The sequence below is a fragment of the Nicotiana tomentosiformis genome, chromosome 3 (genome assembly GCF_000390325.3).
Source record: "Nicotiana tomentosiformis chromosome 3, ASM39032v3, whole genome shotgun sequence".
Lineage (NCBI taxonomy): Eukaryota > Viridiplantae > Streptophyta > Magnoliopsida > Solanales > Solanaceae > Nicotiana > Nicotiana tomentosiformis.
Genome location: NC_090814.1, coordinates 70326337 through 70398425, shown reverse-complemented (window position 1 = coordinate 70398425; position 72089 = coordinate 70326337). Strand labels below are relative to the sequence as shown.

The following is a 72089-nucleotide window of genomic DNA, read 5'->3' as shown; positions in this document are numbered from 1 at the left end:
CTGGCTGCACCGCGTGGTCATCCTCGGCCTCTACCCTGGCCCCGGCATCTCGCGGCTCAAGCAGGGGGCATGGGTGCCTGGTCATCAGATCCTCCGGTACGGGTCCTCACTATCTATGAGAAAGAATAAAATACATAAGTTTAGAATTTTTTATGTCAACAAATTTCGCACGACAAGGAATCAAAGAAGTATAATTTTTCCTAACAGTTCTATAGCCTCCCGAAGATAAGTACAGACGTCTTTGTACCGATCCGCGAGACTCTAATAAATCGGCTTGTGACTCACGACACCTATGAACCTAGAGCTCTGATACCAACTTGTCACGACCCAAACTCCCTCTGTATAATGTCGTGATGGCACCTAGTCTTTAAGACTATATAAGCCTAACAAATTGAGGAAATAACAATACGAAAATAAAATTTGGCAACTAACAGCAGCGGATAACTAAATAACTAGTAATAATGCCGATCAGCATGAACAATAACCAATACACTAAAATACACAGTTTTCCCAAAACCCGGAATATCATGAATCACAAGCTACTAAAAGGAAATAGTATCTCTATACACCAGAGTCTAATAAAAAGAAATACAGGAAGTGTTTGACACGGGGGAGAATAGAGGGGGACTCTGAGGTCTGCGGGCGCGGCAGATATACCTTGAAGTCTCCAAAGCTGTCTCGACTCACTGGTAATGCGGCTGATAACGAGCACCTGAATCTGCACACAAAACATATGCAGAAGAGTTACATGAGTACATCACAATTGGTACCCAGTAAGTGCCAAGTCTAACCTCGGTCGAGTAGTGACGAGGTCAGGTCAAGCCCACTAGTATATAATAAATAAAGCAGGAAAATAAAACAGTATAATAAGAGACTAAGTTTGACTAAGGAGAAACACAATGAAATAACAGTACAACACGTGGAAATAAACAACAGGGGATCTCCCGAGATACCGTCTCGTAGTCCCAAAAGTAAATATGTAGGGAGAACTCCCGAGGTACCGCCTCGTAGTCTAAAAAGTAAATGTGCAGGGAGAACTCCCGAGGTACCGCCTCGTAGTCTCAAAAGTAAATGTGCAGGGAGAACTCCCGAGGTACCACCTCGTAGTCTCAAAAGTAAATGTGTAGGGAGAACTCCCGAGGTACCGCCTCGTAGTCTCAAAAGTAAATATGCAGGGACAACTCCCGGGATACCGTCCCGTAGTCCCAAAGTAAATACACAACTCAGGCAATTACAGATGATAGATACATCAAGAGAATGTACAGTTTAGACTAAGTACAAATCAAGAAAAAAACAGGAATTCACTAAGCATGTTGCAAAGAGTTCAGTTAGGAAATTAAGACACGTAGACATGCTATTCTAGGTTAACAAGGTATCTACACGTACAAGTATGATCAATTAAGGTGAAAACATGTAATTACTCAGTAAAAATCAGGTTTTGCAACAAATAGCCCGTGTACGCACTCGTCACCTCGTGTACACGGCACTCACATATCAATATCAGTATCCAATCCTAAGGAAAATTCCCCCACACAAGGTTAGGCAAGCTACTTACCTCAAACCAAGCTCAATCAATCGGTAACAATGCCCTTTTCCACTAATATCCGGCTTTGAATTGCCCAAATCTAGCCAAAATCAATTACATACCATAAATACAACTATAAGAAATTAATCTAATTAATGAAATCAAAGCTAAAGCAAGAATTTAGAAAAATCACCCGAAAACGTCAACTCGGGCCCACGTCTCGGAATCGGATAAAAGTTATAAAATATGAACACCCATTCACTAACAAGTTCACTCGTAGCAAAATTATTCAAATCCGATATCCAAATCCGAATCGAAACTCAAAAATTTATTTGAAGAACTTCTCCCATTTATCCCAAATTTCTCAACCCAAATACGAAATTAAAGGATAGAATTAATGATAGATTAGTGGGAAATAACCAAAATGGAGTGTAGAATCATTACCCAATCGATGTCTCTGAAAATCCCTCAAAATCTTGTCCAAATCCGAGGTCTCAAACTCATGTTTTGATAAAAATGGCCAAACCCTCGTTTTGAAATGATATAAGTCTGCCCAGTGATTCCTTAATCGCGATCGCGGAGAACAACTTCGTTGCCCCGGGATTTAACCCTACGCGAATGCGTAAAACACCAAGCGAATGCGATGTACTGGCTCTCAGACTTACGCGTTCGAGATGAGCAAAGTGCGTGGCCCAGCTTTAGCCTCCTTAACTCTATGGGAACGCGATCATGGACACGCGTTCGCGAAGCACCACTTTAAACCACTACGCATTCGCATCCTTCTGTCCGCGAACGCGAAGAACAAAATTTCCTCTGCCCAGCTAAGCCTACGCGATCGCGGCCCCTCTCTCGCGTATAAGGAAACCAGATGCACCAGATCACAGAACTTCAGCCATTTCTCTAAATCCAAAACGCATCCGATAGTGATTCGAAACACATTCGAGGCCCCCGGGACCTAAACCAAATATAGCAACAAGTCCTAAAACACCATATGAACTTAGTAGAGCCCTCAAATAATATCAAACAACACTAAAAACACGAATCACCCTCCGATTCAAACTTAATGAATTTGAAACTTTAAATTTCTACAATCGATGCCGAAACCTATCAAACCACGACTGATTGACCCAAAATTTTGCACACAAGTCATATTCAACCCAACGGACCTACTCCAACTTCTGAAATCAGAATCCGAACCCGATATCAAAAAGTCCACTACCTGTCAAAATCTCCAAAAATTCGACTTTCGCCATTTCAAGCCTAAAAGAGGTACAGATCTCCAAAACAAAATCCGGACATGCCCCTAAGTCAAAAATCACCCAACGGAGCTAACGGAACTGACGGAACTCCATTCCAAAGTCGTCTTCACATAGTTCTGACTACGGATAAAAATTCTAAGACTTAAACTTCCGTTTAGGGACTAAGTGCCACAATTCACTCCGACACCATAACAATAACCTTCCGGCAAGTCACAGAAGCAGAAAGAGATACGGGGAAAGCAGTAAACAGGGGATCGAGGCTTTAACTCTCAAAATGACCAGTCGGGTCGTTACATCCTCCCCCTCTTAAAACAAGTGTTCATCCTCAAATGAGTATAAAGACATACCTGAAGTGGTGAAAAGATGAGGATAACGGCTGCACATATCCATCTCGGTCTCCCAAGTCGCCTCCTCGACCGGCTGACTCTTCCACTGAGCCTTCATGGAAGCAATGTTCTTTGACCTCAGCTTTTGAACCTGCCTGTCCAAAATAGCCACTGGCTCCTCAACATAAGATAGATCCTTGTCCAACTGGATTGAGCTGAAATCCAACACATTAGACGGATCACCATGATACTTCCAGAGCATAGAAACATGGAATACCGGATGAACTCCTGCTAGACTGGGAGGTAAGTCAAGCTTATAAGCAACCTCTCCAACTTGCCGCAACACCTCAAATGGACCAATGAACCCTCGGCTCAGCTTGACCTTCTTCCCGAACCTCATAACACGCTTCATAGGTGAAACCCGGAGCAAGACCCGATCTCCAACAATGAATGCAACATCGCGAACCTTCCGATCCGTATAACTCTTCTGTCTGGACTGGGCTGTGAGAAGTCGATCCTGAATCACCTTCACCTTATCCAGGTCATCCTGAACCAAGTCTGTACCCAATAATATAGCCTCGCCCGGCTCGAACCAACCCACCAAAGACCGACACCGCCTACCATACATAGCCTCATACGGTGCCATCTGAATGCTCGACTGATAACTGTTGTTGTAGGCAAACTCTGGAAGTGGCAAGAACTGATCCCAAGCACCCCCAAAATCTATCACATAAGTGCGGAGCATATCCTTCAGTATCTGAATAGTGCGCTCGGACTATCCGTCCATCTAAGGGTGAAATAATGTGCTCAACTCAACCTGAGTAGCCAACTTCTGCTGTACAGCCCTCCAGAACCGTAATGTAAAGTGCATACCCTGATCAGAGATGATAGATACTGGTACGCCATGAAATCTGACAATCTCGCGGATGTAAATTCGAGCCAGCTGCTCGGAAGAATAGGTAGTCATCACAGGAATAAAATGAGCTGACTTGGTCATCCTATCCACAATTACCCAAACTGTATCAAACTTCCGCTGAGTTCGTGGAAGCCGAACAACAAAATCCATAGTGATCCACTCCTATTTCCACTCTGAAATCTCCAACTTCTGAAGCAACCCACCTGGCCGTTGATGCTCATACTTAACCTGCTGGCAATTTTGACACCGAGCTACATGTTTCACTATGTCCTTATTCATTCTTCTCCACCAGTTATGCTACCTCAAGTCCTGGTACATCATCGCGGCACTCGGATGAATGGAGTACCGCGAGCTGTGAGCATCCTAAAGAATCAACTCACGCAAACCATCTACATTGGGCACACATAGCCTGCCTTGCATCCTCGATGCACCATCATCCCCAATAGTGACCTCTTTAGCATTACCGTGTTGGACTGTGTCCTTAAGGACAGGCAGATAGGGGTCATCATACTGACGCTCCCTGATACGATCATAAAGAGAAGACCGAGAGACCATACATGCCAATACTCAACTCGGCTTAGAAATATCCAATCTCACAAACTGGCTGGCTAAGGCCTGAACATCCAACGCCAATGGCCTTTCTGCTGCTGGTAGATATGTTAAACTCCCCAAACTCTCTGCTCGGCGACTCAAGGCATCGGCCACCATATTGGCCTTCCCCGGATAGTACAAAATGGTGATATCATAGTCTTTATGTATCTCCAACCACCTCCGCTGACGCAAGTTAAGATCCTTTTGTTTGAACAGATGCTGCAAACTCCGGTGATTGGTGTAAATCTCACAAGGGACACTGTACAAATAGTGCCTCCAAATCTTCAAGGCATGAACAATAGCTGGTAACTCAAGGTCGTGGACAGGATTGTTCTTTTCGTGCACCTTCAGCTGTCTGGACGCGTAGGCAATCACCCTACCGTCCTGCATCAACACCGCACCGAGCCCGATCCGTGATGCATCACAATATACAGTATAAGACCCCAAACTTGTAGGCAACACCAATACTGGGGCTGTAGTCAAAGGTATCTTGAGCTTCTGAAAGCTCTCCTCACACTCCTCTATCCACCTGAATGGAGCACCCTTCTGGGTCAGCCTGGTCATAGGTGCTGCAATATATGAGAATCCATCTACAAAACGACGGTAATACCCCGCCAAACCAAGAAAACTCCGAATCTCCGTAGCTGATGACGGTCTAGGCCAACTCTGCACTGCTTCAATCTTCTTCAGATCCACCTGGATCCCATCACTCGATACTACATGACCCAAGAATGCCACTGAGTCTAGCCAAAACTCACACTTTGAAAATTTTGCATATAACTTCTTTTCTCTCAAGGTCTGAAGCATAGTCATCACGTGCTACTCATGATCCTCCTGAGTCCAGGAGTACACCAAAATATCGTCAATAAATACAATGATGAATGAGTCAAGATAAGGCCAGAACATGTTGTGCATCAAGTGCATAAAAGTTGTTGGGGCATTGGTCAGCCCAAATGACATCACAAGGAACTCGTAGTGACCATACCGAGTCCTAAAAGCAGACTTCGGGATATTTGGCTCCCGAATCTTCAACTGATAATAGCCGGAACATAAATCAATCTTGGAAAATACTCTAGCACCCTGTAACTAATCAAATAAGTCATCTATACGAGGCAATGGATACCTGTTCTTCACTATAACTTTGTTCAACTAGCGATAATCAATGCACATATGCATAGAACCATCCTTCTTCTTCACAAACAAGACAGGAGCACCCCAAGGTGACATACTGGGCCGAATGAAGCCCTTATCAAGCAACTCTTGTAACTGCTCCTTCAACTCTTTCAACTCAGGAGGAGCCATACGATACGGAGGAATAGAGATGGGTTGAGTGCCCCCAACAAATCAATACCAAAATCAATATCTCTGTCGGACGGCATGCCCGGAAGATCAGTTGGAAACACATCTGGAAAGTCCCTCACTACTGGAACTGACTCAACTGTGGATCTATCAATACTGACACCTCTCACATAAGCTAGATATACGTCACATACCTTCTCAACCATTCGTTGAGCTTTAAGAAATGAAATAACTCTGCTGGGAGTATACTCTAAGGTACCTCTCTACTCAAATTGCGGTAAACTTGGCATATCCAGCGTCACGGTCTTAGCATGACAATCAAGAATAGCATAATGGGGCGACAACCAATCCATGCCCAAGATAACATCAAAGTCTACCATGCTGAGTAATAATAAATCAGCTCTGGTCTCAAAACCACTAAGAGCAATCAAACACGACCGATACACGTGGTCCACAACAAGAGAATCTCCCACAAGAGTAGACACATAAATAGGGGAACTCAAAGAATCCCGAGATATGCCCAAATACGGGGTAAAATAAGAGGACACATAGGAATATGTAGAGCCTGGGTCAAATAATACCGACGCATCTCTATGACAGACCGGAACAATACTTGTAATGACAGAGTCGGAAGAAACTGCCTTTGTACGAGCCAAAAGAGCATAATATATGTCCCGACCTCCCCTTCTAGGGCGACCTCGACCTCCCCGACCTCCACCTCGAGTTGGCTGAGTAAGTGGGGTGGTAGATGGTGCTGGAATCATAGTCTGAGGACCCGGTGGAACACGCAGTGGCTGGGAAGTCTGTGGAGATGTAACCCTCCTAAATCTGGGGCAATCTCTCACCATATGGCGAGTGTCGCCAAACTCAAAACAACCGCTCGGAGGGCGTGGCTACTGTGACTGACTCGGGCCAGGTCTGCTGGACTGGCCACTAAAACCACCTTGAGCAGGAGGCACACTATATACTAGCAGTGTATAATAAGGCTCGTGGGGCCTAGCAGGGGCTGGAACACCACTGGCAGCTGGAAGAGCTGAATGAATGGGGCGACTCACATAACCCCTACCATGTTAAACTACAGGTGGGGTACGAGTACCGTTGTATGTGCCAGACTCTCGAGACCTCTTGGCCTCTCTCTCCTCTCTTTCCCGGGCAAGCATGCCCTCCAATCTCCTGTCAATACTCACAACCTACTAATAAGAAATATCCATCTCCAACTCCCTGGCCATACTAATCCGGATACGGGGGTGGAGTTCCTCAATAAACCGTCGAACCCTCTCTCAAATGGTGGAAACCAAGGCCGGTGCATGTCGGGCCAAATCACTAAAGCGGACTGCATACTCTGACACAGTCATAGCACCCTGGCGCAGCTTCTCAAACTTTGTGCGACATGAGTCCCTGAGGCTTTGAGGGACATACTCTCTTAAAAATATGTCTGAGAACTGAGTCCATGTAAGTGAAGTTGCCTCATCTGGACTACTCAACTCATTAGCATGCCACCTCTGATAGGCTCCTCCTCTAAGCTAGAAGGTGGTAAAAGAAACCCCACTCATCTCCGCTATGCCCATAGTACGGAGAATACGATGACACTCCTCCAGAAAACCATAGGCATCCTCTGATGCCAATCCACTGAAGGTAGGTGGGTGGTACTTCTTGTACCTCTCAAGTCTGATCTGCTCCGACTCAAAAGCGATTATCCTAGTCTCGTGCTGAACCGGAGCTACCAGCTGCATAGGGATGAACTCTGGGGCCTGGTTAATCTGGACCCTCTACTCAGGAGTACGGGCTGCGGGAGTCTGTGCCCCTCCCACGGCCTAAGATGTGGCAGGAGCAAGTGGAATCAATCTAGCCTGAGCTAAGGTGTTGAACATGCTCAAAAACTGGGCTAGAGTCTCCTGAAGAGCTGGTGCAGCAATAGGCACCTCAGGTGCCTGCCCTCCAGCTGGAGATACTGGGGGCTCCTATGTCGCAGCGCGCGTGGGTGCTCTGACTGCACTGCGTGGTCGTCCTCGGCCTCTACCCCGGCCCCGGCCCCGACCTCTCGCGGCTCTAGTAGGGGGCGCGAGTGCCTGGTTATCAGATCCTCCATTAAGAGTCCTCACCATCTATGAGAAAGAATAGAATACAGAAGTTTAGAATTTTTGATGTTAACAAATTTCGCATGACAAGGAATCAAAGAAGTATAATGTTTCCTAACAGTTCCATAGCCTCCCGAAGATAAGTACAGACGTCTCCGTACCAATCCGCAAGACTCTAATAAATCGGCTTATGACTCACGACACCTATGAACCTAGAGCTCTGATACCAACTTGTCACAACCCAAACTCCCTCTGTATAATGTCGTGACGGCACCTAGTCTCTAAGACTAGGTAAGCCTAAGAAATTGCGGAAGTAACAATACAAAAATAAAACTTGGTAACTAATAGCAGTAGATAACCAAATAACTAGTAATAATAATGTTCGGTATGTACAATAACCAATACTCTATAATACACAGTTTTCTCAAAATCCGGAACATCATGATTTACAAGCTACTAAAAGGAAATAGTATCTCTATACACCAGAGTCTAATAAAAAGAAATACAAGAAGTGTTTGACACGGGGGAGAATAGAGGGGGACTCTGAGGTCTGCGGACGCGGTAGAAATACCTTGAAGTCTCCAAAGTTATCTCGACTCACTGGTAATGCGGCTGATAACGAGCACTAGAATCTACACATAAAATATGTGTATAAGATTAATGAGTACACCACAATTGGTACCCAGTAAGTGCCAAGCCTAACCTCGGTCGAGTAGTGACGAGGTCAGGTCAGGCCCACTAGTATATAATAAATAAAGCAGGAAAATAAAACAGTATAATAAGACACTGGAGTTCGACAAAGGAAAAATACAATGAAATAATAGTACAACACGCGGAAATAAACAATAGGGGATCTCCCTAGATACCGTCTCGTAGTCCCAAAAGTAAATATGCAGGAAGAACTCTCGAGGTACCACCTCGTAGTCTCAAAAGTAAATGTGCAGGGAGAACTCCCGAGGTACCGCCTCGTAGTCTCAAAAGTAAATGTGCAGGGAGAACTCCCGAGGTACCACCTCGTAATCTCAAAATAAAATATGTAGGGAGAACTCTCGAGGTACCGCTTCGTAGTCTCAAAAGTAAATATGCAGGGAAAACTCCCGGGATACCGTCCCAAAGTAAATACACAGCACAGGTAATTACAGATGATAGATACAGCAAGAGAATCTACAATTTAGACTAAGTACAAATCAAGAAAAAAATAAAAATTCACTAAGCATGCTGCAAAGAGTTCAGTTAGGCAATTAAGACACGTAGACATGCTATTCTAGGCTAACAAGGTATCTACACGTACTAGTATGCTCAATTAAGGTGAAAATAGTTAATTACTTAGTAAAAATCAGGTTTTGCAACAAATAACCCGTGTAAGCACTCGTCACCTCGCATACATGGCACTCACATATCAATATCAGTATCAAATCCTAAGAGAAATTCCCCCACACAAGGTTAGGCAAGCCACTTACCTCAAACCAAGCTCAATCAATCGGTAACAATACCCTTTCCATATCTGATTCTGAATGGTCCAAATCTAGCCAAAATTAATTACACACCATAAATACAACTATAAGAAATTAATATAATTAATGAAATCAAATCTAAATCAAGAATTTAAAAAAATCGCCCCAAAAAGTTGACTCGGGCCCACGTCTCTGTAACGACCCGACTTATCGTTTTAAGAATTAATGCCTCGTTTAGCGACTTAAGATCCCCGAGCAGCTTAGTAATATGTATTATGACCCGTGGGTGCGATCGAGTTTGATTTTCGAAAGATTCGGAATTTGATTAAAAGAACCATTCTTATTTAGAAGCTTAAATGGAAATAGTTGACCGGGGAGTTAACTTTTGAGCAAATGACCCCGGAATAGAATTTTAATGATGTCAATAGATTCGTATAATAATTTCGAACTTAGTTGTATGTTCGAATTTGGATTTGGAAGTCCGTAGGACAATTCGACGTATTTTGGCGATAATTGGAAAATGGAAGATTTTTGGAAAGTCTGACTGAAGGTTGAATTTTTTATAACGAGGTCAGATTTTGATTCCGAAAACTGGAACAGCTCCATTATATTATTTATGACTTGTGTGCAAAATTTGAAGTCATTCCGGATTGATTTGATACATTTCGGCGCAAAATATAGAAGTTGAAAGATTTAAAAAATTCAAAATTTGATTCGATGCGCGATTCATAATTTCGGCGTTGTTTGACGTGGTTTGAAGCCTCGACTAAGTTTTTATTGTATTTTGGAACATGTTTGTATATTTGGTTAAGGTCTCGAGGGGCTCGGGTAAGTTTCAGATGGTTAACGGATCAAAAATTTGGACTTGAACAGCTGCTGGAATTTTCTGATATCTGATTATGTTTTCCTTCTACGCGATCGCGTGAATATGTCTGAGATCGCGTAGGCTTATTGGGGCAGTATAGTTTTGTTCCATGCGATCGCGTGGGGATATCCGTGATCGTGTAGGGTTAACTGAGGGGCTGCTGAGTTTTGTTCTACGCGATCGCATGAAGAGGGATGCGATCATGTAGCTCTTGGAGTTTGTGACTCGCCATCGCGTGATGAGGGTTGCGATCGTGTAGAGTTGAAATCATGTGCTTTGCGATCACGTGGACTAGTCCGCGATCGCGTAGGTCTGTGAAGCTGTGCATTGTGATCGTGTGAATGTGTCTGCGACCGCGTAGAGTTAATTTGGGCAGTGGAAATATTGTTCTTCGCGACCGCATGTGAAAGTTCGCGATTGCATATAGTTGGAGCTCGGGAAGAGGCGATTTTTGGGAGTTTTTCAATTAAAACAACGGGGTAAGTGTTCTTATCTCAATATTGGTTAAACTACCCGAATCCATGGTTGTTTTTAACATTTAATCGGTGAAATAAGTTGAAACAATTATGAAAACCCTCTTGGTTTAATTTAAGATTTAGAGGCCGAGTTGTTATTGAAATTCGATAAAATTGGTATGGTTGAACTCGTATCGGAATGGGTGCTCGAATTTTGTGAAAATTATGTCGGGTTTCGAGAGGCGAGCCCGACGTTGACTTTTGTTAACTTTTTGGAATAAATTTTTAAGCCGACGTTTTATTATCCGAAATTATTTTTGATGAATTTTAATGAAGTTATACAATTAATTTGGATAGATTTGAGCAGTCCGGAGGTCAATTCAAGCAAGAATGCGATTTTGGAATATCAGCATAACTTCAAAAAGGTAAGTATTTTGCCTAACTTCGAGTGAGGAAATCACCTCTTAGGCATCGAGTCTTATGTGCCGTTTGTGAAATGTGAAAAACCGTGTACGCGAGGTGACGAGTATGTACTCGGGCTTATATGTGCAAAATATATTGGGTTTAAGTCTTAGGCATATTGTGTAGTAAATTGAATAATTATTGGCATTTATTTAATCATCTATTTGCCATGCCTAAATCCTTATTTGTTGAATTTATTTTTATATGATAATATGATGTGATTGTTATCTGAATATTTATGTAATTTCGTGAGTTTGTTGGTTTGATATTTCTTGGAATTTAATCTCATTGTGGATTTTTTCTCTACAAATAATTAATTAAATGAGCTTAAGAAGAGGTGTTTATATAATTATTGAGAATTTGGATTAATGAAGGCGTTGCCCTAAGTTGAGTAATTTCTATCTCTGTTGATTATTTTTGAGGTCTTATACACATTGTGTGGAGCCTTCGGCTATTTGTTGTGAAATTAATTGATTTGTTATATCTTTGGAATTGGTTGTGGTCATTGGGCAAATTGTGATATGAATTGATTTTTGTTATGTTGTCGTGATAATATTCTGTGTAAATTGTTGAGTTATTATTTTGAGGATATAAGGGTGGCATTTTACTGTTGATATTATGTGGGTATAAGGGTGGCATTTCACGGTTGTGATGTGTGTTGGGATATTATCTGGGCGGAGCGATAAGGGTGGTTATAGGAGAGATACGGGTGGCTATAGGACAGATAAGGGTGACTATTGATATTATCAAGGCGGAGGGATAAGGGAAGCTATTATAGGAGTTATAAGGGTGGCTATTGTCAGAGATGATATGTAATGATGTGGAGTGGTTGCATTGGTGATTTTATGTGATGTTGTGATTTTTTTTGTGTTTATTTTTATACCTTGTGCAATTTGTCTTGTTATTGGTAAATTGATAATAGTCTGATTTATGTTAAAATTGGGAGCCTGTGGCTATTGCCAGGCGGATTATTAAAAGAAATGTGGGCATGAGGTGCCGTGAGTAAATAATGATGATATTGGCATGTGAATTATCCGTGCAGTTAAGATATAAAACTTGGGCACAAAGTGCCGGGGAAAATATGATGGTTTTATTAATGGTACGTGAACTGTCCGCGCAGATATGATATGAAAAATGGGCACGAGGTGCCGGAAAAATATGATGATTTAATTATGGGCACGAAGTGCCGTGAAAAATATGAAAAGGGCTGAGACCCGTATTTCTATGATTATGAAATGAGGTGTCACATGGTAACTTTTAATTGAAAGAATTATATTCAAAATAATTATTTGGAAGGATTTTTATTCAAAAAGTAGTATTTGAAAGATATGTATTTGAGGAAATTATATTCGAAAAAGACTTATTGAAAGAATTATATTTGAAAGATATTTATTTGAGAAATTATATTGAAATAGAGTTATTTGGAAGAATTATATATGAAAGATATTTATTTGAAGAACTTGAATTAATTGGGTGTACTTGTATTTATTATTCGTTGAGCAATATTATTTGTTTTCTATTATTTTTGTGTATTATATTGCACAGGTTATTAGACTAATGAGTGTCTTGACTGTACCTCGTCTCTATTCCACTGAGGTTAGTCTTGATACTTACTGGATACCGACTGTGATGTACCGATACTATAATTCTGCACATTTTTATGCAGAGTCAGGTATTGAAGATATCAGACTCGGACAGAATTAGAGTGGGATCGCAAGGATTCAAAGTAGAGTTGTTTGGTCGTCGTAGTTCCTTGGCATCCTTTCATTTTTATTGTACTGTTAATTATTATTTAAATAGTATTGAGTATTCGATCCTTGAGATCATTTCATGTATTTAGTTAGAGTTAATGACTCAGTATTACCAGTCTTGGGTGGTTGTTATATTCATATTTGTATTCACTGTTAGTTTTGATTACTTATAAAACAAATGGCTTGAAATGTAGTTGAAATCCGCTTACCTGGTCTTAGATACTAGGTGCCATCACGACGCCTGAGGTGGGATTTTGGGTCGTAACAGTCTCAGAATCGGAGCTCTAGGTTCATAGGTTCTACGACTCACGAACGAGTCTAGTAGAGTCTTGCAGATCGGTACGGAGACGTCTGTACTTATCTTCGAGAGGCTACAGAACTGTTAGGAAATTTCCCCTTCTTTCATTCATGTCGTGCGGAATTTGTTGAATTTGGAACTTGAGCCTTTGTATCTCTATTCTCTCACAGATGGTGAGGACACGTGCTACCGGGTTAGCTGAGCAGGCATCCGCACATACTGCTAGGGTTGCAAGAGGTCGGGGCTGAGGTAGAGGTCGAGGAAGGGCACGTGCCGCGACTGGAGCACCTGTCAGAGCAGCAGTTGAGGAGCCGCCAGAAGCTCCAATTGGGGGAAAGGTACCAGAAGCACATGTTGTTACCCCCGGACTTCAGGAGACTTTGGCACAGTTCCTGAGTATGTTTGGTACATTAACTCAGGCGGGATTGATCTCTGTTGCCCCAAATATTTTGCGGATTGGGGGAGTAGCTCAGACTACTACCACTACTCCTGAGCAGCAGGTTCACATTGGTCAAGTTCCGGGTGTAGTACCTGTCACGACCCGAAATTTCCCACCGACGGGACCGTGATGGCGCCTAACATTTCACTTGCTAGGCAAGCCAACGTTAGAAAATCGTTAAACCAATTCCTTATTTCCATTCAGTAAATAACAATAATTAACTCAATTGAAATATAATAGGTGCGGAATATCATAAAATGGTATTAGTTACTACCACTCAGATCTGGAGTCACAATTCACGAACATTCTAGAATTTACTACAAGTAATAGTCTGAAAGAAATACAACTGTATGAATGAAAGAAAACATTAGGACATAAAGGATAGACGGAGACTTCAAGGTCTGTGAACGCCGACTGATCTACCTTGAGTCTCCAGACAGCGGACCAATAGCAAATCTCGATCAACCTGAGCCGGTATCAAAATCTGCATAGAAAGTGCAGAGTGCAACATCAGTACAACCTACCCCATGTACTGGTAAGTGTCGAGCCTAACCTCGATGAAGTAGTGACGAGACTAAGGCAAGGCACCTACAATCAACTTGTACAATTTAACAGTGTATACACAAATAACAAGAATGAAGAACTAAACAGGAAATATAGGGAGGGGAGACATACTGGGGGGAATACAAGATAAAGAACTATACAAGAATGATCACCGGAGCAGTCAATATACCATGAATCAACATGAATAGTGAATACAGTAAAGAAAAATGCACGGCATCACCCTTTGTGTTTTTACTCTCAATCTTACCATAAAATTAATATAAATGGCACGGCATCACCCTTCGTGTTTTTACTCTCATATCATGGCACGGCATCACCCTTCGTGCATTAACACTCACAATATGGCACGGCATCACCCTTCGTGCATTAAAACTCACAATATGGCACGGCATCACCCTTCGTGCATTAACACTCTCCCTTACCATAATGCAATGCATAAATAACAACTGGGAGATAGAATAACAAGTACAAACCTTACTTCAACATTTGATTCCATAATATCAATCTCAACTTTGAAATAAATACTCAATTATCACCAGAAAAATTCATAAATATAGTAAGAACGATAATTTGGACAACACTAGTATAACACGTAGCAATTTGGCATAAGAATGAGACAATATCAGCAAAATAGAGAAACATGGAAAAACAGGTAAATTGGCGGCGCATAGGTACTCGTCACCTCACATATACGTCGCTCACATGAATTTCACTTAGCAAATAATCTAAGGTTCCTAATTCCCTCAAGTCAGGGCTAGACACAACACTTACCTCGCTCCGAAGGCCACTTAATTCTCAATCACATCTTTTCCTTTGGAATTTACCTCCAAACAACTCGTATCTATTCAAAAATGACTCAATAATATCAAATATTGCTAAAGGAATCAATTATATTGCATAAATTAAATTTTTCCAATTTTTCCTTCAAAAAGTCAAAAAATCGACCCCGGGCCCGCTTGGTCAAAACCCGAGATTCGGACTAAAATCATTTTACCCATTCACCCTCCGAGCCCGAATATGTAATTAGTTTTGGAATCCAATCTCAAATTGAGATATAGATCCTCAAATTTCCGAAATTCCTATTTTCTACCCTAACCCCTAATTCTACCATGAAAACTCTAGATTTTAGGTTGAAAATTCAAGAAATGTAATGGGTAATTGAAAGAAAATGGTTTAGAATCACTTACCAACAATTTGGGGAAGGAATGACTCTTGAAAATCGCCCCTCACCGTTTGGTTTTTGAGAAAAATGAATTTTTTTGCAAAAATCTCGTTTTGGATTCTGTTAAGTGCTGGGCGACAGTGTTCATCGCGTTCGCGAGAGCACTGTCGCGTTCGCGAAGTGTATGGGATGACAAGCCTTCACGTTCGCGAGGCAGTGCTCGCGTTCACGTAGGCTACCATTCCCTGGTCTTCGCGTTCGCGAGACATTGCTCGCGTTCGCGATGAAGAAAAGGCTAACTCCCCCTCCCCAGTGCCTAACGCTACGCGTTCGCGATGAGCATTGTCGCGTTCGCGAAGGGTAATGCCCCCATTGCTTCGTGTTCATGACCAAGCCTTTGCATTCGTGAAGAAGAAATCCTCAGCTGTCCAGTTTACTCTTCGCGTTCGCGAGAGTACCTTCGCGAACGCGAAGAAGGACATGCCAGAACATAGATTCTGCAGAAAAACCAGATTTTCAAAGTCCAAAACATCCTGTGGCCTATCCGAAACTCATCCGAGCCCTCGGGGCTCCAAACCAAACATGCACACAAGTCTAAAAATATCATACGAACTTGCTCGCACGATCAAATCGCCAAAATAAGACCTAGAACTCTAAATTTAGCACCAATTCAAATGAAATTCTCAAGAACACTTTAAAACTTCTAATTTCTCAACTGGACGTCCGAATCACGTCAAATCAACTCTATTTCTCACCAAATTTCACAGACATGTCTTAAATATCATAATGAACCTGTACCAGGCTCCGGAACCAAAATATGGACCCGATACTAACAATGCCAAATATCAATTAATTCTTAAAAACAAATAATTTCCAAACTTTTAATTTTTATCAAAAATTCATAACTCAAGCTAGGGACCTCCAAATTCGATTTCGGGCATACGACCAGGTCCCATAATTCGATACGGACCTATCGGGATTGTGAAAGTACGGATCCGGGCCCGTTTACCAAAAATGTTAATCGAAGTCAACTAAAATCAACTTTTAAGGCAAAAATTCTTATTTTCATCAGTTTTCAACATAAAAGCTTTTCGGAAACCTTCCTGGGCTGCGCACGCAAATCGAGAAGGGTAAAAATAAAATATTTAAGGCTTAAGAGCGCAGATTCGAGTTCTAAAATATAAGATGACCTTTTGGGTCATCACAGTACCGATATAGCCTGTTATTCCGGTTCAGCCTGAGGTCATGCCAGGGGAATCAAAAGTAGAACAAAAGAGACTTGAGAGGTTTAAGAAGTATAATCCACCTACTTTCAGTGGCACAGCTTCAGAGGATGCGCAAGGATTTCTAGAAAAGTGTCATCGTATTCTCCGCACCATGGGTATTGTGGAAGTGAGCGGAGTTTCCTTTATTGTACTTTTAATTATTATTCAAATAATATTGAGTATTCGATCCTTGAGATCATTTTATGTATTCAGTTAGAGTTCGTGACTCAGTATTACCAGTCTTGGGTGATTGTTGTATTCATATTTATTTCCGCTGTTAGTTTTGATTACTTAAAAAATGGCTTGAAATGTAATTGAAATCGGCTTACCTAGTCTTAGAGACTAGGTGCCATCACGACGCCTGAGGTGGAATTTTGGGTCGTGACAGTCTCGGAATCGGGTAAAAGTCACAAAATATGAATACCCATTCACTCACGAGTTCACTCGTACCAAAATTATCCAAATCCGATATCCAAATCCGAATCGAAACTCGGAAATTTATTTGAAGAACTTATCCCATTTTTCTCAAATTCCTCAAACCAAATCCAAAATTAAAGGATAAAATTAATGATAGATTAGTGGGATATAACCAAAATAGAGTATAGAATCATTATCCAATCGATGTCTCTGAAAATCTCTCAAAATCTCGCCCAAATATGAGCTCTCAAACTCAAGTTTTAATAAAAATGGCCAAACCCTCGTTTTGAAATGATATAAGTCTACCCAGTGATTCCTTAATTGAGATCGCGGGAATAGCCTCGTGATCGCGAAGAACAACTTCGCTGTCCCAGGACTTAACCCTACACGAACACATAAAACACCAAGCGAACGCGATGTACTAGCTCTCAGACTTACGCGATCGCCAACGTCCTCACGCGTTCGCGATGGGCAAAGCGCGTGGCACAGCTTTAGCCTCCTTAACTCTACGCGAACGCGACCTTGGCCACGCGTTCACGAAGTACCACTTCACATCACTACGCGTTCGCATCCTTCTCCGCGAACGCGAAGAACAAAACTTCCTCTGTCCAGCTAAGCCTACGCGATCGCTACCCCTCTCTCGCGATCGCGTATAAGGAAACCAGATGCACCAGATCACAAAACTTCAGTCGTTTCTCTAAGTCCAAAACGCATCCGATAATGATCCGAAATATACCTGAGGCTCCCGGGACCTCAATCAAAGATACCAACAAATCCTAAAATACCATACGAACTTAGTCAAGCCCTCAAATCATATCAAACAACATTAAAAACACGAATCACCCTCCGATTCAAACTTAATGAACTTGAAACTTTCAATTTCTACAACCGATGCTGAAACCTATCAAACCACGTCTAATTGACCCCAAATTTTGTACACAAGTGAAATTCAACCCTACGGACCTACTCCAACTTTCAGAATCGGAATCTGACACCGATATCAAAAATTTCACTACCGGTCAAAATCTCCAAAAATTCGACTTTCGCCATTTCGAGCCTAAATGAGCTACAGACCTCCAAAATACAATCCGGACACACCCCTAAGTTCAAAATCACCCAACGAAACTAACGAAAATCTATTTCGAAGTCGTCTTCACACAGTTCCGACTACGATCAAAAATTCTAAGACTTAAACTTCTGTTTAGAGACTAAGTGACATAATTCACTCCGAAACCACAACAACAACCTCCCGGCAAGTTACATAAGCAGAAAAAGATACGAAAAAAGCAGTAAACAGGGGATCGGGGCTATAACTCTCAAAACGACTGGCCGGATCGTTACATCCAAGAACTTGTTTTATTACCTCTTTTGATCGATTTTATTATAGATATTACATGATCTAAAAATTGTGTTACTTATAAAGAATAAATATTAACAAGTGACGTCCCAAAATTTTGACAATTTTATCAGTTCAATTAAACAATTCTCCTTATCTCATAAAATAGTCATTATAGAACACTATGGTACTGTTTTAGATTTTTCATCATAAAAGTTTAAGGAATATTAATTTTAAAGTGTGGTGTACAAATTTATTACTTTTTGAAAGTTATATGTCTTTGTTGAAGTTCAGCTACGAGTTTTTTTTCCAATCTTTGATCTTCAGAGATTGAAATTTTCTGAAATAGCAATTTACTTCAAATTTACTTTAGGATAATTTAATTGTTTTACCTTTCTTTAATATTTATACTATTCGTGTATTGTTATTAATTGTTTGAAATTCCCATGATGAAGAGGTCATCAAGAATATAACGCCATAGTCGTCACTTTTGTTGTATAACCTAATAGGCATAAAACTTGTGGTTAATGAAAAAGTTGTCAAAGTTAAATCATTTGATAATAAACCTTTATTTTGTACTAATAAGAAAAGTTGAAAAGAAAATATATGGAGATAATGGACTGACTTGCGGTACGATATGGTGTTGTAACCCATGTAAACTATGTATTATATATTGTGGGTCCAATGCATTACGAGATAAATTTAACTACTCTGTTCAATTTTTATTACGCATCCAAGTATTTTTGTTGAATTTTCTTTTGAATAAAATTTTAAATATTTAGATCGACTTTTACGATCGTACTGCCGTGTTGGTACTAAAATACTTGTGTACAGTTGATTTCAGGTATACTCGCAATAACAACTGAAATAGAATTGACAAACAAACGTGTGCCATGTAACGATTTAAGAAAATCTGATTTTCAAATAAGAGCCTTATTTAAAATAGATTAATCAAAGTAGTACATTGATAAATGTTCGAAAATCATGTTGTATCAATGTACTAATCGTATGAAAGCGCAAGATAAAAAAAATGACACTAATTGTATCCAAGGTTCTTTTCGGATATTCTTTTAAATATTCAATAATTTTAGATTTTATTGCGCTAAAATATAATTAAACTTATTTTCATTTAAATACATATTGCATTTATTTGGACGTTTTTCTATTATACATAGTTTATAATTATTGTGTACAATTCTTTTATTAAAAGGCGCACGTATCTTAAAATTAGTTATTATAAAAGCACGAATATTTTATATTAAATGTTGAACGATTAAAATATCTCCAAAATATTGACCGACTTTTTTGCTCTTTCAAAGTTAACTAATTCATTCAAACAACTGACTTGATATTGTGTAAATTTGGTAATATTAGGACTTTTGATATCAGCTAAAATTTGATTTCTATGAATATTCTTCCATTTTTATAGGAATCTAAATTTGAAAAGGATCGGATCTTTGCAAAAAGAATTGCAGGTATGAATTTTAGCCAAGCAATGAATATTTAATGCATAAATTCTTCTAAATTTTCTTTTATTTTCCTTTAGAGTAACTTCTATAGAGATTTATTTAATACTTTGGTTGGCCAATTAATTAATTTCATCTGACAAAGTATTATTTGCTAATATATTTTGTATATATGCATATTTGATGCTATGTGTATATGGTGATAAAACTATGTCGTGCATTCCATAAACTTTTTCTTAAGTGCTCCTTCGCTATGTTGCATCCTCTCCAGATGAAACATGGAATCTTAAGATTTATTTTGACTGAGTTAAATTTTAGTGTCTCATAAATGTCATAAGTTTAGATAAGTTCTAAAAATTATGCCAATTATTCGCACTTTATACATTATTTGTCTGAGATAAAATAAATAGTCTTTTTAGGCTAATCATTCAAATATGATATATAATTGATTATTACGGAAGAGAATTGATTAAGGGAGGATGTGGAGAGAAGAATTTAGTGAGATTTTCATGAGGTATGGAATATTTTGATATTTTTTTGCATACGAAATGATAGATCATACTGTCTCGCTTGAGAACTTGACTTACATAATACAATCACCTCCCTTTTTTGTTGGATCTTAGATCTTGGATTGGCTAAAGGTTTGGAGACCGAGACACCACATGTAATCCTTTTCGCTGATTTTTAGTTTAATGACATTTTATGTACTATTTGTTGTCGTTTTTTAATTATCAAATTATTTTTAGGAGTTTTTATCAAACTTTTTTAGAATTTATAAATATTATTTCTGGTAATGTTATGGCTAGGTGATTCATCTAATTGAGAAGTTCATGGTCGAAGCGAGTGATGCGTAGGTTAAACTTGTCACAATTTAAACTATAGAGTATCATAATTGAATTTGATAACAAGCTACAAGGTAATGAGTTTTATTTGGACAAGATGACATGTTTGCATATAACCTTCTTCTACTTCTCTTCCTCCTTCTTACTCAATATTTTTTTGAATTTTGAAAGTCAACTTTTCAGATATAGGTATGTAGCTCCCATGGTGTGAGTTCCATAAAACTAAAACAAAGAATCATTCAAAATATGCCTTAGATATGCGATTATATTTTCCCACTTTTAATATAGGATCTTCCATATGCCTTCTTCTTTATTTTAGGTTGTGGCTATCTGAATTATTAAAAACTTTTGGATCTTTGGAAGCCAGCAATTCAAGACATAATTTTAATAAGTTTTTATTTTATGCTTTTGCAGCTATATACATTTTTTTTTATTTTGCAAAGTGAAGTTTATCTAAATTAGTCTATCTACTTGAAAATTATATAACGGAACGCCTTGTAGTTCATAAGTTATCGATTTTTATTTAAATTTTATATTTTCTTTATAGTATCATCCTTCAAGTAGAATCGAGACTAATCTTAATCTCAACATTATTTCTACTTATATTTTTGAAATATTCATAAATTTAATAATGTTATAATTTCATCTCATTTTGTAGTACTTATATATCCCTAATATAAACAACGTAACATACTTTATAATGTCTGTCTTCCTCAAGATGAAGAAAGTAAAAACTTTTTTAGAAAGGATTGTATAAAAAAAGCAACAAAAAAATTATTTATTGGAAAACAATTACGTAGGATTTTATTTGCTAGAGGAATTATGTTTGAAAGACAACAAATTTTAATTATTTAGCATAAAAGAACCATAAACGGAAAACGCATTTAATAATATAAATTTTAGTTTGTCTTTTCTTAAATATTTGGAGAACATTTAGTTTCATTAAAAATTAATATATTAATTAAGATCAATCTGCTATGTTGTCGGTGACTAATTAATTAATAATTATATAATTAATATATTAATCAAGATCAATCTGCTATGATTGTCGGTGACTAATTAATTAATTATATGAGAGTCTAAATAGTAGTAAGATGTTTAGATAAATAGCAAGGGTAACATTGTTGACAAATTCAGCGACCAAAAGCTTCTTTTCCTTCATATGACAAAACGACACAACACGAAGCAAGTTTTAGGATATACTATTAGACATAGTATTTTGTTTTATTCTTTATGCAATACTTATTTATTTAACTTATTCAATTCAATAAAGTACTATTTTAAATAGATCATTTGTTATATGTGTATCCTTTTAGTTATGTAGTAGACAATTTAGTGTATAGAGTCTTAACTCATGCACAGAAGATTAAATTGTCGGTTCACATAATTAATAAACTATGTTCACAATCAAAGATATTATTGGACAAAATATCTTGATGATTGTTGCACAAGATTATGGTATAATTTGTCTTGATTATGGGAGTGGTTTTACTCCGACTTCTTGTGCTAGTATACTTAGTGTATATTGAACGAACTAAATAGAGAAAAGATATTTTTGTACTGAATATATATAAAATATTTTCTCTAATTTATTAAATGAGCTTATACTCCTAATCTTGATATAATTATTATAATCAATGTAATTTATTTAGTGTTTTGATTTATCAAAAGGTACGACTCTATTCAGAGTTAGTGTATGTCTGATTGGACAATAACGAATAATATTTGTGACATAATAATTAGTTGATAGAATCCATGACTTGGTTTTGAGTTTGACGATACCCCTTTATGTGAGCTTATAAGTTTTCATGTGAAAGCCCGGCCGGTGAATTTTGTATCCATCACATGAAATGGTTTAAGCGAAATTATAAAGGACTTAATTGGTTGATTAAATTAAATTTTCAGTGATTTAATTTAATTAACTGGTATTTGAGATCTTAACACGGGGAGTTAAAATAAGTGTTACTGAATTTTTAAAATTCATATTGAGGAGTTCAATTGCAGTTTTTTAGTAGAATAAACTGTAATTAATTATAGTAAGAATTAATTCATGCTAATTTCGAATTAATGCTATAATTAGTAGCATCTTATTATTTTTGTGGTCCCTGCTATACCTAATAAAAACCTGAATTTAGCTTGGGTAAAAAGTGACTTGGAAGAAAAGTCATCCGGTAGAGTTAGAGTAGGATTCTACTTGTGCAAGTAGAATCCTACATGTTTTTGGAGTAGATTTTCGGCCAAAAACTAGTCTACTTAAGGAAGACTAATTTCACCCAATAACTCACTTTTTAGAGTTGTATTGTTCTTGCTCACTCAAAGAAAAATCATCCAAAGTTTTACTAGGCATATAGCAGAAGACTGCAGCCCTGGATTCTAGCTGTGTGGAGGATTTTTGCAACGATTTCAAGAGGTTAGTGCTTCTAATCTAGCAATCATAGCATTGTCTAGTTTACATGTATTTGATGCCTGGATTGTATGCTTGCCTCCGATGCGCATGTTCTAGCAACTGGTATCAGACGTCGTCTTACATCTAACTAGATAATGTAATACAGCATGAATAGAGTAATATTAAAACGTGTTGTTTAATGATACATGTTTGGTATGATTATTCTATGTCAAAAATGTGATTGTATTTATTAGTATTTTAATTCTGAAATTATGAATTAATATACATATGCATAAACAGTGGTGTTATATTTAATGACAATCTGTTTAAATACGTTTTTTGATGAATAGCAGTGTTGGTTTTAATAAAAACGTGACTGTTTTTCAGAGTACTATTAAATCTGTAATTATGGATTAATACATATATGCATAAACAGTGGATTAATACTATTAATATGTTTTAGTTGCGTTTTTTGTCCATAATCACAGTGATATATTAATAAAAACGTGTCTGTTTTGAATGCTTTTAGTTCTGAAATTATGGATTAATATACGAATTATGAACAGTAGCGTTTGGAACGGTGAAAGGCATTCCATAATTCTGTTTGAACACGTTTTTATTAAATAATAATAAAAATATTATTTTGAGTTCTGAAATCATATTTTAATATACATCAGTATATTATATTATTTGAACCAGTCAAAATAATTAAAACCCTTAAAAACGCCAAAAACAGAATTCTACGAATAGGTCATGAATTTGGAATTCTGAAATTCTGTCGAACTCCGATTGACCTCAAATTTGGTAGGTTCATCGGAAACGGCCCAGTGAGCAATACACATCAGCTTTGCTCATGATGTACGTCATTTTTTGGGCATTCAGGGTCGTTTAGATGGATTTTTGGCCATTTTTCTATTTTCTGGAAATTGTTTTATAAAAGAATTTTTTTATAAAAGAATTTTTTTTAAAAGAAACAATGATGGTAGGGTTCAATTCTCATGGTTTTCAATCATGTTTTACAGTAATATAATGAATTTATATATTGACATAGGTCTTCTTCCACATCGGATAAGTTCATTATAAATGATTACTGTAGTTTTGCCTCTAGTTATTTGATTACTTGTATTAACTCTCCAACTGAGTTACATGTTGATTCAATAAAACTAGAGTTTATAAAAGTGATATTTACCTATCTTAAATTAACAGTTTACTCTCCATCTGAGTTGGTCCTGTTTTAATTTATGGGGTAAATATCTTACATAACTCATATATTTTGCCTGAATAGTTAAGTTTCCCTAATGAATCTAACTATTCAATGAGCATGGTTATATGTGTAATGTGATGTTTTTGAATTGAATTATTCTAAATACATAACTAATGACCTATTTAATGTGAATATCTCTTAGATTAACCATGTCTTCATTCAACCCACTTACCTCAATTTTGAACCAAAATAAGTTAGAAGGACCGAATTATGTTGACTGGAAAAGAAACCTTGATATTGTCCTAACTGCTGAAGGTTACAAATTTGTAATCACTGATGAGTACCCAGAAAAACCTGAAAATGCTACTGATGATTAGGTTAAGGCCTATGACAAATGGGTCAAGACTGATGAGATGGCGTGATGTTACATTCTTGCCTCTATGGCGAATATTTTGCAACATCATCATCAGTCTATGGGGTCTACTTACGACATGCTCGAAAGTCTCAAAGAGATGTTCGGTGAGCAAAATCGTGCGGCTAAGAAGACTGCCATGAAAGCCCCTTTGAACACCAAGATGGCTGAAGGATCATCGGTCAGGGACCATGTTCTGATGATGATGAGTCTACTGAATGAACTGGAGGTCCTTGGAGCTGTGATTGATAAGGAATCTCAAGTTGAGATGGTCTTACAGACTCTGCCTGACAGTTTTCAACAATTTTGCTTGAACTATAACATGAATAAAATGGATTTGTCACTGCGAAATTATTGAATGAGCTGCAAGCGGCAGAATCTATTATCAAACAGCAAGCTCCAGTTGTGGTACTCAATGTTGAGAAAGCTTCAGTTTCTAAGTCGAAAGGCCATAAGAAAAAAGAAGAAGACTCAAAAGGTCTTGGCACCTGGAGGTGCGTCTGGTGAGAAAAAAAACCCAAAGGAAAGTGCTATCATTGCAAGCAACCTGGGCATCACAAAAAGCAATGCCCTGCCTATCTGGCAAAGTTGAATAAGCAAGGTAATTCAAATTTATATGTCTTTGAAACTTGTTTAGCGGCTGTCTCTACCATATTTTGGTGTGTAGATTCAGGAGCCACTAATCATATATGCATTACTTTGCAGGGGCTTCAGGAAACGCGACGGCTAAGTGAGAATGAAATTTGCGTTTTTCAAGCCAATGGCGAGCCAGCACCAGCTTTAGCATTAGGAGATATTAGAGTTTCGTTTAGTAGTGATAGAGTTTTAGTTTTGAAAGATGTTCTCTATGTACCTTCTATTAGAGGGAATTTGATTTCGGTCTCGAAAATAATGGATGTTGGTTATAATATTTATTTTGCTAATAACTCTGTTGTTATTAAGTTTTATAAACGTTTTATCTACACTGCTGCTAGAGTACATGACATTTTCATTCTTGATATATCTCCTCCTCATGTTCTACAACAACCAAAATAATTAAACAACATTAATCTGCCACATAAAAGAAAATGTATTTCTGAATTGAGCCAAACTTATTTATGGCACTTACGTCTAGGTCATATAAATCTAAATAGAATTTCGAGATTGGTCTCTGATGGACCTTTGAGTTCATTGAAAGTGGAGACACTGCCAACATGCGAATCTTGTTTAGAAGGTAAAATGACCAAGAGACATTTTCCCTCAAAAGGAAATAGAGCCAGCAATAAGTTAGAATTAATTCACTCTGATTTGTGTGGCCCTATAAATATACAAGCAAGAGGTGGTTTTGAGTATTTTGTGACTTTCACAGATGATTACTCAAAATATAGATACATTTATCTGTTGCGCCGTAAGTCTGAATGCTTTGAGAAATTCAAGGAATTTAAGACGGAAATGGGGAAACGACATGATAAATATATCAAAACATTGCGATCTGATCGTGGTGGTGAATACCTTTCTGCGGAATTCATTAAATACTTATCAGATTCTGGAATTACATCTCAATTATCTGCTCTAGGAACACCACAATAAAATGGTGTGGTAGAAAGAAGAAATAGGACCCTTATGGAGATGGTTAGATCAATGTTAAGTTATTTTGATTTGCCTTCTTCCTTTTGGGGATATGCTTTAGAAACAACAAATTACATTCTAAATTTGGTTCCTTCAAAGTCAGTACCTTCAACTCCAGTAGAATTGTGGACTGGGCGCAAGCCAAGTTTACGGCACATTTGGGTTTGGGGTTGTCCAGCACATGTGCTGAAAGGGAAAGCGGATAAATTGGAATCGAGGACAGAAGTATGCATTTTTATTGGATATCCAAAAGGAACTAAAGGCGGTTTATTTTATTGTCCCAAAGAAAAGAAGGTAATTGTTACGACAAATGCTAGATTTTTAGAAGAGGACTATTTAATGAACCATATTCCTAGAAGTAAACTAGTTTTATAAGAATTAAGTAATAGAGTAACTAATGACTCATCTATGGAACGTATCCCGGAAGCCAATATTGACATACCACTGCATTATCTGTAACGACCCGGTCAGTCGTTCCGAGAGTTATAGCCCTGTTTCCCCATTTCTGCTTCTTTATGTGTTGTTCAGTTGTGTTGAGTTGCATCGAGTTGGTAGGTTTGGGTCCGGAGTAGTTTTGGAGTGAAATGAGACACTTAGTCCCTTAGTTAGAAAGCTAAGTTAGAAAAGTCAATCGGAAGTTGACTTATGAATAAACGAACTCATTGGATAATTTTAGACTTAGGAGTGCATCCGGAATGTGATTTAGTGGTCCGTGATAGAATTAGGCTTGAATTGGCGAAAGTTGAAAGTTTAGAAGTTCTTAGGCTTGAATCTGAGGTTGATTTGGTGTTTTGGTGTTGTTTTGGGTGTTCCGAAGGTTCGACTAAGTTCGGGTAGTGATATATGACTTGTTGGAATTATTTGTTGAGGTTCCGAGGGACTCGAGTGAGTTTCGGATAAGTTTGGGTTGTATTGCGCTCGTTTTTCTTATGTTTCGACGTCGTTTCTTCCAGCATAAATGGTACCACATTAAGCAAATGAGCTATGATTTCTGTTTTGATAGAAGCATTAGATCCGTATCGTAATTATGGAGCCATAGCAAAAAAGAATCGTCGAATTTGGACATCGTATGAGGAATTTATGGTCATTTTACTAAATATTGGGTTGCCAGATTTTTCAGATTAATTACGAAATTGCCACTGAGTTCGTATTTTAAAATCTGCACTATTTGCAAATATTAAAACCTACATATCTTCTTCATTATAAGGGCAAATTGAGTGATTCAAAAGCCTAACTTGACTATAATTTCACAAGGAATCTATTGGAGGCATAAAAAGTAAGTTTCTGGATCATTTGATACGAGAAACGAGGCAGAATAACTGGCAGACAAATATATAAAACGAGAGTTTGTTCATTCGGTCATATTTTGAGTTGGGGAGCTCAGATTTGGGCGATTTTGGGAGCGATTTTCACCATAAGGATTGGGTAAGTGTTCTCTACTCAGTTTTGGTTATATTTCATGAATCCATCTTCGTTTTTGGGATTTGATTGATGATTTCAAAGTGAAATTGAGGGAGTTAGGGTTTGAGTTTTGAAGAGTTTATGTGAGGATTTGAGGAACCAAACGGAGTCCGATTTTAATGAATTTTATATGGTTAGACTTGGGAGAGGACGAGATTTATTATTCTGCCATTTTTTTTTACTGGTTTCGAGATATGGGGCCGGGTTTTGGCCGATTTCGGATTTTTGGCCTATTTATGTAGTTTTTATTGTGGAATTCAATTCTTTAGCCTATGTTGATAGTAGTATTCTGATTTTTGGTTAGATTCGGAGCTTTTGGAGACCGAGTCCAGAGGCGAGGGTATCCCGGAGTAGGATTTTACGCTGTTAAGGTAAGTAACAGTTTTAACTCTCGCTTTGAGGGTATAAACCCAGAGAATTTGATATCGTGTGACTGTTTGGAGGTGATACCCACACTAGGTGATGGGCGTGTGGGTGTATACCTCGAGGGATTGAGACTTGGTCCGTCCCGTGAGGCCTCATGGCCACCATCTGTGTTTACGTAGTTAGTTGTTGTTGAACTTGTCTGCCTTCATGTTAGAGATCATGCTTAGGCTTTATTCATGCTCACATTATTTGTACTCAGTCATAGAAATTATTGTACATACTTACCTCAGTCTCTATTATTTCCTAATATGCTATGATACTTGATGTGGGATGTGTTCTCTTATTTGTTGATGATGGTGAGGCTAGTGAGGTACATGATTGAGTGAGGCCGAGGGCCTAGTTGTGAGGATATTAATACCATAGCGTGTGAGTTGTCCGCGTAGCATGTGATTTGACCGTGCCGGTCCAGGTATTGATACCATAGCGCGTGAGTTGCCCGCGTAGCACGTGAGTTGACCGTGCGGATCCAGGTATTGATATGATGGCACGTGAGTTGTCCGTGCTTAGCGCTTGGGCTTTGGGAGCCCCTCCGGAGTCTGTACACACCCCCAGTGAGCACAGAGTGTTGAGTGTTTTGAGTGTTGAGTACTGAGTGCGAGTGATGAGTGATGGAGTGACACTAATGTGAGGTTGTATTTATTTGTGTTGTTGCTGCATTTATCTGTTAAACTTCTTTGTGGCATTTACTGAGTTATGAAATTTACCTGTTTATTTCTGTTTATTTTTAAATTGTGAAAATAAATAATTGGACTATTTTACTTAGCTCGTCACTACTGCTCAGTTCCTTAGTTGTTTCTATTACTACTGAGTCGGTTGTAGTCATACTACACCCTGCACTTTATGTGCAGATCTAGGTGAGTTAGAAGGCGTCGATCGTTGAGTTCAGGTCGTCTATCTTTGGAGACTGCAAGGTAGTTGTTAGCGTCCGCAGGACCTTTTTACTCCTCTTGTCATTTCTTCTTTTGGACAGTTAGACAGCTTATATATCTTAGTTTATAGTTTTAGATGCTCATGACTTAGTGACACCCCGATGTTTGGGGCTCATTTCTGTATTTTTCTATATTATATTTAGAGTTGATTTAGTTTATGAAAAATTTAAATATTGAAATATTTTATTAAATTCTTATAATCAGTTTAGTAGTAATATTTTGGGAAGTAGGCTTGTCTTGTAACACGATAGGCGCCATCACGACCATGGTTAGATTTTGGGTCGTGACATTATCATAGTGAGAGAAATGCCAATAGGCAGCAGAATGCACAAGAGCAATTGCCTGACATCTCACTACCCCAAAGTAGTGGAAGTAATGTTGAGCAACCTCAGATTGTTGAGCAACCTGAAATTGTTCTGCAGCCTGCACTCGAGGAAGAAGTTAATGATATCCCAACACCGCAAGGTATGGAGGATAACATTGACGCTTTAGTTCCGGAAAATGATGTTGTAATTCAACAACAAAATACTGCACCTGTAGTGACTAGTCATAGTGGGAGAATTATAAGAAAACCTCTCCGTTTTGCACTCTTGGGAGAATCTTATGATAGAATCCCTAAAGAGCCCAACACGAAACCTACTAATTACGACGAAGCACTACATGATACAGATGCTGATAAATGGGTTGCTGCTATGAAATCTGAAATAGAGTCCATGTACTCCAATCAAGTCTGGGATCTTGTAGAACCACCTACTGGAGTCAAACCCATTGATTGTAGATAGATCTATAAGAAAAAGAGATGAGTGGATGGAAAAGTGCAAACTTTTAAAGTTAGGCTTGTTGCAAAAGGGTTTATTCAAAAAGAAGGGATCGATTATGAGGAAACCTTTTCGCCAGTAGCCATGCTTAAATCCATTAGGATTCTCTTATCCATTACTGCTCATTACGATTATGAGATTTGGCAAATGTATGTCAAAACGGCTTTTCTAAATTGAAATCTTGATGAGTGCATCTATATGGCACAACCAGTTGGTTTCATAAAAAGTGGCAATGAGCACATGTTGTGTAAATTAAAAAAATCTATTTATGGATTGAAACAAGCTTCTAGAGCATGGAACACTTATGTTGACGCATCGATTAAAACCTTCAGTTTTGATCAATGTGAAAATGAGTCTTGTGTCTATAAGAAGTGTGATGGATATAAAGTTACATTTTTGATTTTGTACGTAGATGATATTTTGCTCATAGGAAATAATGTGAACATGTTGAATTCAGTAAAAGAATGGTTGTCCTCACGTTTCGATATGAAAGACTTGGGGCAGGCGGCACATATACTTGGGATCAAGCTTATGCGAGATTGTAAGGGAAGGATATTAGGCTTATCCCAAACACTTTATATTGATACTATTCTCACCATGTTTAGCATGCAAGATTCCAAAAAAGGCTTTCTCCCTTTTAGACATGGAATCTCTCTATCAAAAGATCAGTCCCCAAAAACGACTGATGAGATAGAAAATATGAAGGTGATCCATTATGCTTCTGCTGTAGGGAGTCTCATGTATGCTATGCTATGTACCAGACCTGATATCTGCTTTGTTGTTGACATGGTTAGTATATTTCAGTCTAACCGTGGACGAGAACACTAGACTATCGTTAAGCATATAATCAAGTACTTGAAAAGAAATAGGGATTATATGTTGGTGTATCACTCAGGTGATCTTGCACCCATTGACTATACTTATTCAGATTTCCAGTCAGATAAAGATTCTAGAAAATCTACCTCAGGATATATTTTTACCTTAGGAGGTGGAGCCATAAGTTGGAGGAGCATCAAGCAATCATGTGTTGCTGATTCCACCATGGAAGCTGAATATGTGGCTACATCTGAGGCAGCTAAAGAGGTTGTTTGGCTCATGAACTTTCTAAAAGAGCTTAATGTAGTTGCAAACTCGAAGGAACCAAGAAGCCATAAAAGGAGTAAGCATATTGAGCGTAAATATCACTTAATTCGGGACATAACTCAAATAGGTGATGCAAGAGTGTTGAAGATTGCGTCAGAGGACAATTTGGAAGACCCGTTTACAAAGAGCTTGACACAGAAGATTTTTGACAAGCATGTCGAAGGAATGGGTATTAGAGTAGTAGACGCATGGTTATGAGTCTAAATGGGAGATTGTTGGGATATACTATTAACCATGCGGTTTAGACATAGTATTTTATTTTATTCTTTATGGAATAATTATTTATTTAATTTATTCAATTCAATAAAGTACTATTTTAAATAGATCATTTGTTACATGTGTGTCCTTTTAGTTATGTAGTAGACAATTTAGTGTATGGAGTCTTAACTCATGCACAGAAGATTAAATTATCGGTTCACATAATTAACAAACTATGTTCACAATCAAAGATATTATTGGACAAAATATCTTGATGATTGTTGCACAAGATTATGGTATAATTTGTCTTGATTATGGGAGTGGTTTTACTCCGACTTCTTGTGCTAGTATACTTGGTGTATATTGAACGAACCAAATAGAGAAAAGATATTTTTGTACTGAATATATATATATAATATTTTCTCTAATTCATTAAATGAGCTTATACTCCTAATCTTGATATAATTATTATGATCAATGTAATTTGTTTAGTGTTTTGATTTATCAAAAGGTACGACTCTATTCAGAGTTAGTGTATGCCTAATAGATTGGACAATAACGAATAACATTTGTGAAATAATAATTAGTTGATAGAATCCATGACTTGGTTTTGAGTTTGACGATACCCCTTTATGTGAGCTTATAAGTTTTCATGTGAAAGCCCGGCCGGTGGATTTTGTATCCGTCACATGAAATGGTTTAAGCGAAATTATAAATGATTTAATTAGTTGATTAAATTAAATTTTCAGTGATTTAATTTAATTAACTGGTATTTGAGATCTTAATACGGGAAGTTAAAATAAGTGTTACTGGATTTTTGAAATTCATATTGAGGAGTTCAATTGCAGTTTTTTAGTGGAATAAACTGCAATTAATTATAGTAAGAATTAATTCATGCTAATTTTGAATTAATGCTATAATTAGTAGCCTCTTATTATTTCTGTGGTCCCTGCTATACCTAGTAAAAACCTTGACTTAACTTAGGTAAAAAGTGACTTGGAAGAAAAGTCATCCGGTAGAGTTAGAGTAGGATTCTACTTGTGCAAGTAAAATTCTATACGTTTTTGGAGTAGATTTTCGGCCAAAAACTAGTCTACTTAAGGAAGACTAATTTCACCCAATAACTCACTTTTTAGAGTTGTATTGTTCTTGCCCACTCAAAGCAAAATCGTCCAAGGTTTTACTAGGCATATAGCAGAAGACTGCAACCCTGGATTCTAGCTGTGTGGAGGATTTGTGCAACGATTTCAAGAGGTTAGTGCTTCTAATCTAGCAATTATAGCATTGTCTAGTTTACATGTATTGGATGCCTGGATTGTATGCTTGCTTTCGCTGCGCGTGTTTTAACACTTACAGCTCAATCTGTCAAGTCTCTTATATACGCACGGAAGTCTTCCTTATCTTTTTGTATAAGCAACTAAAAAAAGTAATTATGATAAAAAAATGAATTAACTAACAAAAAATGGTATCTTTAATATCATAAGTTGGATGAAGTCAACGCTTTACTGTAACAAGTATATTCACATATCTCCCGTTGACTATTAGATATGTTATTGTTATACACTTTTTATATTTACTCTCTTGTGTAATTTTTTTGTTTTCATGTTTTTATATTCTTAGTGCTAGAAAATTACGTGCGAGAAGCACGAAGGACCTTAGCGAAATATCGTTCGTCTTTTTTATTCTTTAAAATGAGAGTTCATACTGAACAAAATTGTCATGTAGGTTGTTCCCCTTTGTATTTGGTCTCTCACCACTTCCAACTCATTCTTCAACGCCAAATTCCTCTCGTTGTTGTCCATTCTTGCTCTCTCTCTCTCTCTCTATATATATATATATATATATATATATATATATATATATATATATATATATATGTCAAACTTGAACCACGTACTGCAATATGTAACATAATTAAATAGATTAATTAGAAACTAAATCAAGACACTAGAAATGGAAAACAAGAGAATTTGTCGCATCTCAAATACGTTAACAATTTCTTTACTTTTCCTTTGTCAAAGCATGTTGATTTTGTGCATGAACTACTATGAAACTCTTTGTATAAACAAAAAAATAAAGAACAAACTAGAGCAATACTAAAGTGAAAGGAAATTAACTTACATTATGTGAAAAGAGAGCACTTAATTCCTTGCATGCATATACTCTATTCTATTGTTTATATAGATGCCAGTGCTTCAATTCTTTCCTTGTTTTTTCTTTTCTGTTTTAATCGTACCAATTGAAAATTACCATATTTTAGACAAGGAAAATATATACGGATAAAAAAGCAGCAAGCTAGAAAGACACTTGGAAATATAATTTAGGAAAAGTTAAGTGTAAGGAATTAGAGCAAAAAAAAAAAAGGAAAGGTTGTCATGAGATAAGGAAATAATGATATATGATAAGAGAGGGAAATAAATTATCATATGACACTTATTTTTTCGTTTCTAGTAATTTTTTTGTAATGACCCGACAAGTTATTTTACTTTCTAGATCTTCGTTCCCCTATTTAAGATTTCATGTATGTGTTTTTACTATTTTATGACTTGCGGGGATTGTTGATTTGGTTTTGGAAGGGTTCGGGTTAAAACCGGAACACTTAGTTTCATAATAGTGGTCTAAGGTGGCCAAATTTGACTCGAGTCAACATTTTGAGTAAATGACCTCGGAACCGAGATTTGATGGTTCCAATAGTTTCGTATGATGATTTTAGACTTGGACGTGTATTCGGATCTAGTTTCAGGTGATCCGGAAGCGTTTTGACGCTTAATGTTGAAAGTTGGCGCCTTGAAGGTTTAGAGTTTCTTAGATTTGGGTTGAAATAGACTTTGATAATATCGATATCCGTTTGAGATTCTGAACCTCGGAATAGATTCGTATGGTGATTTCTGACTACGTAAAATTTGACGTCATTCCGAGTTGTCTAAGTATGATTTGTCGCATTCGTCGCTAGTTAAATAAGTTTAAAGTTCATAAGTTGATTAATTGGGTTTTAGGATGCGATTCTTAGTTTCGATGTTGTTTTATGTGTTTCAAGGTTTTGAGCTGGTCCATATTATGTTTATGAACTTATTAGTGCATATGGATGGGGTCCCGGGTGGCTCGGATGCATTTCGGACCACCTAGAGCTAAGTCCAAATTTTGCAGAAATTGTTGTTCTAGTTTCCTTTTTCGCGAACACGTTAGGCCCCCCTGGGCAATATTGCTCTTCGCGTTCGCAATGACCGTTCCGCGTTTGCAAATAAGGGACTGGGTCTGGGATCAGAAGGCCTTTGCCCTTCGTTTTCCTGAAGTGTCGATCGCGTTCCCATAATTATGGCTAGGCTAGCCTTAGCAATCACAAGGCTCTGATCGCGTTCGCAAAGAAGGCCTTTGGGGCGAGGAGCAGTTTTGACTTCGCAGTCGCAAAAAAGGATCCACTAGGCAGAAACTTTTAAAAATCAAGATTTAGCTTATTTCCTTCATTTCTCTCATATTCTTGGTTGATTCTAGAACTCCTTGGAAAGGAATTTTCACCTAGCAATTGAAGATAAGTAATTTCTACAAGAGTAAATTTCCACATAGAAATTGTGAAAATTATGGATTTTTAGTTGAAATACCTCAACTTTGGTAAAAATGAGATTAGACCACGAAAATGATTATAGATTTGAGTAGAAATTATATAAGTGTTCGTAAGGTTATGAATAACATTTATCTACAAAAAATTTTGAGATCCGGGTAACTTTTAGGAATTTTCCAAATTTGATTAGATAATTACTCTAATAATTAAATTGTGAACTTTTGAGCACACATTGATTAGTTCGTTCGACCTTTGACTAGTTTCGGATTGCTCAGCATCAATTTGAGGTTATCAGTGTGAAACGACGATGCAACAAAAGTACATGTATGTATATATATATATATATATATAGCTAAAATAATGTTATGACGAGGTCAACATAGGACTTTATGATGCAAAACTTGCACTATTTGAACCCAACCTATTAGTTTAATAATTTGTATTAATAAATGAGACTTAATTAGAGATTATGTTAGACCCTTCTTCGTCAGTTTTGGCAGAATATTTTACTATTGATACAATATTTGTGGTAAACGTAAAAGTTCTCGTAGTCCAAAAGGTTTTCTTATTAATTTTGATCAGTCCGAACGCATCACAATTTTTATATATAATGAGATGCATGGACCAGGTCGTACAACCTCAATAATATGTGCACACAATCATTTATGGATCGGGTCATAATAACTCGGCTAACTCATGCCTGATGTAACTAAGAGTCCTGCAAACTCATGCCTAATGTCACTAGGAGTCCGATTGTACTTAATAAGCACTTGATGGCGGCACATTTTTGTTGAAATTGGCATATAATATTTATGAGTTATAATTTATATTTTGTTAAGGAATAACCTTTTGTTAATGTATTGACGTTATAATTCTTATACATTATTCATTTACCTCTAGCACTATTGCAATTAGCAATATAAAGACTACGAAAATGATTATGGATTTTTATTTTTCAACTTAAATTAATGCTAGTATAATCTTAACACTAGTTTGTTTGATGTGAGTTCTCTCTTAATTTTGTTTCTAACAAAAGAAACATTATTCTAGAATTTTCAAGATTAAATCATACACAATGATAAATTACCATACTGGACATAGTAATGTACTCTTATTCTAGAAACCCTAAATTCACCTCTTAAAAGGTATATGACAAAACAATTACTTTAGTCTATAAATTCAAAATCCAGATATCACAATGGATGATAACATATGCTAAAGAGCTAAGGCAAAAGCTTTCCAAGAAAAAAAAATCTAAAAGTGAAGTAATTGAACCTTCAAAACAGCATCATCAGAACAAAAATCAATTTCACCCACAACCATAATTGGTTGTGTCCAAAGGTGTCCTAAGATTGATCTGTGTCATCATTTGATTTTTGATGACTTTACACAATTTAAATCATCGCAAATATACATCTACTTATAAAACAGTTAAAATATGTGCCACATAAAATAAAAACAGTAAAACTACAATTAGTAAGCAGTATGTGATTCAGTTGCAATATGAGTATCATCACTTGAATAAACATCAGTCCAAGTGTTGGAATAAAAATTATTGCTTCATCACCATCATCAACAACAAAAAATAATTTAATAAAAATGTCCCCAAATTTCAAAAATTCAATTGAAAAATAAATTATTTGTAATAAAAAGGCTTGTCGAAAATAAAAATAAAAATAAAAAGATCACTCAGTTCAGCGGGGTATTCGACACGCAAGCTAACTCCAAAATAGAGAAAACCTGCAATCCGGTCTGTTGAGCTTGAATATTATGGAGTCGTCATCGTGACCTTTCTTTCAAACAAATTAGAGGTAAAAAGAGTAAATTTAGAAAAAACAAGGGTACAAATGGAAAAATAAAGAAATCTGAGGGAGAAATTGCTCAGTGGTGGCTAGTTTTTATTGGTTCGATTCTGCCTGCAATTTTCCTCAACTTTAATCAGAAGAGGGAGCTTGGAATCCTCATAGCAAATCTATCCTCCTCAAAAAAAAAATATTTCTTTATAAAAGAAAATCCAATATAGATAATAAAAAAAAAGGATATGAAAATAAAATACTATAAAATACAAAAGATATAAGAAGAGATCGCTCAGGGAAAAAGGAGATCGACATGCAAAGGCATAAGCCCCTGACAATCCGGTCTGTTGAGCTTGATCTTTTACCGAGTCCTCACTGCGACTATTCCTTCTACATCAAAGGGTAAAAAAACAATTAATGCATAAGAATGATAAACAGAAATTAATGGAAATTGCAGAGTTTTATTTCTGCGAGTATAAAGTGAGAGGAGAGGAGTTTGTTGCTGTGGTGTGGTAGGCGGTGAGTGTTAATTTATAGAGGTTCTGCTAGGGTTTTTTGGTTAAGATAGCTGAAGCTCTGCGGCTACCCTGTAATGAAATGACAGATTCATCCCTGGGTAGTATTGAAATATTACGGAAAATTCACTAGAAAATCCTAGTATTTATTATTTTTCTCTGGGCTGAACTTGTGAGTCCAATGACCTTTTATGAGCCATGAATTTGAACTCTTTCCTGGTGAGCCCGCGAGTTATGGGCTACAAATTTGAACTCCTTCCTATTCCACTAAAAGTTTTACGGGGCAAGGGCACATATAGCCATTTTCTGGGATGCTATTTAGAGATTAGCCAATATTTATTTTGTCCTGAAATTTTAAAATAAAAATCTTAACTTCAGGACAATTCATGATATTTTTGTCCTGAAATTCAGGACGCACTGACTAATTCCCAAATAGCAACCCTTTAGACTGGCTACATGGTATCATTTCTACAAGCTTTACGGACCAATCATTTTTAGGGAATCTTACGGGATTGTATCAAAAAAAGTCATTAATTATCAACAACTAGTCATTTTAGTCATACTACCAAAAATAGCCCAAAAATTTACCAATAATATGCTACATTTTAACAAATATAGGCAAAAAAAAATTCAATAGTATTATTGTGATTCGTTGAAAACACATAGATGAAACAATATGCAAAATTTGACAAAGTTTGAAGGTGCGTTCGGCCTCATCTGTTTGCACTTAATGGAGGTATAAATCTTAATCATTCATATTTCAGATATTAAGTGCGTTTGTTTTTTAAATCTGAATCTTAATTATTCAATTCTTAATCACTACGTGTGTTTGCTTTTTTAATTTTTCAGCCACTTAATGGGTATGAATAAGTCTTATTGATTAAAATTTATAACAGATATTTAATTTTATTAAGATGTTATTATCCATATTCACTATTAATCGCCGACACCGCCCACCATTACCAACTACCACCATGCACTACACTCAACCATTATCATCAACTACCACCAAACTCAAACACCACCATCGATCACTGCCATAATCAACCATAACTGCCATTGCATTATCGACTACCATCAGCTCCAACCCCACCATTATGGACTACCACCACCCACCATCCTCCATCATTATCAACTAATGACACCACCGGCATAATCAATCACAACCAACCAACCAACCAAACACCTTGACTACCACCATCACCACCCCACCACTATCATCAACCATAATCGTCATTGTCCACCATTATAAATTACCACCACCACCTTCCTCAACCATAGCTACCACTACTAATCACGGCTAGCTACTACCTAGAACTGCCCCCATCAATCAAAACCGCCACCAACCACCACCTTTAGTCAGTATCCATAAGCGACATTATTAGCCATCACTACCACCAACTACCATAATTATTTATTTTAATATTCATAAAATATTAAATCAATTAGTATTTTATTTAAATTTTCTATTTATTAATTTTTAAATAGAAATAAATTATATACGTTCAGATGTTGAAAAATAAACAATCTTAATCATTTAGTATTTAGATATTAATACACATCTTAATATTTAAGATGTGTATTCAGATTCAGACGTTTTTATCTTAATACTTATCTTAATATCCAGATGTGCATTTAAGATTCAGATATTTTAATCTTTAAAAAACAAATGAGTCGTAGACTAGTTTGGAGTCAAAATTCATTGCCGGTGATAAACAATATTAATAATTATGCAAAAGGAATTTTTTTCAATAAATATTGTTGGAATTCGTTGAAAACTTATATACGAGGCAATATATAAAATTTGAGTAAGATTGGAGGTGATTTTGACTAGTTTGGTATCAAAATTCGTAGTTAAAATCGAGTTTAAAATGTTTCCTGCTACACTTGTATCACGCACGTATCTCACACATAAGAATACATGGATATATATGTGATACACATTTAATACACATATGATACATATGTGATACACAAATGATACATAGTGTGATACACATATGATCTTCTTGAATTTAGCTAAAATTTCAACTAAAACCACCTAAAATCTCCACCAAATCGTCCCAAAATTGAGATTCACACTCTTTGAGCTATACCTAATCTATTCCAACAACACTCCTCGAAACAAATTCTAATTTTGAAAATCTAAATTTTTGAATTCAAGCTTAAGCAAGCTTCAAAAGGTCGTGGGTTCGACTCCCACTGTGGTCGAATCATTAAGTTTTTCCAAACCATGGTGTGTGATAATGTTGGGTATGTTGTTGCTGTAAGCTTAAGCAAGCTTCAATAGTTGTCCATGGCATGTTCAGTTTAATCATTCGACCCAATCCAACAAATTAATATTTAATAGTAATTTTTAAATCGAGTTAAGATACTCGATTCTCTGAATTTCAACTTAAAGGAATTAGAATATTGCAATATTTACCGAAGTCTCAAAAAGTTTGAAATATCTTTGTGCTTAAGCAAAATAGACGTGTTACAAAATGACATTTGAGTTATTTGCGGTAGATATTTTATTTTGGGCTAGTTTTGGTTGAAATTGTTTATGGATTGACAGTTGGACACTATAATTTGACGAGCACAAAACCAATGTATAAAACTTAGGCTCGCTAGTCAAGAAAAGTATAGTAATTTAAGCGTCTCCACATGGATTGGTTTAAATAATGTTCAAATAGATTTTTAGCTTAACACTATTCAGGAAAATAAACCTTTGATTTAGAATTATTAATGAACAAAGAGTAAAACTAAGATTACCAATTAAGAATGATAATTGGAAATTAGGTAGCTAGGTAGCAACCATCGAATATCAATGAGAGAAATAAGGGCTCTGACAAGATATGTGCTAAACTATTATCCGGGGTATAACTCTGTTCTAAGTTCACTCTTAAGTTATTGATTCTTTTGATTTCAATAGATGATTAGATTATCTTTAGGATTCAGATTCTTCTTTCGAATGAATGAGAGTTCTGTTGAACAACCTAATGACAAGTGCTATGAACATATGCAAAAACACGTTGAATGATTGGTCTTATGAAGAACGTCTCTCGACTATTCCTCGATATTGGCTTAATTAATAACTCTATAAGCTCTTTCGATTACCTATGAGAGTCGTGAAATTTCTCCATACAAGATAACACAGTAAAATCACAATGCACTTCTCTTTCGATTAAAGTGAAATCACAAATAACTTTGTAATTCAATTCAAACTCTTTCAATGAATTCAAGCAACTAACAAAAATCAAACCCTCAAATAATAGTCAAGTCACAACATCCGTCAATAACCCTAAGAATGACTATTTCATAGTGGAAAAATTATTCATCACAAGAGTATTAAGAGGACAAGAAAATATTACAACCCATAAATTCAAATAAACTTTTGTATTGAATGATTCAGATGAAGTATTCAAATTTTTTATTGTTTTCATGCCTTCTTCTCACTTTATATAGGTCAAGGGGAATGCCTAAAAATTATAAAAATAAGCCTAACTTGAGTTCTTTTGCAAACGGACGTGCGCTGCCACGCACCTGGAAACTCGGGGGTGCACCCGGACACGCATCTTTGGTAGTGTCCAGTAAAAAGACCATAATTTTGCGTAGGAAAGTTGGAACGATGAGCCGTTTGAACTGCTGGAAATTAGACTTAATGCTCTACATTTTCCACACGAATAATGATAAAACTACTTATAGAGTGAGAGATATCATCTACTAAAATTGGACCCAATCTCTAAACACACTATTTGCTATTTTAATATTCATTCCTTGTCACCATTTGACTTCTAAAACATCCTATTCAATCATAAAAAATGCTTCTTTGCTATCTTTTGTATATTTTTGGACCTTTTTACCTTTTTCTTCTAACATATATATATAGAAGTAGCATGCACATTAACAAAATACAAATATATTTTCTAATAAAATTATCACCAAAATTACTCACTAAAAATCCAATAATCACCCGAAATATAACCAAATAAAACCCTTTATATGCACTCATCAGTAATTTTTCATAATTTCTACTCCTTCTGATGCCAATTTCAAAGTAATGGCTTGTTTGGCCAAGCTTTTTCAAAGCCAAGCACTCTTTTTTCAAAATTGAAGTGTTTGGCCAAACTTTTAAAAGAAAAAAATAGTTTTGAGTAGAAGCAAAAATATTTTTGGAGAAGTAGAAAAAAGTAGTTTCTCCTGAAAAATATTTTTTTGAAAAGCACTTTTGAGAAAAATACACTTAGAAATATTTTTTAAAAGCTTGACCAAACATTAATTGTTGGTTAGAAGTATTTTTCAAATTAATTAGTCAAGCACAATCGCTTCTCACCAAAAGCACTTTTGAGAAAAAAATACTTCTCAAAATAAGCTGACTTTTGAAGCTTGGCCAAATAGGCTTTAAGTCTTGAGAAAGAGTAATGATGATGAGAGAGTAAAATCGCTTCTAAGAATAAAATAAATTGAAGTTGGTACGTGGGAAGGTAAAACTTGAATCATTTGACCAGATATATCCAATATATGAAGGTCAAAAATTGTGCGCAAAAATATAATTTTACAATAACTCTTTACAATTTGAATAAAAGATTATAATGATCCTATATAAGAAAAAAATTAAAACTACAAGGGTCAAGAAAGACAAACCAAATTTCTCTTTTATTTTAAAAAGGTGAATTGAAGGACAAAAGTAAAAAATAACAAACTATAATTGAATAAATGTATATAAAAGAAAATATAATATGCGGTATGAATGAAAATTGTTGGGTATGCGAACAAAGTCCTATATTGGTAGCTGAAAAGATTGGGAATTTACATATAAGGTGTAGGAATCTCTTAATGGTGTGGGGCCTTTTGGGAAAAACCGTGTGGGCTTGGCCCAAAACGGACAATATCACACTAAGTGTATCTTTGGGCCATTTTAGCCCAATAATTGGTATCAAAACCAATGGTTTGGCGGGATTATGGAGATGTCGGAGTGTGGTGTGTGGCCCCGGCTTATTGCCTTTGCCTGTTTACGGGGTTTACAACATTTACTTTGAAGACGCATACACAGCTTTTGGGCTTTAGTGACCATAAATACTCAGATTATGTGAGTTGCACACAATTAATCTCCAAATTAGCCAATAAATGGCGATGGGTCATGTGAGACTTAGTTCAAGGGGATATTGTTGAGTGTGTGTGAACAAAGTCCACATGAAAAATAGAAAGAAAAAAGATTCTACTTATAAGGAGTTAGATACTCTTAATGGTGTGAGACTATTTGAAAAAAAAAACGTGCGGGCTTGGCCCAAAGCGGATAATATCACACCATATTAAAAGTATATTTGGGTCATTTTAGCCCAACAACTGGTATCAGAGCCCAGGTTCGGCGAGACGAGTGTGGAATGGCAAAGTGATGGTGCGGGGCGGTGCGCACACAAGAAGAAGTTAGTTGTGGGCTTCGGTTGCTATAATACTTAAATAATGTGGGTGACACACAATGGATCTCGAAAATTGACACGTGGATCGTGACAATAGGTCGCATGAAACTTAGTTCGAGGGGAAGACCTGTGAATCGTGGTAGTGAGCCACGTGGGACTTAGTTCGGGGAAGAGATTGTTGGGTGTACGAATAAAGCCCCACATGATAGCTGAAAAGATTGGGAGTCTACATATAAGGTGTAAGGATCTCTTAATGGTGTGAAACATTTTGGGAAAAAATTATATGGGTTTGACCCAAAATAAATAATATAACACCATATTAAGAGTTCTTTTGAGCCGTTTTAGCCCAACAACAAATGGAACTAAAGAATATTTCTATATCAAATCACTTAAACTCTATCAAGGAGGGAACAAACGACAAAACAAAAAAACTACAAAAGTTATCCATTTACATGAAGCTACTAAAGAAACCGACACTCTCCCAAATGTTCCCACCATTGACATTTTTATTTTTGATTCTAAAACTCGCACCTCCACTCATATATCTCGTTTTCTATTTTTCGTTCTTCCTTTTTCCAACCAACTCTGACTTTAACGAAAACAAAATATTGCTAGCAATTTCTTACAAATTAATTAAGAGTAAAATATTCTAATTAATTGAGCAATAAAATTCATGAGATTATTGAATTAACATGTTTGTTCAAGTTTTATTTTTACAAAAAAGCTTTTGAAATTCTTTTTCAGAAAGCTTTATTTTCTGGAAATGGGATGATGAAATGTTTCTATTAAGAAAAGAAAAGTCCTTTTGCCGAGCATCTCATTAAGGAAAAAATTGTACTTCCTTCACTAACAAAACAGTCACAAAATTAAAAGAAAAAAGAATTACAACTAGCTATTTTTCGCCATAAATTATCCAAACAATAGAAATTTCCAGAAAAGAACAAAAAACAAAAATTATCTAATCCATCCCATTAATAACGTGGGTCCAACATAACAAAAACAATAATGACCCAGTGACACGTATAAACCACCCAAATTTGTGTTATATAATTTCTTTTCCTTGTTTTTGCAATTTGGCACCAGATTTTTGGGTATAACGGAAAAAAAACACCTACCACTGGCCACCAGAACAGAGCATATACTCTCTTTTGTTTTCTTCAGCTTCTTCCTATGAGCTAGCCGGCCATTAGCTCCCTCTTCGCTAATCACAAAGAATTCATGATTTGATTTTTCTGAAGTCTCAAAAATGGTGTGTTCAGGTAGAATACTGTGTTTATCTTGCTCAACGACGCCGTTTTGTTCTTCTACTTCCAGATATCTCCATAGAAGGAACCTTAGAAATAATACTAATAATATTAAATGGCGATCTATGGCCTCCGATGCTGATGCCTCTGCATTTACTACTTCTTTTGATTCTGAATCCTCCGATAAAACTGCCCCCGGGTAATTCATCTTCTAATTTCAGGAATCAATTTATTGTTTGAATATTTTGATGTTTTGAAGGGACTTATGAGTAAGAGTAACTATTAGAAAGTTATAAAGGAAGACAATTGATCGTTTTGGAGGTTTTGGGATTTATTTTCACAGGTTTTGTATAATAGAAGGGCCAGAGACAGTAGAGGACTTTGCCAAAATGGAGTTGCAAGAAATTCGAGATAATATTAGAAGTCGGAGAAACAAGATATTTTTGCATATGGAGGAGGCCTGTTTTTCTCCCTATGTTATTTATTTATTCAATTTAATGTTTCAAATTATAGTTCTATATTAGAAACTATAGTCTATAGAACATAGCAAACATTTTCTGTGATAATTATTCTCTTTGGATGACGGTGGTGTTCAAAGTCAGCTTGCGCGCACCTTTTGTATCATAATTATTGATCGGTCGTAATTCATATTATTGACTGGAGAAATAGAAGGTCAATCATAATGTTTATAATTGACATAAAGGGCAGCCCAGAGCACTAAGCTCCCGCTATGAGCGGGGTCCGGAGAAGGGTCCGACCACAAGGGTCTATTGTACGTAGCCTTACCATGTATTTCTGTATCTCTATTATAATTGACATAATAGAAAGAAAAAAAAAACTTATAGACATCCGGTGTTTGCATTACCAGTATTTTTCTAATAAGAAATATGATGATGTGGGAGACATGTCAGTGCATGACAGTTATGACCTTGGGAAATTGACATGTATAGCAGATAGGCTGCTTTGTTGATTAACTCTCATTTTCACTTTTGCCTAAAATATTGGAGTATCTTCTTATTAACCTTTGCTGATATGAAACATAATATGCCTTTGAATGCCATCCTTATTATTTCTTGTTATAGTTGAGATACATAGGGGTTTGGTTGCAATAGTTGCATAATTAGATGCTCATATTCTTCCAGTGTCAAAATTGTTATTCCTCGTATCTTCAAACTTGAGCAGGTACGGCGGCTAAGAATACAACAAAGGCTAAAAAGTGCTGAGCTTGGGATACTAACGGATGAGCAAGAAAATGAGCTTCCTAATTTCCCATCATTTATTCCCTTTTTGCCTCCCCTTGTAAGTAGTCTTGGCTGTTGCGGAATGTTTATGTAGTGATTAGACTCTTATAATAACCTAAAGTTCCAGTTCTCATAAAGTAAGGAGATCCTTTCTTTTTCTTTTGCATTGAAGGCTATGCAGTATTTTGAATGACATTTTTATGATTTTTTTTTGCAGACATCAGCAAATCTTAAGCAATATTATGCTACCTGTTTCTCACTCATTGCCGGAATTATGCTTTTTGGTGGACTTCTAGCGCCTACTGTAAGTTTTTCTTTTAATGTTGTTATTTTTCTTATTATTGTTATCATTTGGCCAATTGACTTTATGTAAAACTGTGATTAATCCTGAGAATTCCTCAGATGCTAACAATCAGTTCAAACTCCTATATATATGCCTTGTGAGGCCTACTATTCTTAACATCCAAAGCCTGCTCATTTATTGCTATAGTTGGAGCTGAAATTGGGATTAGGAGGCACATCATATGCCGATTTCATCCAAAGCATGCATCTACCAATGCAACTGAGGTACGTTCATGATATAGTAAATTTTTATTCTATAAGGTAAAGTACTTTATTGATGATTACCAAGAAGGCACTTCAAAAGTACAAAGATAGCAACGAGTTCATTGCTATAGTTGCAGCATTTTAGACTCCAAAAACTCCAAGAGAAGAGTTCGATTTTCCAGTAGACTACACCTACATCATAAATATAGCATCTGTGAACTTCTATATTTTACAAAAGATAAATCTAATTTCTTTCCTTCAAAGAGTCTATTATTTCTATCCAACCATAGTGTCCAGATGATGCATATTGGGGCAGTCTTCCAAGTCCTTCTTCCTCTTTTCAATCCTGTCCATTTCAGTAAGATAATAGGCTTCATGTCCTGGGGCATCACCCAACTGACTCCAAAAATGCTAATCATACATGACTATATCGGCCAGGAGAATTTACAGTGAAGTAGAAGATGATTGTTTGTCTCCAATGAGGCTTCACATAAAAGCTTCTACTGCAGAGAAATAGGCCTTTTTTTTAAGAGCAGCTTGAGTTAGACAAGCCTCTTTTGCAGCTAATCCATCCAAAACAGGCTGCTTTAGGGGGTGCACTTGTTCTTCAAAGCGTTTTCCAAAGCCATTGAATTCCCAGTCCTCGCCTTGCTGCTGTAGAAGGGTGTAGTAGCTCTTTGTTACCATTCTCAGAAAAAAAGGGGTGTAGTAACTCTTCACTGCGAAGTATTCGTTCTTGTTAGCTAGCCAAACTTGTGAGTCCTTTCTGTTAACATCAAGGGAAATAGGTTGCAGAAAAAAAAAAGAGTAATTTCACCTAGCTCCCGGTCATTAGAAGAGAATATCTTCTGAATTGTATCAGCCATCATGTGTCTGTAAAGTAATCAGTCACCATGACTTCTTTGTTCAAGCACATATTCAATAAGGTGGGAAAGATATTCATCAGTCTTCCATTGTCATGCCATTTATCTGTCCAAAATGTAATGCTACTCCCATTTCCTAGCTTAAGTGTGGCATTCTTTTGAAAGTCCAACCATAGAGTCCACATGATGCATACTGAGGCAGTATTCCAAGTCTTCTTCTTCCTCTTTTCAATTCCCCGTCCTTTCCAGCAAGATCTCAAAAAGAAGTCAGAAGTTCTCTATGAACTCTTCTTCCATATAAGTCGCCTATGCAAAGAAACAAAAAAATTAAACAAAAAAAACATGAGTTGCATCCTTCAAAAATCATTCTCCAATACAGGAGACAAATAGGAAATGGATCAAGTAATTATGCAATATCTGCAGCTTCTTCTTCCTTCAATTTTGCTTCTACTGTTTGTTGAGGGAGGACATATGTAAGATATTAAGATCAGCAGTTCTGGGAGCAAAGCAAATGCTGGACTAAACTTCAGTGATCCATTATTAGTCATTATTAGAGAAGAGTACTACTAAGAGAAACTACAATGAGAAACCTTGTACGAGTCATTGCTCACTAGCTTTTTAATTTATGTTGGATAGATGTGGAACGTGATGACACTTGCTAATCATTTTGAAACAGAAAGTGATATTAGTCAATGAACTCATCATTTTTGAGTACTACTATCAAAATTTCAGTTTATTGGTTTATATATCATATACTTGAAAGATCTAATTCTTTGATAGGATAATGCTATGTGGGTCTATCTGTTTGCAACAACTTCATAGTTACTTTAATGTACTTTGCAGTCAGGTTGATCCAATTGTGGCATCATTCTCTGGGGGTGCGGTTGGGGTGATCTCTGCATTGATGGTTGTTGAAATCAATAATGTGAAACAGCAGGAGCATAAGAGATGCAAGTACTGTCTCGGAACTGGTATGTAATCGGTTAATAATTCGAAACTTAAAAAGTTTATTTACTTTGGAAATTGGTTCAACCTATTAGAAGTAGTTCTACAACTTTTTGAGGAGATCACGATGTTGTCATACTCAAGTCCTATGCTCCTGGTAACTTATTTTTTTTCTTTTTAAATACTTCTTTTTCAAGTTATTTGTAATTGAATTCTTCAAACAGTTCAGCCATCACAGAAAGTGCTGCGACTTTCTTGCTACCATTAATCGCCACTAATTGGGAAAATGCAAAGTTAGGGTTTCTGGAAGTAACTTTGTTTTAACTCTTTGGATTCTGGAAGGAATTTCTTTTTTGCTTTTTGAAGGGAATAACACTAAATAGAAGTATAGTGCATTCAACTGGCAAGCAATTAGAATGCACAGGTGATTCTTATGATTATTGCTTCTACTGGAAAATGTATGTGCAGGATACCTTGCTTGCGCTCGATGTTCTAGCACTGGAGCTCTTGTTCTTATCGAGCCTGTTTCGACATTTAATGGAGCAGACAAACCTCTGTCACCACCTAATACAGAAAGGTGTCCCAACTGTTCAGGCGCAGGAAAGGTAAGTGTAACACAACATTTCGAATTTATTGGCTCCAAATTGTCCACTCTCTGCAGTTACAAAATCAATTAGACTGGGTAAACTGCACTTCTCTACTTTCCTGCCCAATTCTCAAGTGACTTGGTCCTCCAATTCAATATGATATGGATATCTTTGCAGAATGTCATAAAATTTTAAATATTGTGATCCAGGAGGGGAAGGGATAGGGGACAGTTCTAAACAATTGACATCACTGTCAGGTTAGATTATAAATTGACCTTGGTTAAGGTTTGGCTTCTTTTCCTCTTTCATCAGCGCTCAAGTTTTTATGCCTTGAAAATGGAAAGAAAACATCTACATTTGCCACTTAATACCAGAGCCACACTTGATTGGCCCTTCATGGACAATGGAAACATCACTTTTCGACTAACTAGCCAATGTTATCATGTAGATCTCCTATCAATATTTGCAACAGTTAGCAATTTCTTTTGTTTTACTGGATGTATCATTCTTTAGATTTTCAGCTCTAGTTTATGAGTTACATGAAATTAAGATGAGCTTCTATTTTTGGCAGGTCATGTGCCCAACGTGTCTTTGTACTGGGATGGCTATGGCAAGTGAACATGATCCACGTATTGATCCCTTCGATTAAATAGCAGATAGATTTCCTTCCTGAGACTTTTAGCATTGAAGATGTAAAGTTCAGATGAAGCATCAACACCTATTTAAAAAGAGTGAGTTTAGAAAAAATCCTGGTTGATTTGCTGAAGCTCTAAATACATGATTTGCTCTAAATACACGAATAATGCTGAAGCTCTAAATACATGATTTGCTCTAAATTTATGTATACAAGTATCTTCCAGATCTTAAAAAGCAACCTGGAATAAATAGACTTCAAGATCACAGCACTATAATAATCCGTAGGCATGGAACCTCGATTCCCTAATAACCTGCTGATGAGACTGCTAACTGAGAATGCTGACACTGGCGTAGTCTCTTCTACAGCGATTTATATTCCTCAATCAGTCGGGACGCATGGAGACGGGATGTAGGAACCATAGTGCATCCTAGACTCTGAAGATATGCGATCTGCCACAAGGGAACAAAACAACTGAATGAGCTTACCCCGAGCTCCAAGAATAAGTCCTTAGTTACAGGCAGTATTACTGTGTACTCTCTATAGTTACAACTCGTGGCCGTTATAAAATCTGAAGCAGCACATTATTGCGTGATTATGATGTTTTACCAAGTATTTAAACCATAAGATCAAACTGAAACAAGTGAAATCCAGCCCTCAAGTCCAAAGGGATGGTTCGTATGACTTAAGATATAAGATGGTTATATAGAACTAGCAATAATATGTGGCGAATAAGTACTTTCAACAGTACGTAGCAAAGATACTTAAACTGTATCACATTATTTGATACACACTTACGGCTGTCCTGCAAAGTCCACATTCGCCCACTAGGTGTGAAGAGAACATACAGCACTGCTTACAGATCTTCAGATTAAGTTCATCTATTTATCTCTTTGAGAATGTGGTTAAAGTTTGTTAAACTTGCAACTCCTTTATTTTTCCAGTAAATGCAAAGAGTAGAACACAGAACAAGAAGGGAACAACAAATTATGCGTACCTGTTTGGGAGTTGGTTCTGATGAACCCATTGCACTTTCAATCCGTAGTTTCTGAAAGTACTCCTACAACAGAAAAGGTCCAATTAACAAGTAAAGAAGAATAATAATCTTCGGGAAACAGGACGAATTCCATGCTAAACTTTCTTCTTTTTTCACTGCTGAGCTTTCTTAAATGCTATCTCAGTCTCCTACAAATAACTTCATATGTGAAAGTGTACAAAGAATAGGGAAAGGCTCATAAACAGGAAAAAAAGGAAAGGGATGAATTGTCGATTGCGACATCCATCCGCATTGTGCTTATGAAATCAGAACAACTCTCGAACTTAACTACTATTTCATATGCCTGAAGCACTATAATAGCAGAATGACCATAATCTAAGAGGTAATGTGCAAATATGTCCGCCACAAATTTCCAGCTCCCCAGCATGGCCTTTCACTTGTTCATGTATTTGATACTTGTATGAGAACTAAAAGGATATTGGGTTTAGGATGATACCTGCTTCTCTCTCATCAAGTAAGCACGCTTCTCAGCAGGAATTTTCTCCCAGTTCAACACCTAACCGAACAAGAAATATTTGATCATTATGACTAGAATGAATAGTAATTGTTGTGGTTCTTTAGAATAAATTTATGGTTGAAGTACTTAAAAACTACAGATAGAGATGCTAACTTACAGATTCAGCATAATGTAGAGCTTCCTCACAAGTTAATGAGGACTTTAAGGCACGTAAAACATCCTGGAAAATCCTCAAAAGACATGTCAGGACATTCAACACGTTGAAATAAATTTCAAAATATTAGAGGTATGACTTAATTATAAATATTTTTTAACTAGTAATGGCCTACTTCACTTCCTGAAGTTCTATCCTTACTAAACCATGCCTAGCCTAACTAACAAGTCAGTTTTAGCTTCTTCCTTTTCTGCACCAATAGTACTTGATCGAAGAACAAGCATGTATGAGTAATGGGGCTAGTGCAGCTGTGCTTTCGTCTAGGATGGTCGTTTTAGGCGTGGAATGTGATGATAGAACCCTTAAGGTGGCAGATACTTAAGTTTCACTGACGAAGCTGTTTTGTTTTAAGGTGGCAGATACTTAAGTTTCACTGACGAAGCTGTTTTGTTTTAAGGTGGCAGATATTCTTTTTCATAAGTTTATTGATTTTTCTGAAGATAGAGATTCGATAAGAGGAGAAATGGAGAGTTTGGTACCAAAAGAAACAGAAAGCATCATGCTTCTAGGGACTGGAGGTACCAGTTTTTCTTCATCCTTCCAATAGCCCACCCCCAGCCCCAGCGACAAGAGACTAGTAGATGGCAAAGGATGGAGGAAGGAAGGAGGCACAAGGTGGCTACTGATGTCGAAGACGGGAAGAATTTGGTGGACAAGAGGTGCGACTGGTGGTGGGATTCCTAAAACGAGAAATAGACCATGGCTTTGGTTAGCTAGTTTTATTTTGGCATTTAGGTCACTTTGGTGTTGGCACCAAATATAAACTTTGGGCAAGGCATGTGCTGCCCAAAAACAAAAATAAAAAAATATTAGGGAATGAATTACCATAATGTTTAGAGTCATGTAATTAATTTATCAGAACTAATGCATTCAAATTGAGATGAAGAAATGGGAGAAAACCAGGGCCAAGACCTTGTGAGTGCTCTTCTCGACTCTAAGGCGCTCATCAATGACAAAACCTACCTGAAGATACCAAAAAACAGCTACGTTAAGATCCAACCTTTTGTTACAGAACAAACTGTTTTTAAAACTTCAATCTGGCATGATTCTCGCCAATTGCCAATATCCAGAAGCAGGTTTTTGCCTGTTTTGACTAAAGGATACATTGGATACATGAAGTTAAACGTTAATTGCTTCGCTTTACTAAGAAATATAACCCAATCGTAAAGAAAATGAAACAGATGAACAAACTTTTACCTTCTTAAGCAACCTCTGTGGTTCCTGAAATGCAGGCTTTTTGGCCCATTGATGGAACAAATGAGATACAACTGCTCGGTCTTCCGCATTAAATCTGGGTAGATCAGTTCAGAAAGTTAATCAAAGTTACGCTCGAAGGATGGAACAGGAGTATCTTATATCTCTTTGTCCAATCATAAGTGTCCTAATTTACCCGGGTATTAAGACAAAATAATTCCATGTTATATTTCTCTTTTTTGATGACGATCCGGGCCAGCTTGTGCCCAGCTCGATATTCCATCGAGTACCTGCTACCTCCCATCAACACATGTAGAGTGTACCAAGTACGAGTAGCTTTGTCCACCAAGGTTTAGGTAGTTGGGAAGAAATTACCTAGTATATTTTGCTTCTACCGGGATTTGTAATTCCATGTTATCAAACAAACTCATGTCACCTTTTACATAATAAGCTATTGAAAATATTGCAGGCTCTATTTGTTATAAATAAAACATATTGTAGGCTCTATTTTACTAACCAAGAAGTACGACCAAAGTTATAATGAGCTGATATGTAACCTCGAACACTCGTTTATTTAAATAAAAAACAGAGATTGAGCCCACTGTCAAACTGATTTATTACATGAGTCAAGCTTGTGAAAGATTGACTTCACTTGTTAACTGTTCACAAAAGCTCAGGTAACTGGGATTTTTTATATATTTTTTTTATAAGAAATTCCCATTTGCCATGTATTTAGCATGTAATGCTAGTCTTGCTTCCATTCAAAATTTTCCTTATTGGCTCATTAACTTAGAGAATAAGAAAACTCTACATCAACCAACTACACAAACGGGCCTGAGTTCGAGCTAGTAGAAACTTGCCTGAGCGAAGTCGCCTCGTTAAAGCTCAGTCCAATTCAGCTCGTTTACAGCTCTAAGTATGATAATCAATTCGGGAAATGGGAACTAAACTAATATTTATTCTACCCAGCAAAGTAATTAAATGACGAAAACCTTTTCAGGAAGCTTTTGGAATTGTACAGCTCCATAGTGTCAATTGACTCTTTGGACATTCCGTCAACCGGATCAATGAGAGGATCATCTAGCGTTATTTTATGATCAATGAATTCCACCTTTTCAGCTGAACCACTCTGAGGAGTTTCCTCCTGGAGCTTTAGGTGATTGTTCAGCTCTTCCTATTAGAAAAAACTGTTAGCAAGAAGGTATTTGTTTGACCAGAAAAAACATGAAATGCTATACAATGACAGGTGACCTACTATACTCATAAGAAAATTGGCAAAAGTAAGGTAGTGATTGAAAAAACATTCCCTCCAGATGTCTTTATTTACTGTGTTTAGATACCAAATAGTAAACAAATGAAACAAACAATATCATCTCTAAATAGGTGACAGAAATGGTAAGTTGCAATCTCTGCAGAAAGTCAAGGGTCATCTTGCCCACCAAAATAATATAGCGGATTGGATAAGTCACCATAGACTAGGTGGCGTTTGTTTTGAAGTTTCAAAAAATGAGTCTCCAAACTCAATTTTTAGTTTTTGGAGAAAATGTTTGTTGAGTTGTGTTTGCCAAAAAAAGTTCCGACATTTTTTGAAGATCTCCAAACTCAGCTTTTCAACGCTTGTAAGAACTCAAAAGTTCTAAAAACTAGTTTTTGAGGTTTAAAGATTTTAAAAAACTGAGTTTGACAATCTTCAAAAATACTTTAATTATTTCAGAAAAACAACTCCAACAACCAATTTTTGGAAAAACTCAAGCAAACTCAGATTTTGAAAACCTCAAACAAACGCCCGCATAAAAGGTTTCATGAGCATTGAGGCAATTTATTTTAGTCAATAATAATCTTATGTGGATGCTTATTTATCAATAAAGAACTTAATCAGACTACAAAATGTTGTCGAAAAGAACAATTTAAGAAGTGTTTTACTTCAATCTTTTGGGATAACAGCCAAAAAATGAGTCTATTAACTTGCAACTTAGAAGCTTATGCGGATTAATTAAGAGTTGATTCATTAATCTCACTTCCTCGGATGCTTCATAGGCACATAGAAAATAATTGAGCTGGAGTGTGAAAAAATTGTATTTGAAGTTGAAGTTGAATTTGAAAAAGAGTTTGTGGTTTCATTTGTGTTTAGACATGAACTTCACTTGGAAAATTGAAGAGTGAAAACCAGTATTTCACTTTAAATACACCTTGAAAGTTGAAACTAGTTTCAGTATCAAAAACTGAAGTTCAGTATTTTCAAATACTCAGGGCCAAACTGATATGCAAATATTAAAGCAAGCCCCCTAACCATTCTGCTATTCCTGCCTTAAAGCAAGGGAATCTGCTCTGACCCACCACCCTGGTAGGAATTGCCAGATTTGGAGTTACTGAATCCTTGTAATACAAGTTCTTCCCTCGAATGTTGGCTACGAAATACGCGAACTGAACTGTCAAGGCTTTCAAACCAACACTGAGAAAGCTCAATCAATAAAGAGCGGTATTTCAAAATACTGAAATAGTATTTATGCCCAAACAGGCGTTTTTCAAAAATCTACTTCAAAATTCTTTCATGATCCACAACTTGCAATGCTATCGATGTATTTTGCTACCAAGTTATGTCTCATATTTACAGAGAGTAACAGTAAGATGACGTGCAATCGTGCTCTATAACAAAACTCTCATATTTTCTGTGTAAAATCATTGGCTAAAAAAATTCATTGAATGAGTTAGAACTAGTGTTTTAAAAGGCACGGGCGCGAGGCGTTTTACCTGCCTAGCCCCGAGGCGCCGGGCGTAAGCCCCCTGGATCTTTAATTTTTAATATTTTATAAAATAAGATAATAAACTAAATATTAAAAGAAGGTAAAATTACATAATTTCAAGAAAATATAAAGTAAGTGGAAATGTATATAGAACTGCTTCATCTTAAAATGCTAATCAGAAGCTGCAGCTGACTAAAAATCTAATAAGAATTGCTTCATCTAAAAAACTAATCATACTTTGAAAAAATTGAGTAGAAATTTATAAACTAACTTGAAAGAGCAAAAGAACTTGAAAAGAAAGAAAAGCGAAGAAGGAAACTACAATCAAAATTGTCAAACAAGAGGAAGTGATGAAGGATGATGTTTTTTTGCTTTGTAGTTTGCAAATTGATAATTTTTTCCCTTATCCATAATAACATATAGGGCTAAGAATAAAAAATCTTTTGATTTTTAAATCTTTTAATTTTTTAGAATTTAATAACAAGCTGACTTTTGTGTTTTCCGCTCTGATGCGTTTAAACTACGCCCCGCCTCGGGCCTCACTCCAGAAACGCCTTTTAAAACACTTGTTAGACCAATATAGGATGGAGACCTTCAAATCATTTCCTAGATTTGGAGGAATTACATTTTGAAGAGTCATGTAAACTGTAGAAATATGCTCCTGAAGGTAGAGACTCACAGGTCATAAGAAACGGTTAGTGGAGGAAATTTGTCTGACCTATTCAACTAACTAATTTACCAAAAAGCTTGTTTCTTCAACCTTCAGTTATCCTTTTCGTTCACAGATACCAAGAATTCTTAAGGCTTGTAGGCAGTGAAATAGCAGGGCAAGAATTGAATACATCTGCTTGTTTTGACTGTTTCAGTACAAAGAAATCTCATCCTCAACCTAACAATATTAGGCAACTTAACCAAACAGCTTTACATAACGATTCCTCACCCTGGGTACCATGGCTATTTTCTCATTAACAAAAGATACAGGTCATAAGAAACGGTTAGTGGAGGAAATTTGTCTGACCTATTCAACTAACTAATTTACCAAAAAGCTTGTTTCTTCAACCTTCAGTTATCCTTTTCGTTCACAGATACCAAGAATTCTTAAGGCTTGTAGGCAGTGAAATAGCAGGGCAAGAATTGAATACATCTGCTTGTTTTGACTGTTTCAGTACAAAGAAATCTCATCCTCAACCTAACAATATTAGGCAACTTAACCAAACAGCTTTACATAACGATTCCTCACCCTGGGTACCATGGCTATTTTCTCATTAACAAAATCTTTACTAACTTACAAGAAATGGAACAAACAACTAGCATTAGAGCACCAAGCAAGTCAGAGAGCCCGATGGATTGAGAAAAGTTGCAGAGTGTTTGGCCACAAACAACATTTATAACAGAGATATTTTAACTGAGACACATCTTACCTGTATCTCTTGAAGATCACGAGGAATTTCTCTCAGAAAACGTGAAGGTTGAAGAACCTGAAAGCAAGTGTGTCTAGACTTGAGAAAGAAACAATAAAGACATGTATCAACCAGAGCAAGCTGTTCATCACACCTGCCAATTTGAATCCATAATTACATACAAAATGAAAAGCTTTTTCCGTGCACGAGTCATTGCCACATATAGTAAGCGTCTCTCCTCCTAAAGTTGCAGAGCAAAAAAAATTCTATTAGAAGTGGATAAAAAGATATCTTTATTATAGAAGGGGCAAATTAATCTAATGGTTCAAATTTCAAAAACATAAATACCTCAATTGAGTTACTTCTTTCATTTGTGATGCCATTAAATTCGTGTAACAAGGGAATCTCTGATTCATTTGCCTGACCAATCAATGCAACCATTAGCTCCAGATTATACCGTTCCAGATAATAATGGTGTTATAGAGAATAAAAGATCTCCTATGAATAAAAGGATGGGAAGGGGGGAGGGGGGGTCCACTATCCCTCTCCTTGCTCGTCCAATTAATGCAATGTAACATTTGATATATGTGGAATATTAAAAAAAAACTGAAAGCATGGTTCTCATATCATACCTTCACTATGAAAACTGTATCCCACTCTAAGCCTTTTGACTACAAAATCAAACGGAAGAAATGAAAAAGGAAATCAAATTAATTCAAAATATGGAAATTGTAAAGAAGTACCAGGAAGCAAAGTGAAAGAACACATTGCTAGAGGATTCGGAAACCTGATGAATTGTCGTGAGTGTAACAGAGTCTTTGTTATCATGTCTCCTTGTACGAAAATTTTCATTCTCCCGTTCAGATATATGATCGATAAAAGCTTTTAGTATGTTGGCGCAACCTTGTCCTTCTGTTTTGCACCCACTTTCTCCTTTTATGGGGTTGTTATGAGTTTTTAGAAAATCAGACACATCATCCAATAGATATTGAAGAACCTGCAGCATTAAACAAACAGCTTCAAATGTATATGCTTATTTCACTTGCTGCAACATTTTTTATACAGAGGGGAAAATTAATGAAAAAGAATCAAACAGAAAAGAAGAGAAGAATCTGTTCATCCAGTATAAGTCATGCATTAGCAATGAAGGGACTAAAAAGAACAAGACCACAAAGGAACATATTACACTTACAGATCTAACATCGTGATCTTCATTAAGCAACTTCCCTCCATCATTATCATGAACTGCCCGTTGTTCAAGAAGGTACTTCTACAGAATAGAAGTCACATGTGAAGAGATTAAGGTGCTTATAGTATAAAAGCTGTAATCTGAAAAGAAACTTTCATTAGCTTGAAAGAAATAAAATGGACAAAAGCTGCAGGTACCGGTATGATGTGAGATTCTCATAGAGCTTTTAAACTCCTAATCATATACACCGTCCTTTTCTATTTATGTGGCATAGTTTGAGTGGACATGGAGTTTAAGAAAGAAAGGAAGACTTTTGAGACTTGTGGTCTTAAACATGCCATAACATTTGTGTGGTTATAAAAGCTTGTCATTAAGAGTAAAATGAGAAGTTTAAGATAAATTATTTGCAAATTTAGAAAGTTGTATTCTTTTTGGAACGGACTAAAAAGGAAATGTTGCCACATAAAAGGAACGGAGGGAGTATATCTTTCTTTTTCTCCATACAAATATAACAGTTTAGAGTTTGTGCTTTTATAATACAAGGACCAACCTGGGGTATCATGTTAGCCACTGAAGTAATGACAGCTGAAATTGACTCTTCCTGCAAGTATAACAAGTAATATTACCCAAAAATTAGGTCTGGCCAAACCGCATATGACCCTTAAAGTATGAGATATTTCGCTACACGCACAGATAAATTATCATTTACATCCAATACTTTGTCCAAGAAAGTTTATCTCTAGTAATGAGCAAAAGCTGAGCACCAAATTGCACATAGAACAGAATTATCCATAAGATGCAAAGATTTACCCTGATGACGAGTTTTGAGATCATGTCTATCATGAGCAACACCTTCCGTCCTTGGGTGAGTTGACTCCTGCAAATCAATAGACACAAATTAAGAATCTCATTTGAGACTAAATACAGTCAGAGACAAACTCACAGTGTAAAGATATGGCACTTGGGCCTAACTCAACCCCAAAAGCTAGCTCATGAGGAGAGGATTGCCCAAGTTTATATAAGGAGAGCACCAGTCCATTCCCCAACCAATGTGGGACTCTAACCCACTCTAACACCTCCTCGTACACCCAGATTACCAACTGGAGTATGGACAATATATCATAGGGGCCCAAAAGGGAATGGACCTGGCTCTGCTACCATGTAAAGCTATGGCACTTGGGCCTAACTCAACCCCAAAAGCTAGCTCATGAGGGGAGGATTGCCCAAGTCCATATAAGGAGAGCACCAGTCCATTCCTCAACCAATGTGGGACTCTAACCCACTCTAACACATAGTAAATACAAATGAAATGAGCAACTAGGTATTTCAGGGCTAGTTGCTTTTGCTGAATTCAATATCAGGGCATATCAGAGGACCCAAAGCTTTTTCTTTGTTTCCAGAAGACAAAAAAAAGAAACAGAATAAGTGTAGGGATGTGAAGCAGAATACGAAAGTTCAGATAGGATTTGAAACCACATAGATAGATACATAATATTGTCCGATGAAGTAGACGAAAAAATGTACTGCCTAGGTCATAACTATTACAGCTAATAAGATCATAAATTTATCATCGCCGCTTTACAGTTTACAGCAAGGAGTTTAGAACAAACCTCTTGAATGTCCCAGATACTTTAGCACTAAATATGTCTCGTGCTGCTGAAATGAAACTACTTTTCCTTACGGTAGAAACTTTATCAATGTGTTCAATTACCTAGGAGAGAAAATGTCAAAAGAAGCTTTAATAAATAGACATTGAACAGCCATAGTGCCCTACAAGTGAAGCAAAATAGATAGGATGGACAACCTTCTTTTTTTCCTCTTTTTCTGAAGGCAGTAGGGCCTTGAATACTCTTCGAAATGAACCATCATCGGAACCAGGCAAAGTTGTTCTAAGCATAGAAATGATGGCCCTGACCACCTATGCATGAAAATACGGGGTGAATGACTATTTAAAATTAAAAGCATATGCATCTATCCAGCAGTGATGGGAGGTGAGAGATACCTTTTTCCTATAGAAGGCCACACCATGAACATTGAATTGGATTTTTCTATTACGAAATGCCGCCTGAAAGATTTTTCCTGACACCTGTTGTACAACTTGAAGCCACAGAGGCAGAAATTATTCAGCCAAAAACCCGCAAAAAACTTTTAAACAAGTTTTACTTTAACGAAAGGCCAAGCTTGACCTGCCTCCGGAATAGAACTGCTATGTCGCCGAAAGAGGACTTGTCAGTTGTGCTATTAGAAGTAATTTCTAATATTTTATCAACAATAAACGAACATTGTGCATCCTCATTGCAGCATTCTTTGATAGTTATCTGCGACGTATCATGTAAAAAAGATACTCCAATAGAAGATGTTTATCTTTTTAAACATGCTAAAATGATTTACCTTAGACCCAACAGGATTATCAGTAAGAACACGCTTTGATTGGCACCTTTTCGAATTATTTTGTATGAGACATGATGCAGCTTCAACAATGCAACGTGTGGACCGGTAATTTTTACTTAGTCTGACCTGAATAGAGATTGATATACATAACAAGGAGACTATCAGAACCGTGTTTGAAGTTTTATATAGACAAAAGGCCTAAAAAGACAAACTGTAAAGAGTTTGCCAAACCTCTTTGTGCAAAGGAAAATCTTTCCGAAATGAATCAAATCCAGAGGCATCAGCACCACTAAAACCAAAAATGGACTGCAAAATGATACTGAAAACTCTGAGCAGCGAGGTACTTGAAAGGGAAAAGAAGTGAAGAACTTGTCACAGCAAGCTGATAAGAAAGTGCTTAACTGGGTAAAGTAAGAAAAGACTAGCTTCACCTGATCTTCGTCACCGACAATAGTTATGCGTTTATGCGATGCAAGGGTACGCAAAAGTCCATATTGCATGGCGCTTGTGTCTTGAAACTCATCAATCACTATTGCTTTCCATAATTCCTGGCACTCTTCAAAAACTTCATTTGAACAAAACCAAAATCAAACAGATTCAGACAACTGGGATATCACAATGCACTAGGTTTCAGTCTATTATGAAACGCTTATGTCAACCTTCTGGAAAATCAGTCAAGAGCTTGACAGAACAACTGATCAAGTCATGGTAATCCAAAGCATTGCATGATTTTAATATATCGTTGTAGTTTTGAAGAACTGCAGCCTGATTAATATTCCAAGATCAGAATAAGGAAACATGAATGATAAAATACCAAAAAGCCCTGATTATCGGCTTACTCCAGTTTCACTGCCAATTTTGTAGTAGTCTTCAGTCGTCCGTCCTGCAGCCTTAGCCTGTATTTCAGTGAAAGTGATGTAAGTGCAAGTATAATAACCATTAAGTATGCGACAACACTGTCCTAATTGAATATGAACGGAAAAGCAATATAGAGGAGAGAGTTTCAGTTTTGACACATAACAGTTATTTATTAATATGCCAAGACGAAGAAGATAAAATATATGGTGTTAATATGGTTTACACATATTCAGATAGTCCACTTATATGTTATAGACAGAAACTTGATCTTTTCCAATTTAGCATATCCAAATGTTGTCACTCTTACACAGAAGAGCCAGCAGACACTGCATTCTCTAATGGAAAGAATGGCTACTCTTCACGTACTCGGCATAAGTGTGAAACATTAAAGGATTGTTCAATTGACACTTCAGATAAAACTAGTCAAAGTTGTGTTATATGAAGTTGACTAATGTAAACTTTAAAAAAGCAAGATTTGATGCTCAAACATAATTGGAACACTATCTTTAATCCAGAAACTACTTACTTGAGTTACAAATTTTAACCATTTCTTTGATTTCTCCTTAAAATGCTGAGGAGAATTCATGTCATTAAGCTGGTGAAGCTCGTCACGAGGTTCCTTTTTCTTATCATCCAGTAAGCGAACTGCTTCAATGACAGCTCTTCTCTGCTGCCCATGTCCATATATGAGAAACTCAGGTGTTCGGCCTAACCTATTAATAAATTAACGTGTCTATTTAGACAATTTATCACCGTAAGAAACTGATACATTCCAATGAACTACCTTCTACGTTACAGATACAGTTAGGTATGAAGGTGAAGGAGAAATTGGATAAAGTGTATGAGTTGTGGAGGGGGAGGGAGAGAGAGAGAGAGAGAGAGAGAGCTTCCAACCAATACTTTAAAAGGCTAAGATGAAGGCCCTCGTATGCCTTGAGCAAAAAGTTTAAGCTTTTTGAACTTTCATCTTTTTAACTTCTAAATAATACATTATTATACCTATTAAGAGAGAGAGAGAGCTTCCAACCAATACTTTAAAAGGCTAAGATGAAGGCCCTCGTATGCCTTGAGCAAAAAGTTTAAGCTTTTTGAACTTTCATCTTTTTAACTTCTAAATAATACATTATTATACCTATTAAGGGGGAGAGAAAGAGAGAGAGCTAACATTGAGGTGATATTGAAATTAATTGAGACTTAAAAAGTTCATGTTGTTGATAATTAATTTAAATCCTAATCTTCCAATCCAATTAGCAGGAACACAGTCTGATTTAAGTATATAGCGCTATTTGGCCATTAAAATCAGTGAGCCTATTAACATCTGAAACAATACAAGAAATCCTGAACCTAAGATCTTTTCACATGCTCTCCCTTTCTCTCTAGTCTCCCCTTTCAACCACCATATGGGGCTTCTGTTCGTTATTGCTATTGCTACTAATCTTTCCAACCATTGTTTTTCCATCACAAGGAAGAGGGATAACACTAGACATCAATGTTTTTGTCATGAAATATTAAAAACAAGTAAAAATTTAACTCAAATTCTTCTCCTTCTCTCCTAAGAGAAACCTCAAGGAAAGCAGACTTCCAATAAAGCACACGCCTTAGACACAAAATGAGATGAACGCGTGCCACAAACCTAAGGTGGACCCCTCATCCACAAAGGCACACACATTTTTGACTAAAGCCTTTCCCTGGACGCATCAGGGAAATTTCTCTTTGCCTTGCTCGCGCACCTTGAAACACCTTTAACAACATTCTTTTAACAGCAAAGACAAATGCTAATTTCATGAAAAAACTGCACAAAGTGGCCATCAATCCCAACATAAACCTTTCTACCATAATAGCATTGCACTGTTAGCAGTAATTAGCAACATAAGCATGATATTAGGCAAACCAACATTTTGCTTCAGCAAATATCATGATTAGGATCGTGTGAAAATTGTGGGTAATACACATAACTATGGAAAACTAGATTCTTACGCCAACTGGAACAACTTGAAAATCTAATCAATTGTTCAAAATGAAGCAGGGCTAAAATGATTTGACCCACTGATATTAACATACTAGTCCGTTGAGTGGCAACTATAGTATACCAGCTAAAAATTGCTATTACTAAATAACAAGGCACAGCTTACAGCAGGATAACCACTCCCGAACCATGCAAAAGAAAAAATCCATAGATCATTCTGCACTAGTATATAATATCAATAAAGAAACATGGATTATGGAATTCGCTAGCAATAACTTGATTTTAGCATATGATAAACTAACTCGACAATGGTCATAGCCCACATTACCCTGTACTTTCCTGTTTATTAGGATATTACTCAATCAATTAACCATAAAAAGTCTAAAACAGTGGCAGTAATTGTGTTTCAGAAATTTCAAGTATGGAACTCTCCAGTTAGATTTTCTATTCTGCCATATTTTCAAAAATGTTAAGCAAGAGATTACTTCTTTCATTGTTCAACTGCTTAAATATTTAGGAACCAAATCAAGATATCCATACTTCTCAGCATGTGTGCGGCAGAGCTGCAAAGAAAACGAGTGAAACGTGCTGATTGTGAGCTCTTTTGCTGCTGTCTTCCCTGCAACTCTTCCAATTCTCTCCCTCATTTCAGAAGCTGCCGCTGTTGTAAAAGTCATAGCAAGAATGTTTGACGGACCAATACCCTATAACAAAAAGCAAAGGAAAGGGAGGAAGAAAAGTCAGTCAGTAAATACTTGACCAGATCCCTCACTTGCCAGACATGGAATTGACAAAAGTATGACAATATAATATCACTTATAGTCATCGCTCTACCTTGTGCAGTAGCATCAGGACTCGCCCAACCATCGTAGATGTCTGACATCCAAATAGAAGAGATCAAATAACTATTGACGAAGACATACAAATTTCATTTTTAAACAGTGAGGAAGTACAGACCTTGCCACTTCCTGGTCCAGCGACAATGATTAGAGGAATTGAAATGTCGCTACAAGCTGCTTCCTGCTGTCTGTCATTTAGGGACTCTACATACTTTATATAATCCTCAGGCATGTTCCTGATATCTGTTGCCTCTAGCTTGCTCTCAGTATCTGCAGCCTTGGAACTTTTTGGCTCCTCTATTTCACATTCTTGATTACCAGTTGAATTCAGAGCGCACTCAAGTTTAAGTATTTCATCTGCGCTGACGAGATTTAAATTATCAGGTTCGCTGCTCTTTGGTATCTCTGCTTCACATTCTGGATGGCATTCATGACCTGAACTGTCACTAGAAACATTGAAGTTATCCTCCTCATCCAAGTTGTTTATGTGTTGGTTTTCAATTGGCTCATTGTTAAACCTCTTCATTTCAGGCTTTCCTTTTGACTTTTGCTCACATAAAGCATCTATTTCGTCCAAAATGTGTTCATCAAAATCATCATCTAGAACGGTAGATGACAAAGATGATTCACTCAACCCACAATATCCAGGTTGCCTCACTGGAGTTTTATACATATCTAACCCAACCATGGTCTCCACTTGAACACTATCTACATTTTCACTTAGTCTAGCTTTGACTGATCCACTTCTGTCACTAGAAAACGTGAAAGTTTCAATTGACTGAAATGGTGTCCCACCCTTGGTTCTTCCATTGACGTTTTTATCAAGTTCACTGACTAGTGAGCCCTTTACACTGGTACAACCACTAAGCTTTTTGTTAGAATCCATCTCGGGGATGGGTGATGGAGTGGTCATCCGAATCTCAGTAAGAGGAAACCTTTCATCACCATCAATCCGATGCAAGGATTCAGTTCTCTGAGACTTCCCAACTCTAGGACAACAATAAACACCATGATTATCAGATACATCAAAACACTAAAATAAATAAGAAAGATTATGAAAAACATCGTAAGTGCTCTTGAAGCCTGTAATGAATAATAAATAAACATACAAGAAAAAGAACACAATTTCCTTGTTGGTACCTTTATTTTCCAAGGATAAATGATTTACCACAAATTTCAAAATTAGAAGAAATCAATGCATGGGAATTGAGTGAGTAATCAAGGAGCTATTAAACAATATCATAACTAAGGAGAAGTATTTGTAACATGGCCAAATTTTCATGACATTTGCCATGACATAATATCAATTATAACAAATTTGTGGTTCATGACATTTGCCATGACATAATATCCATTATAACAAATTTGTGGATCATGACATTTGCCATGACATAATATCCATTATTAGGCTAAGGATTTCTTGCTATAAATAGAGGAGTTTCTCCTCATTTGTAAACACACAAATTCAAAAGCTTTTCACTCTTGTCTTTCTTTCTCATCCTTTATTTCATTATAGAGTATTTTGTAAGAGAGTAAGTGTTGGGAAACACTTGTGTGAACCCTTTCTTTGGAGTGATCTTGTGAGGTTATTCTCTTGGGGTATTTGGGATTAATTAGAGTATTTACTCTAATTTTGTACTCTCTTTTGTACTCTTGTTGGTATAGTAAAATTGCTCCTCTCCGCTTGTGGACGTATGTCACCTTGACCGAACCACGTTAAATTTGTGTCTTTTTTATATTCTTTAATTGCCGTTATTATCAACTTCCATTGTCTTTGTTATTGTCATTATACCGTTGTTTGGCTAAATTCCGCACTACCCGGGTTCCCGATCCTAACAAATTGGTATCAGAGCCAGATCTAACCGGGTTAGTTTAAATAGTCAAAATGACTCTAACAAAGTCTTATGTTGAGAAATTTGACCGAAGTGCAAACTTCGGAATGTGGCAATTAAAGATGGAAGCTATCCTAATTCAGGATGGCTTAGATTTGGCACTGCAAGGAAAGGAGAAGATGCCGAATAAAATGACGGACGAGGAGTTTGTCGTCATATATAGACAAAAGGCAAAAGCAAGTATTATTTTAAATCTTTCAAATGAGGTTTTGCGTGAAGTTGCAGCAGAAAGCTCAGCCAAAGGCATATGGGAAAAGCTTAAAGCCCTATATATGAAAAGAACAGTAGAAAACAGACTTTACCTAAAATAAAAACTCTACACTTTTCGTATGGCTGAAGGTACCTCTATACTTACTCATCTTGATACTTTTGATTCTCTTCTTATGGATTTAAGTAACATAGATGTTGAAATCAAAGATGAGGATCAAGCTGTGTTATTGCTTGTTTCCTTACCCCAGTCATTTAAACATATAAGAGATACTATGTTTTATGGAAAGGATAATATCTCTTATAAAGATATCAAATCTATTTTGAAATCAAAAGAACAAATAGATAGAGATATTACTGGGGAAACTAGTGGGAACCAAGGGAAGGCTTATTCATAAGAGGTAGATCCAATAAGAAAGATTCAAGTAGTGAGAAACCTAAATCAAGGTCAAAATCCAGATACAGAAATGTCATGTGCAAATATTGTCATAAGAAAGGTCACATTATTTCTGAATGCTTTAAATTGAAAAACAAAGAAAAGCATAAAGAAAGAAAAAATGAGCACAAAAATACTGACACCGCCGAAGCTAGAGTAGCAACGGATGAGATTGAGGGAACTATATTTTTAGCAACTGAAACTAGTTTCAGATTAGACAATGAGTGGATTTTAGATTCCGGTTGTTCATATCATATGTGTCCTAGCAGGGACTTGTTTTCTACATATGATTCAGTTGCAGGTGGAGTTGTCCAACTAGGTAACAATGTTACTTGTAACGTTATTGGCAAAGGTACAATTCGGGTCAGAATGCACGATGATGTGGTGAGAACTCTCACCGATGTTAGATATGTTCCTGAGTTGAAGAAAAATCTCATATCTTTGGGCACTTTAGAATCCCTTGGGTGCAAATTCACTAGAGAAGGTGGAGTTTTAAAAAATTTTCAAGATGCTCTTATGATCATGAAAGCACACAGATCTGGTTCGTTGTATACTTTATTGGGCTCCACTGTTATATGCCCTACTACAGTTTCGGTATCAGACAACTTGTCTGATTTTGATGGCATTAAATTTTGACATATGCCCATTGGGGCTTTTGCGGAGAAGGTGGAGCAAATTTACTATATCAGCCAAAATTAGGCTAAGGTGGAGATTTGTAATATGGCCAAATTTTCATGACATTTGCCATGACATAATATCAATTATAACAAATTTGTGGTTCATGACATTTGCCATGACATAATATCCATTATAACAAATTTGTGGATCATGACATTTGCCATGACATAATATCCATTATTAGGCTAAGGATTTCTTGCTATAAATAGAGGAGTTTCTCCTCATTTGTAAACACACCAATTCAAAAGCTTTTCACTCTTGTCTTTCTTTCTCCTCCTTTATTTCATTATAGAGTATTTTGTAAGAGAGTGAGTGTTGGGAAACACTTGTGTGAACCCTTTCTTTGGAGTGATCTTGTGAGGTTATTCTCTTGGGGTATTTGGGATTAATTAGAGTATTTACTCTAATTTTGTACTCTTGTTGGTATAGTGAAATTGCTCCTCTCCGCTTGTGGACGTAGGTCACCTTGACCGAACCACGTTAAATTTGCGTCTTCTTTATATTCTTTAATTGTCGTTATTATCAACTTCCATTGTCTTTGTTATTGTCATTATACCGTTGTTTGGCTAAATTCCGCACTACCCGGGTTCCCGATCCTAACAAGAAGAATAGGACTCTTTATCAATATCATAACACCTCGATTGGAAATGGAACTTAGATCACAACCTGAACATACTTATGAGGTGGAATTTTGTCGGTTAGCAAAATACTAGGGGGAAACTAACTTTTTTTCCAATTGAGATGTTGTGGATTCCAATGCACACTAAATTGTGATCCTAGCTTAAAAAGAAGAGCTACATTGATAGAACATAGAATTGGATATAGGTAATAATGTGCTCCGAAGTTTTCAACCCCAACTATCAATATGCAAAAAGCTAACTACGGGCTTTAGCTTACGAGAAGATAACCTACACAAAAGAGAAAAACTTGCCTTTTTTCTTGGTTCCCCTTTCTGATTGGAACCCTAACAAGATAGCTAATGTGTCTATTTATACAGGTGGAGAAATTATCAAGAATAACCAAAACACAATCAATTTGAAATTAAAGAGAGAAAAGCGTACTTATTGAGGGGTTGAAGGGAAGTGGTGGAGGAATCATTTAGTGGCCTTTTGCGAGCAAGAAGTGCCTTAGCAGCTCTGAACTTTGAAGAAATTCGAGCTTTCTGTTCAGCCGTTAATTCGCCTCCACTAGTCACCACGTTCTCCTTGTTGTTTACTTCTTCCCTCATTTTTCTACCTCTGGGTGTGTTTGTCTCTCTCGCATGGAAGGAGCAAGAGGAATTTTGAACGTTTTTCTTGACTGTTGCGCTGTTATTTTCCCTCCGATAATCAGAATGGATGATTTTTCAAATTATGGGCTGATGGCCGAGCCTTTAGTGCCCGATTCTTTTGCATATCAGTGGGTTTTCGTTTGGGCCTCTCATTCTTTGGGTTGTAATTGAGGGAGAAGTGCACAGTTAGTCACTAATGTTTTTATTTGTTAGTCGCTATTTAAAATGTATTTATTCTTTAGCTAGTACTTAATTAATTTTTACCCGTCCGGATGAAAATACTCATGTGCTAGACATGGGTGTTGTGTAAATATTAAGGACACGGTATTCTTAACTTCATAAATGTTGTATAAATATTAAGGACACAGTGTCATGTATTTGCACCTTCCGTTGTTAAAGTTTAGTACATCATGTCCTTAACTTCATATGTGCAGTGTAAATGTTAAGGACATGGCGTCCTTAACTTCATGTGTGCAGTGTAAATATTAAGGACATAATGCCCTTAACTTGTATTTGCACCTTCTGTTGTTAAACTTTAGGACATCATGTCCTTAACTTCATATGTGCAGTGTAATGTTAAGGACATGGTGTCCTTAACTTCATGTGTGCAGTGTAAATGTTAAGGACATAGTGTCCTTAAATTTATGAGTGTTGTGTAAATATTAAGGACATGATGTCCTTAACTTCATGAATGTTGTGTAAATATTAAGGACAAAGTGTCATGTATTTGCACCTTCCGCTGTTAAACTTTAGGACATGATGTCCTTAACTTCATATGTGCAGTGTAAATGTTAAGGATATGGCGTCCTTAACTTCATATGTGCAATGTAAATGTTAAGGACACCGTGTTCTTAATATTTACACAGCACTCATGAAGAAAGGGTAAAAATATCTTTTCATATTAATTTTAATAGAGTAGTGGCTATTTTTGCTCAGCATTAAAAATATTGGATAAAAACTAAATACCATGTTAAAAAGTGACTATCCCACGCTATTTTTACTAATTGTGTGTGTGTGTGGGGGGGGGGGAGTGTAGACGTACCCTATATTTGTGCCACCTTTTAACTTGTACCCTATTTTTAAAAATTATTGATTTGGTAGCCAACTGACAAAAAATCTGTAATAATATGACAATTATACTCGTGACAAAATATATAAAACCTGCATCACGCATTAATTGCGTGATCTGCAACCCCATTCGTGAAAAATTTCAAATTGAAGCTAAAACTTCATGCTAATGCATGTTAAAGTTATTTATCCTGCAGTCTACATGTTTGTCATGAGTTTTATCCAAATCTTCAAACAAGCTGGAGTTTTTTTAGTTCATTTGCTAAAACTTCAGACTAAACATGGTTAACTTTTTATCTTGCAATATGTAATTTTCTAATGAGTTTTTGCTAATGCATGCTGAAGTTATTTAGTTCATTTGCTAAAATTTCATATCAAAACATGGTGAAATATTGTCCTGCAGTCTACAGTTTTGTCATGAGTTTTATCCGAAACTTCAATCTAAACAAGCTGAAGTTGTTTAGTTCATTTGCTAAAATTTCACACTAAACATGCTTAAGTTTTTATCTTGCAGTATGTAATTTTCTAATGAGTTTTTGCTAATGCATGCTGAAGTTATTTAGTTCATTTGCTAAAACTCCATACCAAAACATACTAAAATTTTGTCCTGCAGTATACAGTTTTGTCATGAGTTTTATCCGAAATTTCAATCTAAACAAGCTGAAGTTTTTTAGTTCATTTGCTAAAACTTCAGACTAAGCATGCTTAAGTTTTTGTCTTGCAATATGTAATTTTCTAATGAGTTTTTGCTAATGCATGCTGAAGTTATTTAGTTCATTTACTAAAATTTCATACTAAAACATGTTGAAGTTTTGTCCTGTAGTCTACAGTTTTGTCAATAATATTTTATTAAAGAATGGCAAAATTATCTTTTTAAAATGCTTTTAACAAAAAAACGTGTAATGACCCAATCAGTTGTTTTGACTGTTAGAACCTCGTTCCCCTAAATAAGACTCCTCGTATGTGCTTTTACTAATTTATGACTTGCGGGGATGGTTGGTTCGGGATTTGAAAGTATTCGGATTAAAATCGGAGCACTTGGTTCCTTAGTTGGCTTTCAAAAGGGTGAGTTTGACTTTGTTCAACATTTTTAAAAAACGACCCCAGAATCGAGATTTGATGGTTTCAATAGGTTCGTATGATGATTTTGGACTTGGGCGTAGGTTCGGATCGATTTTTGGATGACCCGGGAACGTTTCAGTGCCTATTGTAGAAGTTGGCATTTTCATATTTTCACGGCACTTCGTGCCTATAATTAAATCATCATATTTCCCTAGCACCTCGTGCCCTTATTTCATATAAAAAATGCACGGATAATTCACGTGCCAAATATCATTATCAATGCATATAAGATCCACACGATCAATTTATTTTCGATAAAGTAAGTTTAAAATTTTTAAATCAAGTAAGAAAATTAACAAAGAAATGAATTTATTTTAGAAATCATTTGGGTGAAGAAAATAACATTTCAATTAAAATGAAGCACCTGATGGTTGCTGATTTGGATGTAAAACTTATAAGAACTAAAGCACACATCAATTTCTTTTATTCAGAACAACTTAACCTTGAAAACTAATAAAGACTAAAACCACAAATCCTCAGAGTTTCGTACAAGAGCCAAATCCAATACACTACAACAAGGGATACAAATACATAATAGAATCAAATATTACATCATAGAAGAACACAACAATTTACCTATCACGGAAATACAAAAATAACTGAAGACAGGTGCAACCACAGAGAATGTCAACAAAGGCACTCCCGAGATACCGTCTCGTAGTCCCAAAAGTAAATATGCAACAACAACAATACCCCCAGGCCATCACAAGTCATCATAATTCAATCCCCGACATAGCCCACCTTGTCTCGCCACATGTGCAATAGTAAAGTGAATGCCCCGCCTTGTCTCGCCACACACACACAATAATGTTCACACCTTGTCTCGCCACATGTGTAAACCCACATATAAATATATAGCCTGCCTTGTCACGCCGCATGTGCATAAATCAATAATAATAATAGCACGCCAGAAACCTCGTGCAAACGCCCGAACATAACTCCCACAATATAACGTGCCAAAATCACATATTGCACATCAAGTGCTCAAATATTACAACTTTCATAAATTGCACACCAAGTGTTCAAATATCACAACTTGCCACAAAAATCAATAATACCTTATTTTTCACAATAAGGAGCACATGGCTCGACCATAATGTGCACAAAATTTTAACAAAATATTCGGAAGTGAACAACTCAATAAAATAATATTTCACATAAAAATCAAGATAGCAATCACACCAAATCATCATATAAAAATAATTTCAACAAATAAGGATCTAGGCATGACAAATAGAGGATTTAATAAGTGTCAATAATTTTCAATTTAATACATAAGGGCATCTACGAATTTTTAATCAATGAAATTTGCACATATAAACTAAGTACGTACTCGTCACCTCGCGTACATGGTTTTCAATTACACAACTTGCACATAAGACTCAATGCCTAAGGGAAAATTCCCCCACTCAAGGTTAAGCAAGACACTTACCTTTTTGAAGTTATGTCGATATTCCAAAATCACCTTTTTGCTTGAATTGACCTCCGGATAGCTCAAATCTATCCAAATTAATTGCATAACTTCATTAAAATTCATCGAAAATAATTCCGGATAATAATACATCGACTTAAAATTTTATTTCAAAAAATCAACAAAAGTCAACGCGGGGCCCGCCCTCGGAACCTGACATAACTTTCATGAAATCCAAACACCCATTCCGATACGAGTTCAACCATACCAATTTTATCGAATTCCAATAACAACTAGACCTCTAAATCTTAAATTTTCATTTTTGGAAGATTTTACAAAAATCTTTATTTCTTCCATTTAAATCCGAATTAAATGATGAATATAATCATGGATTCATGAAATATAAACACTTTAGGATATAGAACACTTACACCAACCAAGCTTGTAAAAAATCCCTCCAGAATCGCCCAAATCCGAGCTCTAAAAATTCAAAACGAAAATGGCAAAATGACCAATTTTTGGTCCTTAACATTCTGCCCAAATTCTCACCTGCTGCGGGTACTGTTCACGCACCTGCAGGTACTATTCACGCACATGCGAAAAAAATAGCAAGTTGCCTAGAAATTCCAATAGTTTTTCTTCAAGTCCGAATTGACTTGTTAACCTTCCGAAATTCACCCGAGGCCCTCGGAACCTCAACCAAATATACCAACACGTCCCAAAATACAATACGAACTTAGTCGAAGCTTTAAACCATGTCAAACAATGCGGAAATTACGAATCGCGCATCGAATCGAATTATAAGTTTTTCAAATCTTTCAACTTCTATATTTTGTGCCGAAACGTATCAAATCAATCCGGAATGACTTCAAATTTTTCACACAAGTCATAATTTACCTAATCCACCTATTCCCATTTACGGAATCGAAATCGACATCGTTATCAAAAATTCATCCTTCGGTAGGATTTTCCAAAATCTTCTATTTTTTCAACTTTCGCCAAAATGCGT

General features: G+C 36.5%; 3 protein-coding genes and 3 non-coding genes across 10 annotated transcripts; 2 read left to right on the top strand and 4 right to left on the bottom strand.

Annotated features, from left to right (window-relative positions):
- Window positions 1-24800: 24800 nt before the first annotated feature.
- On the top strand, window positions 24801-25130 carry LOC104094982 (uncharacterized). The gene has a single exon (XM_018770368.2). The coding sequence runs from the start codon at window positions 24801-24803 to the stop codon at window positions 25128-25130; it is 330 nt and encodes a 109-aa protein (XP_018625884.2).
- Window positions 25131-36400: 11270 nt separating this feature from the next.
- On the bottom strand, window positions 36401-36487 carry LOC117276476 (small nucleolar RNA snoR31). The gene has a single exon (XR_004506735.1). It is a non-coding gene; the product is annotated as a small nucleolar RNA snoR31 (small nucleolar RNA).
- A 110-nt stretch (window positions 36488-36597) lies between these two features.
- LOC117276475 (small nucleolar RNA Z107/R87) lies at window positions 36598-36704 on the bottom strand. The gene has a single exon (XR_004506734.1). It is a non-coding gene; the product is annotated as a small nucleolar RNA Z107/R87 (small nucleolar RNA).
- An 87-nt stretch (window positions 36705-36791) lies between these two features.
- Window positions 36792-36889, bottom strand: LOC117276474 (small nucleolar RNA R30/Z108). The gene has a single exon (XR_004506733.1). It is a non-coding gene; the product is annotated as a small nucleolar RNA R30/Z108 (small nucleolar RNA).
- Window positions 36890-43700: 6811 nt separating this feature from the next.
- Window positions 43701-49282, top strand: LOC104094979 (protein ORANGE, chloroplastic). 5 transcript variants are annotated; one of them, XR_686029.4, is made up of 9 exons: window positions 43701-44070; window positions 44215-44329; window positions 45054-45170; window positions 45330-45416; window positions 45603-45679; window positions 47365-47492; window positions 47935-48071; window positions 48625-48784; window positions 49056-49282. XR_686029.4 is itself a non-coding variant. In XM_009601000.4 (8 exons), exons 1-8 carry the CDS (start codon window positions 43874-43876, stop codon window positions 48700-48702), a joined length of 936 nt encoding a protein of 311 aa, XP_009599295.1. In that variant the 5' UTR covers window positions 43701-43873; the 3' UTR covers window positions 48703-48845. The 5 variants fall into 5 exon arrangements, 1 of the variants encoding a protein (XP_009599295.1); XR_686030.4 differs by having other exon boundaries at window positions 49044-49282; XR_004506732.2 differs by having other exon boundaries at window positions 48914-49282.
- On the bottom strand, window positions 48790-67566 carry LOC104094981 (ATP-dependent DNA helicase SRS2-like protein At4g25120). The gene is made up of 29 exons (XM_070197098.1): window positions 67271-67566; window positions 63115-63985; window positions 62992-63033; window positions 62698-62861; window positions 60718-60904; window positions 60173-60229; window positions 59993-60098; window positions 59765-59898; window positions 59565-59639; window positions 59334-59459; window positions 59129-59260; window positions 58945-59028; window positions 58747-58860; window positions 58553-58653; window positions 57753-57819; window positions 57493-57543; window positions 56946-57023; window positions 56541-56750; window positions 56386-56424; window positions 56102-56173; window positions 55908-55994; window positions 55775-55831; window positions 52602-52783; window positions 51613-51706; window positions 51328-51378; window positions 50359-50421; window positions 50181-50240; window positions 49685-49747; window positions 48790-49139 (listed from the first exon to the last, which is right to left on the bottom strand). Exons 1-29 carry the CDS (start codon window positions 67435-67437, stop codon window positions 49050-49052), a joined length of 3624 nt encoding a protein of 1207 aa, XP_070053199.1. The 5' UTR covers window positions 67438-67566; the 3' UTR covers window positions 48790-49049.
- Window positions 67567-72089: the final 4523 nt, after the last annotated feature.

Excerpts from the sequence above, each read along its gene's own strand:
- LOC104094981 (XM_070197098.1), bottom strand. The coding sequence starts at position 67,437 with ATGAGGGAAGAAGTAAACAACAAGGAGAACGTGGTGACTAGTGGAGGC. Across the intron at positions 59,460-59,564 it reads ATTTTCCTTTGCACAAAGAG|GTCAGACTAAGTAAAAATTA; the intron begins GTTTGGCAAACT and ends ATCTCTATTCAG. Across the intron at positions 52,784-55,774 it reads GTGATCTTCAAGAGATACAG|GAAGAGCTGAACAATCACCT; the intron begins GTAAGATGTGTC and ends TTTTTCTAATAG.
- LOC104094979 (XM_009601000.4), top strand. The coding sequence starts at position 43,874 with ATGGTGTGTTCAGGTAGAATACTGTGTTTATCTTGCTCAACGACGCCG. Across the intron at positions 44,330-45,053 it reads TATTTTTGCATATGGAGGAG|GTACGGCGGCTAAGAATACA; the intron begins GCCTGTTTTTCT and ends AAACTTGAGCAG. Across the intron at positions 45,680-47,364 it reads CATCTACCAATGCAACTGAG|TCAGGTTGATCCAATTGTGG; the intron begins GTACGTTCATGA and ends TGTACTTTGCAG.
- LOC104094982 (XM_018770368.2), top strand. The coding sequence starts at position 24,801 with ATGGCGAATATTTTGCAACATCATCATCAGTCTATGGGGTCTACTTAC.